This window comes from Pyrus communis, chromosome 7 (genome assembly GCF_963583255.1).
Source record: "Pyrus communis chromosome 7, drPyrComm1.1, whole genome shotgun sequence".
NCBI classification, from domain to species: domain Eukaryota; kingdom Viridiplantae; phylum Streptophyta; class Magnoliopsida; order Rosales; family Rosaceae; genus Pyrus; species Pyrus communis.
Window position 1 is genome coordinate 5,924,214 of NC_084809.1, and position 64,615 is coordinate 5,988,828.

General features: G+C 36.9%; 7 protein-coding genes and 1 pseudogene across 8 annotated transcripts; 6 read left to right on the forward strand and 2 right to left on the reverse strand.

The window, feature by feature from the left end:
• The first annotated feature begins 22,537 nt into the window (after positions 1-22,537).
• Positions 22,538-26,884, forward strand: LOC137740365 (5'-adenylylsulfate reductase 2, chloroplastic-like). Of its 2 annotated transcripts, none has more exons than XM_068480236.1 (3): positions 22,538-22,686; positions 25,750-26,246; positions 26,428-26,884. In XM_068480236.1, exons 2-3 carry the CDS (start codon positions 25,791-25,793, stop codon positions 26,620-26,622), a joined length of 651 nt encoding a protein of 216 aa, XP_068336337.1. In that variant the 5' UTR covers positions 22,538-22,686; positions 25,750-25,790; the 3' UTR covers positions 26,623-26,884. The 2 variants fall into 2 exon arrangements, with proteins under 2 accessions (XP_068336337.1, XP_068336338.1); XM_068480237.1 differs by having other exon boundaries at positions 22,543-22,690.
• Positions 26,885-27,131: 247 nt separating this feature from the next.
• On the reverse strand, positions 27,132-28,787 carry LOC137740364 (aquaporin SIP1-1-like). The gene has a single exon (XM_068480234.1). It carries the CDS (start codon positions 28,764-28,766, stop codon positions 28,044-28,046), a length of 723 nt encoding a protein of 240 aa, XP_068336335.1. The 5' UTR covers positions 28,767-28,787; the 3' UTR covers positions 27,132-28,043.
• Positions 28,788-32,096: 3,309 nt separating this feature from the next.
• LOC137740887 (L-ascorbate oxidase homolog) lies at positions 32,097-35,172 on the forward strand. Its single transcript, XM_068480692.1, has 8 exons — positions 32,097-32,237; positions 32,347-32,456; positions 33,005-33,275; positions 33,442-33,544; positions 33,634-33,979; positions 34,099-34,464; positions 34,558-34,636; positions 34,731-35,172. The coding sequence occupies exons 1-8, from the start codon at positions 32,097-32,099 to the stop codon at positions 34,941-34,943; spliced, it is 1,629 nt and encodes a 542-aa protein (XP_068336793.1). The 3' UTR covers positions 34,944-35,172.
• A 1,579-nt stretch (positions 35,173-36,751) lies between these two features.
• Positions 36,752-37,744, forward strand: LOC137740422 (glycine-rich cell wall structural protein 1-like). The gene has a single exon (XM_068480296.1). It carries the CDS (start codon positions 36,752-36,754, stop codon positions 37,742-37,744), a length of 993 nt encoding a protein of 330 aa, XP_068336397.1.
• Positions 37,745-40,004: 2,260 nt separating this feature from the next.
• Positions 40,005-44,122, reverse strand: LOC137739519 (dihydrolipoyllysine-residue succinyltransferase component of 2-oxoglutarate dehydrogenase complex 1, mitochondrial-like). Its single transcript, XM_068479113.1, has 14 exons — positions 44,084-44,122; positions 43,839-43,916; positions 43,598-43,658; positions 43,456-43,480; positions 42,836-42,906; positions 42,657-42,731; positions 42,401-42,456; positions 42,248-42,292; positions 41,840-42,118; positions 41,653-41,747; positions 41,208-41,298; positions 40,950-41,060; positions 40,621-40,815; positions 40,005-40,525 (listed from the first exon to the last, which is right to left on the reverse strand). Exons 1-14 carry the CDS (start codon positions 44,117-44,119, stop codon positions 40,334-40,336), a joined length of 1,410 nt encoding a protein of 469 aa, XP_068335214.1. The 5' UTR covers positions 44,120-44,122; the 3' UTR covers positions 40,005-40,333.
• Positions 44,123-48,018: 3,896 nt separating this feature from the next.
• LOC137739989 (uncharacterized) lies at positions 48,019-50,489 on the forward strand. The gene is made up of 3 exons (XM_068479765.1): positions 48,019-48,087; positions 49,061-49,364; positions 49,897-50,489. The coding sequence occupies exons 2-3, from the start codon at positions 49,082-49,084 to the stop codon at positions 50,277-50,279; spliced, it is 666 nt and encodes a 221-aa protein (XP_068335866.1). The 5' UTR covers positions 48,019-48,087; positions 49,061-49,081; the 3' UTR covers positions 50,280-50,489.
• Positions 50,490-54,656: 4,167 nt separating this feature from the next.
• LOC137738767 (dirigent protein 22-like) lies at positions 54,657-55,435 on the forward strand. The gene has a single exon (XM_068478240.1). The coding sequence runs from the start codon at positions 54,690-54,692 to the stop codon at positions 55,215-55,217; it is 528 nt and encodes a 175-aa protein (XP_068334341.1). The 5' UTR covers positions 54,657-54,689; the 3' UTR covers positions 55,218-55,435.
• Positions 55,436-63,128: 7,693 nt separating this feature from the next.
• Positions 63,129-63,759, forward strand: LOC137740423 (dirigent protein 1-like; annotated as a pseudogene).
• Positions 63,760-64,615: the final 856 nt, after the last annotated feature.

Consider the following 64,615-nt stretch of genomic DNA (forward strand, 5'->3'; position numbering starts at 1 on the left):
AGAAGTGTGGTTGGTGCCTTACAGTATCTAACATTCACTAGGCTGGATATAGTCTTTGCCATGCATCAGGTATGTCAGTTCATGCAAACTCTCATGGAATCTCACTTTAGTGCAGTCAAAAGGATACTCAGATATCTAAAACGTACTATCCGTTTGGGTATTCAGTATGTTTGAGGAGGATTGAAAGTTAATTCAGACATTGTCAGAGCATTTTTTGATACTGATTGGGCCGGAGACCCAAATGATGGAAGATCTACTACTGGTTTTGTGATATTTTTGGGTTCAAATCTGATCTCGTGGTCCTCTAAGAAGCAATAAACAGTCTCCAAGTCGTCCACTGAGGCCAAGTATTAAGCACTTGTTGCTACTACAGCTGAACTGGATTGGATTAAGCAATTATTGACCTTTATGCATCTTGATATTCCTCATTCCCCAGTTCTGTACTGTGATAATATGTTAGCAATTGCATTAACATTAAATCCGGTTCTACATCAACGCATAAAGCACAATGAAGTTGACATTCATTTTGTTCGCGAACGAGTTACAAAGAAGCAGTTGCATGTTTAGTTTGTGTCTTCCAGTGAGCAATATGCAGACATACTGACCAAGGGGTTATCAGCTCCTCTTTTTCAGACTCATTGTCGCAATCTCAGTCTCGATTCCACCTCTCCTAATCTTGAGGGGGGATGTTAAGGATAGTAATCCAATGGTAGAATATGGAGACACTTGTCAAAAGATTAGGAAGGTTGTTAGAGTTAGTTACATTGTGACTTAAACAATAAGTTTCATAAAAGATAGTATATAATCTTGAGATTGTAAGAATGTAAGGTTACAGAAAATATATAATGAAAGATTACTTCTCTCTCTAAATCTTCTTTATCTCTCTCTATCTTCTTTATTCTTCTTCTTATCTTTTACAAACATTATACATCTCATTCTTCTCTGAGATTACAGCTTGGTTAACAATGCTCTCTCTCTGCATTTTTTTGTTTTTAGGTTGAAGTTTCTGTGCTTTTTAGATGGGCCTTCGGGCCTTGTGCTCCATAAAAGAAGGTCGTGTGATCCGATTTGATTAAGTACACGAGAAAATCATTGAGGATGTTTTGTAGCGATATTTCAAGTGAATTACATATTGGGAAATTTTAGTTAAACATATGTAACCTCTTTCTGCATCCTATTTAAATTTTAAATATGAATTGTCTTTTTTACTTTATTGTATAATTAGCATTAAGTACAAAATGAAACTAACAATAAAACTAAAATTTATTAACCCACAGTTAGTAATTAAACATTTACCATCATGCAATCTTTTCTAACATTCTATTTGGCTAAAATCGTAAGACAAGAGCAAGCTATTTTCTACGAATGGATGGTGACCTGAAGTTTTGGATCCTCCAACTAAGGTACGAATTGATTTATATAAACAAATGAACCCTTTTCCACCTTTGAAGCCTTGTGGAGCAAATAAGTAGTTTTAACATGCCATATATGATGTAGTTCGTTCTATATATAAACAATTGAACTCATTTCAACTACGAGCTGGTTGTGGTTCCCAAAAAATGTGAAGTGGGTGGCTTCATTATGGATGAATCAATCTCGTAGCCTTATCGCAGCAGCACCAGATTCAAACCGCTAACTTCGGATGCATTTCCACGACTTCTACAAATATTTGTTGGTCCTATGGCAGTAGGAGTTAAAACCTACGTGAAACTAACTAGTCCAATAGCTATAATGACTCACAAGTCAAGTTGGACTACTCAATCTTCCCGCTCCATAACCAAATTGCTCATAAAAGCATCAGAAAATGACCAAAAAGGGTGTCATCAAGCTTTTCCAACATGGTAATCACGCACTCCTTTACTTAGCCTCGGAAGACCAAGATTTTCCAACATGGTGATTGCATAAACAAGGATGGCTTTATGCCATTCTCCTGTAAACCTAAACGATAAATTAACTCTCGCCAATTCTTATTAATTTCGATTTCTGTTAAATCATGAAGAATCAAAAGGGGAGACGACGGACTTGTTGGAGGAGAGAATGTGAGAAGAGAGAACATATATTTTGATTTTGAGTTTTATTTTTAAATGGGTGTAAAACTAAATTACATATTGAATTAGATTTGTGAGGGTAGTCTAGATAGTAAATTAGGGTTTAAAGAAATATTAATAGTTTGATTACAAATAAGATGGGTGTAGAGAATAAATTGGGTGTAAAGAGAAGTTATATGGGTTCATATAAAATTACCCTTATGCATTTGTCATGTGTAAAATCTTTCTCTAATTATATGAGATACTTGATTTGCAGTCGAGGATATTAAATGTTAAACTATTTGATTTGTAAGAGAGTAATTAGAAATATAGACATATCAATGCATAAAACTAAAGTTTTTTTATTTTGACAAGACGATATTTTAAATTTGTCGAGCAATCGAACTTGAGTGAAAAGAGGCAAACATACTACCCTAAAAACTAGGGTATTGCCTTAGTGTTATGTAGATTACATACTATTGTTTTTTTTTTTTTCAAATTAAAATGCAAGTTAAAAAATGGTAGGAGGTAACCAAATTAAGACCCTCTCTAGATTTCTTTGTCCGAACCTCACGGATCAAGAGATTTGGATCACTCAACTTCGATCATACAGCTTTTATTAGCACATCTAACTGTCCCAATTCATAAAAATTAAAAAACTTGAACGGTCTCAATCTCCTTATCTTTTGAACGGTGAAAATGTCTCAATCCGCAGACTCTCGACACAAAGATCTAGAGTTGATCTCTTTGAGGAGGTAACCAATTAAAAAGGAGTCCCACCACTGCACTTTTGTTTTATCCAGGTCCCACCACTCTTACCCCTCTCCTCTTTATTCTTCATCGATGTAGCCCTCCATCTCCCAACTTCCTCATCTTCTTCCACCATGACCCAAGTCATCTGCTATCAAAATGTGATGGTCTCAAATCCCACTAATCTCTTCTAATTGTAAAAAAAGTCAAACTTGTAATTGCATATATTTGAATCAATGAGAATCCCCAGGCTTTAAGCTCATATGCTGCCACAACAATCGGTTTAGCAAATTAAATGTTGGTTTTATTAATTTTCATGTGGGGTTTTATAACTTACAGCTTTAAGATCTTGGGTTTCTGTTGGACGGTCCAATTTCAAGGCTTTCTCTTGAGAAATTGAGGACATTTGATTTACATAAATCTCGACATTTAAATTTATCTAATAGTAGTAATTAGTAAGTAAGTTGCTAAAAATTATCACCACTTGAGAATAGTGGAAAAAAATACACCTATAAAGTCAATAGGAAAATGTTGTAACCTGTTACCTGCCATTGCCCTGTTGAAAATACTGATGGGTAGTGAATGCCCATAGAGTCTTGGTGGAGTTTTTTCAAAGCCCTCACAGATTGGTTTTTAACATTGGCATTGTTTATGACTACACACACATAGTCAATTCCCATAACATATTGAAATTGACTTTGGGGATGCAGGAGATCACATTTTCCAAAAGAGTGCTGTAATTTTTCAATGTGTAATTAATGTATCAGTATTTGCTCTATAAATAGAGCCCTCTGTATGTTTTCAAGGTACATAGAGAAAAACATTTAGACTAAAAGAAAGAAAGATAAATAACATCATTTATTCCTCCGTCTTTTATTTGTCATCCACTTAAGTTATAATTATGGTGTGGTACTTTATATCTGCCTCGTATCTATCACTAAAAATGTTATCTCTCTAACTTTTACATATTTATAACATGCCCTTTATTTATCATATTTATTTGGATTTTTATTACAAATGGTTCCTGAAATTGATCAACTCTATCAAGATGATCTTTAAAATTAGGTGTCGCAAATCAATGTAATCATTCTGTCACAATTTCGTCAAAAATTATGTTATATGATGATGTGGCATGTATATGGATCCCACAAATTTAATTAATTATTATATGTGAATTAAAAATATTTAAATAAAAAAAAACAATTTTTATTTTTATTAAAAAAAAAATCACCACCCAATCAGTAAAAATATGGAGAGCTTCAAAGCAGCTTCAACAAACCCCGTTGTCCTTCTATTTCAGCTCTCTCTCTCATTCTCTCCCTTGTTTACCGAATCGCGACCCGCCTCGCCTCCAACTTCGACCGCCAAACGCTTTGATGGGTGTTCACTCCGAACCAATCCTGATGCCTTTTTGGGCAGATTGAGTGCCTTGATGAGGTTTAATTTCTCATCCTTTATGCGATCATCCCCATTCTCAACCTTAATTTTTCTTCTTTCTGGCCAAGCAATTGCAACGGAACGGATTGGATTGAATTCGACGAGCCAGTACTGTGTCGCTAATGAAGAAGTAGAGGTTTCCATGCAGGCGAGGAGGAAGGGAGTAGCCTACGGCGACGACGACGGGGGGAGGGGGCACTTGGGTCTCAGGCGTTCTAGCAGTCTGTTGTAAATTTATTATTTGTTATTTTTTTTTAACACAAAATAATAATACTTAACTGTTATGATCTTGTATCTCGATCACAATTAGTGATGTAATAGCAGACTAAATATGAGTATTAGAGAGTGATTAGTTATTGCCAGCTGGCAATTTGTTTTAGTGGAAACTTATATATAAGCTCATGCTTTGGATGTAAAAAGTTAGATCAGAATTTTACAAAAGAAATCAATACAAAAAAAATATTTATTCACTTAATAATATTTAATTAAATTTATGCGACCTATTTATGTGCCACATTAACCTTTAACATAATTTTTAACAGAATTATGGCATAAGGACCACATTGATTTGCAACAGCTATTTTCAAGAACTACATTGATCGATTTTTAATTTCAGAAATCATCTTAATTGAGTGAGTCAATTTCAAAAATTATTTGTGATAAAAACCCTATTTATTTTATGATAAGTTTCATTTAACGGTAGCAGGCCCTAAAACTACGTTGACTCCCCATGGCTTATTTGGCCCACTTGAGGTTTGACAGCATGAGGGTTTAAGATCAAGTCTCCTTCGTATATTGGTTTGACGGAGACCTTTAAAAGGAGAGATCTTTATTTTTATTTTTTTAGGATAAAGTACAAAAAACTATTTTAATTATTGGTGTCACGACATTTTCATATCTCATCTTACGAATTTGTGCCAATGTTATACATTCCGTTAGCCTGCCGTTAATTTGTCAGTTAAATGCTGACGTGGCTTGATACAAACCCCACTTTCTATTAAAAAATTAATAAAATAATAAAAAAAAAGTTAAAAAACAAAACATTTCGTCCCTTCCACCCCCTCGCCCTTCTCTCTCTCCCCATCTTCATCTTCTTCTCTGCTTAATCTTCAACCAAAAAAAAAATTGAAAACCCATCAACCCCCAACCCCCCTGGAAGAAGAAGGAGAAGGAGAAGAAGAAAAAAAAAACCCCAATCCAGTTCGTCCCCCTCCCCCCCCCCCCCCAAAAAAAATCCAACCCCCTGCAACCCAAAAAGAAGAAGGAGGAGGAAGAAGAAGAAGAAGAAGAAGAAGAAAAGAAAAAAAAAACCCAAATCCCGTTCGCCAGGCCGATTTGGCAGGTAGAGAACCTGGGTGCAGACAAAATGGGGGGAATGGGTGTGGATTTAAGGAGTGGGGTATGTAAAGGAGGGAAGAGGGTGGGTGCGAGGGTGGGTGTGGAGGGTGGGTGCGGGTGAAGACAATTGGTTTTTTTTTTTTTTTCAGGGTTGCAACAGATAGGGGCAAGAAGAGGAAAGGAGATGAAGATGGGGGAAGAAGAAAGAGGGCGTGCGAGGGGGGGGGAGTTTTGTTTTTTTTTTGTTTTTTTTTTTTTAGGTTGCAGCAGATATGGGGAAGAAGAGGAAAGAATGAGGGCGCAAAGAGGGGAAGTATTGTTATATTAAATTTTTTTTTTTAGTTTTTAATAATTTTTTAATAGAAAGTGGGTCCCAAATCAAGCCACGTCAGCATTTAACTGAGAAATTAACAGAAAAACTGACGGAGGTATGACATTGGCACAAATTCGTAAGATGAGGTATGACATTGTCATTTTAAAAAGATGAGGTATGAAAGTGTCGTGAGACCAATAGTTAAAGTAGTTTTTTGTACTTTACCCTTTTTTTAAATAGGGATTAGTCGTGGGGCTCATATCACAACGAATTTCAACAATTCGAACCGTCTATTTATTAAGTTAGACCTCGTAGATCATCCTTACAAAATATTAGCCAATTTGGAAATATGTGAGACATTCAATTGAGTTCAAAAAAATTGACGAACATATTGTTCTATAAGAGACAATGAAATTTCATCGTGATAATTAAATAGGCAAATTATTTCGGATTAAATTGAATTTTTTGCAAGGATGATCTATTAATCGACACTTACAAAATAGACGATTCGGATTATTGGATTTCGACGTAGAGTGGGCCGCACAACTAGTTCCCATTTTTACCCAAAAATGGGGATCCCTTTGGTAAGGGGCTTGTTGGGTTTGATAGCTTGTTTATGTGTAAGTTGATATGAGTATGTAATAAGTTTATAATTACGACATCTATATATGTGTCACACTGCAATTTTCAAGTAATAAAAAATGATTCATTATATGTATGTAATCAAGATGCGTTCTACTTCTACAATATAATATCATGATAATAATCACAAAAATGTGTAAACTAAGTAAATAAAAGTATAAATATTCTTAATTAATTATCTAGTTAGGTCATCATTACCAATTTATTGACCAACTTGACGAATCAAACACAAAATCTAGCAAAAGATTAAAAAAAGTAGTAGATGTTTTGTTTGGAATGAACAAGAGTAACAAGACAGCTACAACAAAAGGGTTTTTGCTTGCAAAAGTTAGCTTTCCAAAAGGAAGAAACTACTGTTTGGCTTTACAAATGGTACTTTGAAAAGAACAATATTTGGCTACTCGAAAATGAGTAAGGACTTCTACTCAAAATTTCTCAAAATTATTTATTGTCAATTTATAGAATCTCGTGTTTTATAATCAGAACCGTTTATATTATAAATCATCCTATAAAAATCACCTATGCAAAAAATAATTAAAACTAAGGTCGTTTAATCATTAAACTCTTTAAAAACAAATGAACGGTATTCGTAAAAGCATTACACACCGTATATGCATTTGTTACAATAGATTGACTAAACGACCTTAATTTTAATTTTTTTTTTTTTCACAAAGATGATCTTTACAATGTGATTCATAATATGAACGGTTCTGATCACAAGCACAACACTTCGTAATTAAAACATTAAAAATTTTAAATATGAGTTTCTACTCATTTTTTAAGTAATTAAGTATTGTTCCTCCGAAAATTGTCACACAAATTATTAAGGACCCTGCTGAAAGTGAAAATTTTAAATTAAAAAGGTTAAAAAACTAGCAAAGATGGCCATGATTTTCGCCCAAATTCAAACGTATCTGCCAAGTGGGACTCGGGGCAAATGGAGCAGAGAAAAGTAAGACTCAATCAAATCATCGAAAATTAAAAGATGGACATGGGTCCTTGCAAACAGCCCCATAAATGATAAATCTAACAGATCTGGCTTGTATCTTCTTCACAAGGGGCCCTTCTACCAGCAGCTGATGCTGTTGATGATGTTTCTCTGACATCAATACAGGGCCAAACTTTACTGCTACTAGAGAGAATTTTTTCATTTTTCATGTCCAACTACCTAATATTAATAATAATACAGAAAAAAAATTTACTGCCGATATTTAGTTCATATTATTGATACTATATTTTGATACTTTTAAATGGTTATGAGTAAAATTCTATATGAAAAGCAAAAGAAGACGTGATATCATCTTATTAAGTAACATGACCTAAGTTCCTTGATTTGGGAGAAGGTCCCGGATACGAGTAGTTGCATTGCAGTATCTTTCTGTCCAAGACACGTCCATAGGAGACCCTTCATTAAGGTCTATCAAAATGTGCCCATGTGAGATCTAAATGCTAGAGTCTTGTCTGTGTGTCTTGGGCGGGCAGGTCATGTGACACAATTGTCATACTCAGTACTTCTCCTAGTATTGGCTCTTCAGATCTTTGCTTTTTTTTCTTCTTCTTTTCATTATAAAGGTTTATGGAAACATGTAAAGTGAAAGTACCACTAGTTCACAGTGCCTTTTGTTTCAATATTAGTGATTAGAGGGTTAAAAATGAAAATGATGGTTAGGGTTAAAAATGAAAATGAACGTTTGAAGGCATATCAAGAAGAATGATTGTATGACATAGGTACACCCATCATTGAAATAAAGATAAAATATCTTTAAGTTTTTGTCCACATGTTTTTGTTTTATTGAGAGGGGACGCCACATGCTTGTGTACTCATGTCATGTAAATTGTTCTACATATCAAGAGGCTATAGTAAAAGTTTTATAATGATGAATTGAAAAGTAGGTCAAAATTTTGGATCATATCACATAATAAGATGATATCTAGGAGTGGACACCAAACAAGCCAATTCGAATTATATTGGTCGGTTTGGTCTATTTTGACCAAGGAAAAAGTAAGACAATTTAAAAATTGAACTGAACCAATTTACTTTTGGTTTGGTTTGGTTTTTATAGTTTTGAAACCAACCAAAACCTGTTAACTTAGGGTTCTTTCCAGCCCCGACATGCCCGAGGAACACAAGCCTAAAAGAAGGCCAAGGCTTGATAAAGGTAGGAGAATGATCATGAGCGATATGGGAGCACATGGCATCCATATTGCCTATTGGCAACTAGGCCGAGCGTTTCCCCATAAAGTACTTTCTGATTGCCGAGATGCAAGTTGATGCACTGACAACTTTATGCACAAGGTCTCAGAAACAAAAGGACTAGCCTATTCAAACATCAACTCCTATCCACATGGCGGCTATCCAAAAGAGCATAAACCTATGGTAGGACATAAAGGCTGATAGTTATGGCGCTTGGGTGTAGGTTTCCACCAACTCTAGAGCCAAGCAAGGTGCTTGATATTCGTTGTCCCATGAAAGCATGCAAGTGGGCCTGTGCAAATGCAAAGGTAGTGAAAGACTCGAGCCCACGGACCTGGGGCTCATTAAGAGCCTATATAAAGAGCACAAGTACTCCTTAGATGGGGTTGAATGAATTGAGAGAGAAAATATATTGTGTTGAACCGAACATTATTTGTAACTCTATATTCAATATATTCAAGAGACTTATGTATGTAGCCCAGTTTTGAGGAGTGAACCACTTAAATTCTGTTGTCAATTTCATTTTAATTATTAATTTATTTGTTTTACAATGTCAACTTATTATAGGTTATTTAAAGGTTTTACCATACACATATTATTAGTTGTAATGACCATTAATAATTAAAATTTCATATGTTTTTTATTCGGATGTTTAGAAAATTAAAACTCTTCAAATATTGAGCTTTTTTTTATTAATGTATTCAATAGGCTTTAAACCGACAAAACCAAATCAATTTTCAGTGGCTTAGTTTGATTCAGTTTTAATAATGATATTAGTCAAAACCGAACCGTTTTCTTTTTTCTATGCAATTGAAGTATAAGATATTGTATCAATAATATGGTGAGTATGTCGGTAGTTATCGATATATGGTAAATTGAGAAAGACCACATGACAAGAAACAACGAAAGTACATTAGTCCTTCCATAAACATGAAATTAGCCTCCAACACATTTTATTACACGTACACATGTGATGTGATCATAGTAAAAGCACGAAAACTCAACAGACAATAATTTCTCAAAATATTATAAACAAGTAAATAAAAAGGTTAGGTTTTCCAACCAATTTGTCTGGTAACAAATTGAGAAAACTCATATGTACACTCTTTCTTTCATTCATTACTTAAAATAAAGATCATACACATACAATTACATATACAAACAAGTAAATCATAACACACTCTTTCTTTCTTTTTCTTTTTTTTTGATAAATGTTATATAAACAAGGAGCCATATATGATCGGCTACATGAAAGTTTCTTTCCATAAACCACACATATGACGACTCGATTGGACGTTTTGTGAGAGATTTGCTTGTTCCTTCGATGATATATCTCCACGAGTATACAACACTGCACACATTGATTCCTTAGACCAGCCGTTGGAGAAACCTTCTAGGTAGAGCTAGAAGTTAGTACTTGGTAATCGACAGGGATGGTGGAAATGTTTAATGCAAAGCCAAGTGAAAGAAAAGGAACGTAGGACCTACTCACATTGCAGTTATGGTTCCCACTTCACCAGCTAGGTTCTGGATCTGAGATTCCTGAAGCCTTTGGACCTTATCGAATTAAAACAATTCTTTCATTGACAGACCTGCATGCATATGTCTGTTTTCTCTCTCCCCAAGTCTCTTTCACTTTTAACGTTTTTAGATTTTTCTGTAATTTCATTTGAAATTTTAGATCAGTTATATTCCTCTAGTGAAAACGAAATTGGTTTAGAACTCAAGGTATATACAAGTGTGAACTGTTCTATCTTATGTTTTAGTCAATGGTAACAGCCAAAGTTTGGTACACTTTATACATGCTGGTCCTGCACAATGGGTTTGAACATGCTACAGAAAGCAACAGAAAATCAAAGAATTAGAAAAAGAACAAACTGATTACGAACTCATAATGTTATTCCAAATCGACTACATAACGTGAAAAGAATATTCCTTATCAAACTTAATTCTATTGAGTTACAACATGATATAAACACCTTGTGCATTTTTAGTTACAAAGATAGGAATTGAATCCATTTGGTTCTTTAGTTTCTAGCGTTTACTGAAAAATAAGTATGAGAATCATTTAACTTCTTAACTTTAATTTCATGTGTTTACTAACACATGTGAATCAGAAAAAAAAATGTCTGTTTTCTCTTGAAATCCGTAATCAAATACATAAAAATTGATTACTCACAGTTGATTTGATTCTCTTTTCTTACTTCCCCTATTTTTAAGTTCTCCCGTTCCTTCCTTGTCTCATTTCTTTTAAGTGAGCATGCCCATAATTCAGAAATAAACAGGAAAGCAATCTAATCAAAACAGAAAATATGAAAGGACCATAATCCTTATCTCACTAGAAAACATTAAGACAAAATATCAAAAGCTCTAACAAACATGCTTAAAAATAAGCCAAGTGGCTAACTAGTCAATTTTCCCAAATTAAATATTTCTACAATTTTGAAACATTGGTTACATATATGCGTGTGTGTGTTGGATAATATACAAAACTAAGCACAGTGATCATGCGTGTATGATGAGTTGATTACACGATCTTAAAAAATTATACAATTTTGAAGCATTGCTCCTGCTTTAGTGTAATGCGGTACTCACAACACAATTGGAACATTTAGACCATGACATTGTATTTTTTAATAATTAGAAGGTTCCTGCCAGATTTATTTTATTTAACATATGCATAAGCTACTAATTTGAAAATCTCATTTGTGTTAAACTATGAACGTGCTTTCTTCTTTTATTTGTTTTTGAGTTTTGAAAAGATTGGATGGATCTTTCAAAATTTCGTAAGATAATTTAATATTCAATGATATGGTGGGAGAGAAGGGCATGGCCCGACCTGAGCATCTGCCCTTAATTTTCTACCTACTCTCTTGAATGACAATCACCTACATCATCATGCTTTTTTCATCACCCTTACAATTTCCAAATAATTCTCTCTCTCTCTCTCTCTCTCTCTCTCACACACATATGGTATCAATCAGGAGCAAACCCTAGCGAGCGGGGATGAGCTGATTATATATGCTTGTATATTATAATCATTTCAATTTTCTTTGCCTAATTGATTGCATATACAGAGAAAGTATATGGATCTAATAGGAAGCATGCAAATTAAAGAATATATATAGCAACAATTAAAAGAAAAATTAGCGCTAAAATCATTCAAAGGTTTCTAATAAAACCCAGAGAGAAACAGATGGGACTAGGAATCAAAGAAGGAAGGGGGATAATTTAGATCAACAACATACCATGAATATATGATGTTGAGTTGAAAGGATAGATGGAGAGAGATGCAAGAGGAGATATTGACGCGGCTCAATCAAAATCGCATGGTTAAGTCTCCGATATTAGCCACGCGTTCAAATTGAGGCGCGTCAATACCTTCGTTATGAATTCACAACTTTCTCCATCAAAACCTGAAATTGAACCAGACTTTTGCCTCTTTCTTCCTCGGTAACTGCTGAAAAACCCAACTGCAGCTCTCTCTCTCTCTCTCTCTCTCTCTCAAAAGATGCTTTTATAGACAAAAATCAGTTTGATGCATTTATCTCCTTTCTTCTATTTTGACTTATTAGCTAGCTTTTGGCATCTCGCCCACATCACCTGCTGCCTAAAGGGAAGCAAAAGCCGAAGGCTCATAAAACCCACCTGTTCCAACTCGAAACGATTTTTTGTGTTTATGTACGTATGCCAATTTGGCCATATTTTTTACTCATACATATCCCGAATTTTTATTCTGCTTATCCCTTAACCAGTCAGGGACTCCACGTAGGGCTATTCATTGTTTGTTCTCAAATAGGAGAGATTCTTGCATATAACCGAAATATATTTCGTCAAGTAAATATGGCACTCATTCTGGTGACGAGTGCTGGAAATTTTGAGTAGAAATTTCTTTGTCCCACATTGGCCATTTCCAAAATGTTTTCTTATTTTATAAGGTTTTGTCCCTTATAAAAAGTGATTGAAGTGATAGGTCTTGGAGACTAAAATTGGGCTCACCCTTAGGGTTAGGCTTTGGGGTGTACTAATTAATAATTAATATATATATAATTAATATTTATCAAAAGATGGGCATTGGCCCTTGGATTCTTTAATTAATTAATTTTGAATTTAATTAAATTATTTTTTAACAGACTCATATTTTCAGATGAAGTCTGAAGCCAATGAAAAAATGCAGAGAGCACAGCACCCCTCTGAGAAGATGTCTCCCAATAGATGCATCCCTTCCTCATACCTGTTGCAAACAGACATAATCATATTATATATACATCCATCTGCATGGCATTTAGAATACACAGAAAATCACTATTCTTCTTCTACAATAATAAACATCATTTCTGAGAGAACCACACAAAAATTCGCCAGAAGTCAATTTTTCCAGTGCTAGAATTCCTGACTTAGATCGTTGAATCCTAGTGAAGCAGACGTCTGTAGAACTACAAGCATTGAGTAGGGACAAAATTTCTGTTTCAAGGACATTGCTACACAAGTCTTGATCTTCAAATCTTCTGTTTAATATTATTTCATTGTTCATACTATGTTCAATATTTATTATTTATTAGCATATACAAGTTTATCACAGATTGTTGACATATATCCAACAATGAGTGCTATATTCACAAGAGATATACTCTCAAATACAGCTAAGTATTTGATGTCAAGTAGGAAAAATACTTTCTTGCAAGTGTGTTTGGAAGTGTTTTTAAAATAACTGAAAACATTTTTTGATGAAAGTGATTTATGCAAATGAATCTTGAAAAAACATTTGAAGTGCTTCCAACTGGTAGAAGCACATAACTGGTGCTTCTTCCAAAATGCACTTCAAGTCCTTATAGAATCCAAGAACCCATTCACCAAAAGCGTTTTTAGTCAATTTAAAAGGACTTGCACACGAGCCGACATCACACATTTGATGTCAAGGAGGAGAAAAACTTTCTTGCAACTAAGACATTGTCTAATAGCATCACATATTTGATAGATGTTGTTCCATGCTTAAAAAGTGTATTACCCATCCAATAAAATGCTTGTCACGTAGTGTTCATGGTTACAAGAAAAAGTGAAACCATTGTAAAGTAGAGGGTAGTTTGAAGTTGCCCTTCTACCATTGATTTTGATTTTTCTTTTACTATTTATTTTTTGTTCTAGTTTTGGTCAAGAGGGAAGAGGGCTGGCCAAGTCTACTGATGCACTCACCGTGGAATCCCAATTAAGCTGAAAAGAACTCTATGGGATGATCTAGAATCATATATACAAATTGACAGGAAGAGATCCCTCTGGATCTCTTCCACCAAATCCTAGGGATTCTGAGATCTGGACCCTTGAAATTGGATTCAACGGCTACAATTATTATAGCTTTTAGAGAGGCCCCCTGTTTGTAGCCGTTGGATCAAATTTCAAGGGTCCAAATATCTGGATCCCTAGGATTTGGTGGGAGAGATCCAGAGAGGATCTCTTCCCCAAATTGACCAATCAAAATGGAATTAAGAGATTATAATTTTTGAAAAGAGATCATCTCTAGATCCCTTTCCACCAAATCCACCTAGTTTGGGGTCCAGGCCGTTGGATTTTGATCCAACGGCTACAGTTATTATAACTTTTAAAAGACCCTTTGTTTGTAGCCGTTGAATCAAATTTCAACGGCTCAAATCCCAAACTAGGTGGATTTGGTGTAAAGGAATCTAGAGATGATCCCTTTCCATAATTATTTGTTACCGACTACTCAATATTGGACGAACTTTTCCAAGGACTTGGTTCCCACTTACCCAATTCAAGTCTTAAAGCTAAATCCAAGTATGTGATGATTTCTGGAGGTAGGTGAGTAGGTACAACCCCAATATATAATGGAAAATGTTGTCCGAGGGTACAAAATTCCCTGCACTTAGCATCATTGTATCCAACTGGTTAGCTAGACAGCAACATGATCCAACTACCTAGATATATATATATATATATATATATATATATGTATGTATGTATGTATGTATGTATGTATGTATATATATATATATGGTTTGGCAATGCTGTTATAGAGAGCATACAGACATTGTTAGGGTAGTTTAAGCAGACTACGCAAATTAGGTTAATTAACTTTGTTCTGTATATATGTACCCAATTCAGCTTCTTGAGTTATTTGTTACAGCATATCTTGGGACGGATTAAACCAGTAAACTGTGATATTGTGTTCTTATCATGCAATCTAAGGATCTTATATGAGAATCAAATTAGAAAACAAGAAACCATTAGAAAGCATGAGAAAATTCTCAAAATTTAAGATTGAATAATATGGAAGATATGACCCTAACACCATTTAAAGTCTACCTCAACCCTAGACTTGCTAGGAATCCTAATAGAAAACAGAATACGATAATATCAAAATATCAAAATTAGCATTAAAACTTATAATGGTGTTTTAACCTAGTAAACGTTGAAATTCGGATTAAAAAGGTCATATATGTCACCGCATAGAGAATTGCACTTGCCATGTCATTCTCTTTGGAACGGCATCACATGATCTAAATTGGAGCTCGAATCTGTAAGACTTGTACCTTGCCGCCGAAGTGCATTTGTCCAAGCAAATGATCGATTTATTTGAAAAAAGTTGAGGTTTCACCATAAAACCAAATATGAGGAGTATTCTAATTACTTATAAACACATGCAAAATAATGAGGGGTATGTCAAGACTAGAGCAACCGAAGATACTAAGTCATGTTACGCAATTATATGCATTGCTAGAGCCTTTGCTCTAGAAAGCCAATGCCGCCCAGCGAGCCGGGCAAGGGCCCAGTTAGAGTTGTAGGTGTAGTTTCCACTTTCACTCTCGTGCACACCCTCAGACCTAAGGGGCTAACTCTGCATATAATATTCCTAAGGCACATGCCCTAAGGTTTTTCAGGTTCCTCAATACCTTTATTCCCTCTATTAGAAGTCCAAATTACTAAGCTTGGCAAACTAAAATCCCAAAGAATTTATTGATTGAGTGTACAAATTAACTGCGGATCCGTTTTCAAGGGGGATTATTCATAAGAAGAAATTGGAATGTTTACTGATATTTGTACAGTTAATTAGTGATTAATTGATTTTCTACGCAAATGTTGGGTGCAACCCAAGAAAATTCCGATTGAATACACCTCCCTAAGTTAGATACCCTGCACTACAATGTGTTCCGACGGCAATCTCCCAAAAATAACTGAGCAAATCAAGAACTTAACCAAATGTTTTAGGAGTTTACATCTGCTGATCTGCTGCATTTATGTACAGTGGGCGTTGCGGCGCGTTGGAGTGGACTAAAACTGGACTAACTTTTTTGGATTGCACGGCATGGATTGGACTGCTTTGGGGTTTGGTATGTGTCTTGACCCAAGGCCCATCTTCAAGGCCTCAACACTCTAAATTAGCGTCTCAATATATAGCATGCATTGACTATACAAATGCACCATGGCCCATGGGGCATCAACTTTCACAATACACAACCCAACTAGTTTTCGATTTGGTGGTAATTCTTTTTCAAATGCTAGAAGAAATGTCCTCAAGACATTATTGCCCCAACATCGATTCCCAAATCCACGTGACTAAGCTCGGCAAGCTAAAGACCACACGCACGCACTTGTTAACTAACCAATATGGGTTTGCATTCATATTTTCTGGGCATGCCAGCTTGCAGTTTTGTCTCCCTTTTTTTATATGATATTTTCTTAGAGAAATTAGGTTCTCATTTCTCTATTTTTTCAACTCCATTGATTGAAATATTATTTATTTTTAATTTTTAATCAAGGTCCCTTGGTTTTAATAAACATCATTAATTATTTCAATAATAAAATATTTTACATATCAAGATAATTAAAATTTATTTCTAAATTATTCATTTAGTGTTAGAAACATTACATTTGATATATTTATATTTATGGCTAAATTTTGTATTATATATTTTTATTTTTAGTTTGTACCCATTTTAATTTGCAACTGTGATATCCCACATCACACAGGGGAGTGATCCTTATATGTATATTCTCATCCCTACCTAGCACGAGGCCTTTTGGGAGCTCACTGGCTTCGGGTTCCATGGGAACTCCGAAGTTAAGCGAGTAGCGCTAGAGAGCACTCCCAGGATGGGTGACCCATCGGGAAGTTCTCGTGTGAGTTCCCAGAAACAAAACCGTGAGGGCGTGGTCGGGGCCCAAAGCGGACAATATCGTGCTACAGTGGTGGAGTGAGCCCGAGAAGTGGTCCGCCCCGGGCTGGGATGTGACAGCAACCCTTTCTTTAAATTGTGCCAATTTTCTATTCAGTTTTAGTTTGTACCCATATATTAATTTATTTTGTGTCCATATTTTTCAAACTTTTATTTGTACTCATATTTTTTTGACCTTTTATTTGTACCCATTTGTCTTTAAAAATGTACCACTTTGCTATATGTAAAATGTACCCTTTTTTTTTTTGGGTAAATACCATCTCTTTTGCGTAAAATGTACCCATTGTTTATATATATATATATATATATATGAAATGTACCCAATTTATACAGCATATCACCTATTTTTTGTATAAAATGTATTGACACACCCCGACCCAGAAAGTCCACTTGGACCCTGAATCGAGCTACGCTGGCCGACACCTGGAATGTGACGAAGCCATAAAATGTGATAGTGTATAAAAAATGAATAAATTTGAATCTAAAAGTGTCTAAGTACCAGAGTGCGCTACGAGTGGGAGCGAACCCATATCACACGCGATGTCAGAGCATAGGTAAGGTACAGTAGTGTGGGTAAGAATCATACCCTCAGAATTATCCATCAATACTAAGATTCGCCACAGATTCTTGTCGATACAAACTCAGCAGCTAAAACCTGGAGGGCACCAAACAGAAGGTGTGAGTAAGCAATAAAACCAAACTTCCCAAAGTTATTACCTCTCTAAAAGTAATGCCCCTAATTGTAAAATTCGTATCGTTTTCCATAAGACAGTACAACATATATACATATATCCAAACCATACTCAGAAATGACCAAAAACACGGTTTGGCATCAACTCCACCATACATTAATAAGTAGGCCAAATGAACTAAATCAATACAAAGTGATATATCAGTCAGAGTCATCTAAAATGACATGTACAACTTATCCATATCTCATCAATCATGACTAGCATATAAGTCGGAGTCACCTATAGTGACCTGTACGACTTATCCATATCTCATCAATCCTGGCTAGCATATAAGTCGGAGTCACCTATAGTGACCTGTACGACTTATCCATATCTCATCAATCATGGCTAGCATATAAGTCGGAGTCACCTATAGTGACCTGTACGACTTATCCATATCTCATCAATCCTGGCTAGCCAATAGCTCAATAAGTATACCTGCACACGAGTCGGAACCACCTAAAGTGGTCTGTACGACAGGACTGGGTGTAAATAAATACGCTCAAGTGCTACGATCACGTGAAGACTGGGCGAATAATCGCGGGTCACCTACGAGTCGGAACCACCTAAAGTGGTCTGTACGACAGGACTGTGCACCTACCTTGAATCCAAGGTGAGCGTAAGGTGCGGGAGGTGAACATCACGTGAAGGACTGTGCCCTGGCCACGGGCGGGAGCACTAACACCGGGGTGCAGGTTTATGAGCTATACTATATCTTAACACAATCGTACTCACTACCATCACTAACATCAACATGTACTCACCTGAAGCTTACCTGGGTGTCCTGCGTCCACCTTTGCACTTGAAAGCATTCCCAATAATTATATGCAAGTAGTATACATATGGATATACCATGATGCAATCTAACACTCAACCATGTTGTAGCATTTTCAATTATAAACTATACAGTATGAAATGTACAATCAATAACGCTCTACTCCCGAACTACTTATTTTCAGGGATAATTATCCATGATAACCCAATTAACACTAATTAACTAACTAATTCACAAAACTAAAACTTGTATTTATCAATTTCCTTCGCATTACTCAATTTCCCAAATAAGGCTTTTGTCTCAAATATTTTATGGCTGCATCTAACGTCTCGTTAGACTGCCTACGTACCCTAAACAGGGATCAAGCCATTCGTAGTTCATATAGGTACTTCAAGCATTCACAATAATTATACGAAGGTAATACGCCTAATCAATTTAAAAGTGTCGATAGAACTCTCAACAATATGTACGATAAAAAGGAAAAGATCCACTCACCTGGAGTCCACGCTATGATTCTCTAGCGCACGCATCGAGGCGTCCTGAATGATTGGTCCCTGTGACCAATCATCAAATCACATCTCAGAACTCTTATCCGAAGAATACGTAATTCACATAAAACACAACCCCAACGACATTCTAAAATAGTTTGAGACCCATTGACCACAAGTCAACCGTCGATCAAAGATCGACGGTAGGGTTTACAACCCTGTATAACTTGACCCGGAAGATCCGCATATCAGATTTCCAATCCGCAACTCCCAACGATACACAATATATTTCTAGAATAACATATTAAAATTTCATTACGATCCAACGATCAGATCTCCGCCAATTGCCTAAAACAAGTGGCCGTGAACATTTATTTTACTAACTTACAAATCCAATTCAGGAAGATCCATAAGTCGGATTCCCGATCCATAAATTCCTATGATCTTTAAATATTACATATTATAATGTATCCATTTTTGGTGACGATCCAACGGTCGGATCATCGATTCACATTTTTATCAAGTAACGTATCGTAACGAATTTAGGTTCCAACTATCAACCTACGTCATTCAAATGACAAAACTGAATTCAAGACATTTAACATAGCCTAAAAATAGCATTGGCGACCCACTGGCCACGCGCCGCCGCGGGTGGCGGTCGGCCGCCCCGACTCGCCGGAAAATTCAACTATTTCCAAAAATTCTCAAACTTCACAGAAATGAAGATCTCAGTGAGTGGAGCAACTTTCATACCTGCCACGAAGTCCAAAAGTGGACGGAAGATGGTCAATTTTTCCCACAAAGCCGGCGGGTGCCTAAAACTTCCCGACGTCGATTCGTCGTCTACGGTGGTCCAACGGGGTCAAGGTTGGTTGGGTTTTTCTCCTAGGATGATGGGCTACAAACCCCAAGTGGTGGCATCGGTCATCGCTTTGCCGATTTGCCGGAAAATCGAAAAGGGTGGCCGGAGCACCATTGATTTTCGTCAACTTTCGTGGCCTCAAACCGCCTCATACCATGGTTGATCAAGGTGGTTCTTGGGTGGGTTTTGTAGAGGGGAATGAGAGCTTCAAGATGGTGGTAGTGGCATCCAAAAACTCCACCGGAGTTGGCCGGAATCGGCCTTGGAAGATGGATGGTCGTGCATGTCGGGTCACGATTTTGGGGGAGCTTTCCCATTTTTTTTTTTCTTTTCTTTTCTTCTTTCTTTTTGATTGGTTGCCAACTTTACTTCTTCTTTCCTCCCTCCATTTTCTGATTGGGCTTCCCCCACAAAGTGGGGATTTAATTTAAATAAACATTAACCTTGAATAACCAATTTCGAAAGTCCGTAACTATACCGTTATAATCCGGACTCGCAAACGGCTTTCGCCTATACGTTCGTACCAATGAGTACTATGAGGATATGCTAAAAGAATAAGTCTCACATCTCTCAAGTCGATGGTCTACAGAAGTCAAAGTCCTTGCCTCTAGGGCAATTTCGTAAATTCACGCTTTTAAAATAAAATAAAAACGTAAAATTTGGAACGGGTTGTCACATGTATCGTATAAAAATTACCAATTTTTTGTATGTAAAATGTCATTAATATAAGTAATGCCAAATCATGGGTTTTATTTAAGTATATTTTTTTAATATTTTCAACAAATTATGGATTTTATTTAAAATCTCATTAATATAAATAACTACAAATATCAAATTTTAATTTAAAAATTTATAATAACCTACATAGAAATGCATTATTGCATTAATTTTAGGGACTTCAATAAAAAATCGAAAACCAACAAGGTTTCAATCAAAGAACGTTTAAATAGGGACCGCATCCAAAGTCATCCTATTTTCTTTTTTACCTAATCCTTTTCGATTTTTTTTTTTTTGGCAACTTGTCTTGCAAATTCTTACCTTTTGGGTTTTATTTTAGAGAGGTTTGATCCTATGTCCCCCTATTTTTCTTGTATTCTATTTTTCAAGAGGGGTAAGATTTATGCCCTCCCTCCTTTTTCTTGTATTTTCTTTTTCAAGAGGGGTAAGGTTTATGTACCTCTCTTTAATTTCCTGTATTTTGTTTTTCTTGCTTTTTGAAGGATAATGTTTATGCTCCCTGTAACTCAGTGTAACTTTTTTTTATATATCAATAAAATTTCCTCTAAAAAACTAAACAGAAAACCAGCAAATTATGGGTATGTTTTGTGATGTGGGATTTACTAAATAAAAAGAAACAAAATTATGCATATGATGCCGTCTCAATCTTTGGAAGATTCTCCTCCACCCTTGTAGAGGTAATTGCATCAGTGATTATTCCATCAATAGAAATTGAACTGAAAAGTGAAAAAAAAAAAAACAAAAACATAAAAACAAAAAAAAAAAAAAAAAAAAAAAAAAAAAAAGGAAGAAAAAGTCTAGTGCCTGTAGCTTTTGCCGTTGGGTGCCGATGCCATAATTGATGTGAGGCAGCAGCCTTCACAAAACACATGCCCAATTGAGTTTGTTCACATGCTTTTCAAGGCTCAAGTGGTGATTATTTTTTTACCACTTTGAAGAGTTCTTAGATGTGCTCATAGATGGGAGCCATATAACTCATTTTTTAGACATGAATGAAGATTAAGAATTTAACGGTTCTAATTATAAAATTTATACAGTAAAAAGACATTATTTTCAAGAAATAGATCATGAGATACGCAAATATTATCCATCGAGTTTTAAGTCTCAACAAAAAAAAAAATATTTCAAAAAACAAAAGGCAAATCCAACCAAAAAATAGGCTGAGAGAACTATGAGGGACATCCTCGAGCCACAAAGAGCCATACATCCTAACCCTAATTCAGATTCTGTCATGTAGCCTGGTCCTTTTTCTTGGAATTTTCTTTTTTAAACTAGTATATGCCAATATGACAGTGTCACAATCCTCTTGGAATGGGGACTATCCTTGTGGGCAGATACAATCTCTTGCAAAAGAATGCAGGGTCCCATATACAAACCCTTTCCTTCCTTTTTTGAATAGAAAAGTTTGACAATTATAATGGGAATCAAATCATCATATTCCTCACATGCACGGCAATAACTTTGTATATAGCTCAAGTTTTTAAAGCTATTCTCGCGATGTCTCAAGAGTATTGTTCTCAAATTCTCACATTTCAATATCGTCAGAATAACGCAATATAATGACTTTTAATTAAAGTAGTTAAAATTATTAACTTACACGCTCGAGAATATATGTTTGATTATTTGACAAGTGCGTCATCTAAATGCAATTAAATTACCTAGTAAGTGATGTTGATCATCTGATACATTATATGATCTTTTTGTTATTATATATGTTAGTAATTATGCATATGTGCTATGCTTACATAATACATACATACATACATATACACACACACACACATATATATATATATATATTTATTAAGCAGTTGACGACATAATTTTCATTCTTCAAAAGAGGTTGACAGAAATTATACTATTACATTATAGTATAGGTAAAGGGGTTCTGAAACATTATAAGGATCATCAGCGTGTCCATAAATATTCCTTATGCTCATGTGCAAAGTAGTGGGAGCTCAAGGTCAAGCTCCATTCAGGGCCAGGTTCAATGAATCTGAAAACATTACCTACTTATTTTGTGCTGATTACTATTTAAACCTTGTTCATGATCAGATAAGACATCACAAAAGAAGAGAGGGTTTATATCATAGTCATGGTATATATGATCATGGCCTTTGCTGAAGCTTCTCGCTCTCAAACTGCTGCTGCTTATAACTTCCTTTCCTTCTTCTTCTTCAACCTCTTTCCTTGAGCTCCATGGTAGGTCTCCTCTGTGACATCCCGTCCCGGAAATACCGAAATGTACGTATGAAATTACAATTTTACCCCTAGTGTGCTTTCGTCACGTTTTGGTTGTTGTGTTGTGGCATGTGTTTGGAACCTCACACACTTCCACACACACACAGACACTATCCTTCTCTCTCTCCCTCTGTCTTCTCTCTCTCCCGAGTCCTCTATCCTTCTTCTTCTTCCTAAAAACGTACGGACCAACACACATACCCCTCAAACCGTGACAGATCGAGGAAACTAAGGACACCATTCAACTCGTGAGGTCGAGGCGAGCACAACCATACCATTTTCAGGTAGGAACCTCAACGTTTTCACGTCGAATTCACAAGCCCCGATTTATGTACTGTTCATGCAAAATTTATACGTTGAGTTTTTGGGATTTCTAAGCTCGTAGGTAGCTTGGTGGTGTCCCAAGGAGCCTCGGAGTGCTTCGTTGGACGAAATTGGACGTCGGGATCGTCCTACTCGAAGTTGGCCGGTTTTGGTTGTTTGCACAGGTAAGATTTCGTAACTTTTAGCCTTTAAAAGTGGTCCAACGTGATTCTACTAGTTTAGGGCTTTCTTTTGGTCCAAGAATCATAGAAAACGGTTGAGAAACGAAGGAGAATAGTTAGTTTAAAGTTTTTCCCAGTTTCCGGCGACCGGAGTCCGGCGAGGGTAGGCCGGAGAAGAAAGGGGAATATTCCGTCAAGTTTGACGGAATATTCCTAACGGCAGTGACGGTATCCGGTTAGATTTGACGGAATATTCCGTCAGTTTAACGGAATATTCCTGACGGCGTCTGTTGACACCGTCAGTGTGCCTGGCACGTGGCCGCGCGTGGGGGGCGCGTAGGTCCGTGCCTGTGCTGGCGCGTGGGGGCGCGTGCGGGGTCCAAAAATTTTTCTAAAAATATGGTTGTGACCCTGAGGTTGTGTAGAGCACGTGGGTATATTCATTTGTCTATTTTGAGCAATGTATGAGAAGTTATTACGAGAAACGGGTTATGTGCTTTAAAGTTAACGTTTTTATAGTTGTTTCGCATTTAGGTGACACGTACCCAGAGGGCGAGCGTGCACACGCGAGGCAGGGGGGCTACGACCCTTCTACATACCAGTGAGTGGGCTTTTGTTTTCCGTATATACCTATATACATTTATATTCCCAGAAATTGATTTAAAAAGGGTTATTTGCCTTATGCCATGCATGTTATTATTATCGTTTATGCATCATCACATTTATTAGTAGTGGCATGCATATACATATTTATATGTGGGTGCTGTGGAGGCATAGGTAAGTGCCAGGTAAGCGTTAATTAACGATTGCATTAATTAGTGGTTAGAGATGCTTAGAGAGCTCATAACCTGCACCCCCGGTGTTAGTGCTCCCGCCCAGAGTAGGGCACAGTCCTTCACGTGTTGTTCACCTCCCGCACCATACGCTCAGCTTGGATCCAAGCTAGGTGCATAGGCCTGTCGTACAGACCACAATAGGTGGTTCCGACTCGTAGGTGACCCGCGATTATTCGCACAGCCTTCACGTGATCGTAGCACTAGAGCGTATATATATGTTACACCCAGGCTTGTCGTACAGACCACTTTAGGTGGTTCCGACTCGTGGGCAGGTTTAGATAACGAGAGTGAGATTTGAGCTCTAGATGTAGCCGTACAGGTCACGTAGGTGACTCCGGCTGCCTGATTACATGATATTGATTATGATTATACCTGGGCATTTGCATATCACTTTGAGATTTTGGCATGGCATATCTTGAGCATGATTGGTATACCCTTGAGCATGTTTTGCATGTTTACACATACGTATATATGTTTATTTTCTGGGAAGTATACAGGTTTTACGGCGAGGGGTTAGAAAGTATTTTGTAAATGGTTTTAGAAAGGATTGTTTTTGCCCACTCACGCTTTTGTTTTGCGCCCCTCCAGGTTCTAGTTGCTTAGCCGTTGCGGTGGTTTCCCTTGTGAGCTTTTCGGCGTTCTGACAGACACTCCACATCGTAGGGTCGCCTTCGGGCGTACTATTGTTGTCGTTTCATTTGGACTGCTTTAGACCTGCTCTGAATTGTATCGCACTAACTAGCACTCATTTTAGTACTTGTATGCTAGTTTTTAATTTATTCGTACTTTTATATTACTACTTATTAGCTTCCGCACGTGCACATGGCTACGTCACCTTTGTGTGACGGCCAGCACGCTCCGATCTCGGTCGGGGTGTGTCATCCTCTCTCTCTCTCTCTCTCTCTCTCTCTCTCTACACACACACACACACACATACGTGTGATTTACATATTGGTTTTTGTCCGTTAGGCGTTAGTGCACAATCTATATATCTGGAATTTTGTTATTTTCTCTTCTGTTTTATTTGGTCTCGTATTCGGATTGCTCCAATGGAGGAGTAGAATTTTGAACAACCAATCGAGGGAGTGTTACTTTGATTAGAAAAATAGTGTTTTCTTAGTTTTGTTATATAAATATTATTGGAGGACATTGATCATTAAGGATTCTGAAAATATCCTTCGTATTTTCTTGAAACAAAATTAAATTATAATTGAAGAAAGTTAAGCTTCATTATAAAAACGGAAAGTAGTTCAATTACTTATAAACACGTGCAAGGTTCATTCTTTCTTTGACGTGGGATTGATGCTCTTAACATGACCCTTCACATGTTGTGAATTTTCAAATCTAACACGTAGACAACACAAATTGGGTGATATGGAGCACGTGTGGCCGTTGGGCTTCACATGCCGCACAACCTGCTCTATTAGTATTACCATGTAGAAGTTAAGGTTCCACCCAATTATTTATAAGCTCATACAAGATTTTTTTTCTTTTCCTGATGTGGAATTGATACTCTGAACAATAGTCTAATTCCGGTTAAAGGATTTAATAACACACACACACACACACACACACACACACATATATATATATATATATATATTTGTTCCTTTTTGCCATTCATTTTGTAGTTTGTGTAAGATACATTGTTCCAAAGGCTCGTAGAAATTTGACATTGTGATATGCATATCTGGCTTGTTCAGTGGAGCTGAGGATGTCACAGTGTGATTGAATTTGCACAGAAATGGTTGCCCTGTTCGATATCTTAAACCCGATTTCTGGTAGTAGAGTTCTTGTTGACGAGGACTTGAATGGCAGCTTACTGATGAAATGGAACCAGCAAATAGCAATCATGGGCTGCCAAGAAATACTGCACCAATATTATTGGAAATGCCTTCAAGTTCAAGCCATGGAGGTGGCTGCAGTTACTTTGCATTTTCCTCAAGAATTTCTGTCGACTGCAGAATTCAAGCCATGCAATATTATTATGCCACTACTCCTGTTCGGTCTTGATGAAAGAGAAGGGACGTGGTGGCCGGAGGAGGTAAATAAGGCCACAGAGGGTGGGCTGAAGATAGGAGACGTCGAAGTCAAACAAAAGTCAAAGCTCCCCCAATTCAATGAGAGTTTTCTCAAGCTAGAGAGCCTATCTGCACCTTGGCTTGTTTTTCCCTTCACTCTTTGGTACCACATTTGCCAGGTAAGATAGTCAAGCTCTGAAACAATGTACTCACTCAACTGCACCCAAATTTAAATTAATTTGTCCGTAGTTTAGATTAGATTAAATAGAATACTGCTGGAATAAAAACACCATTAATAATTTGGATTTTTTTTCCATGGATTAATTAATTATTTGGCGTTCTATTTTGTTAATAAAATAGGCTCTGGAAGAATCACGTGTTGAATTGGAAGAAGGGCAGATGGTAAGCACTCATGATCGTGCAAGTTCAAGCCAGATGCTTACACCCTCCTCCTCCAAAAAGGTTCACGCTGATGACGATGATCTGTTCTTTTTGTTGATGATGATTGACGGTCATGATCAATGCCACATGGATCTTCTGGTATGGAAACACTAGGATCTCTCTAACTCTAGGGAGTTTCTAGATTGTTCTACTGAAGAGTTCCCCTTTAAGCAACTTCAAGTCTTTTCTGTTCATGTGTAATAGTGCACTTGAACAGTCTGCACCTTTTATTTTTCCTAAACTTCGATAAAATAATGGTGGCAGTCCTGCTTTGTATTTTTCCATTTTATTTGCTTTTGTGAGCAACAATAATCTGTTTGATTTTATGATTTAATTTGCAGAGTTTGTATTTCCTATAATTTCCAATATTTAATTAAGCGAGCTAGATGGTTTTCCTTCTGAGTTCTGAACTTCCTAACTTTTTGTATGTTAAACTATATAAAATTTAGGGTGTTAAAAGTTCAACTGATGAACATCTGGGAGTTCAACTTTGTGTAATGTTTAGCCTGCGTTTGGTTCGTGGGAAAACGGGCTTTGAGAATGAGAAATCACTTTGGTTAGTCCATGCTCGGCAGCCCGGAAATAAGTTTCATGTCATATAGGTGTTTCCCTCATTTCGGAAATTTGGGTACAAACAACAGGGAAGGCGGGATACGAAACCCTCCATCCTAGTTCTGCATGTCAATGAGATTGAAGGGAAGCATGCTGCAGCATTGTATTTGTACCACAAATCCTTTTAAATTTATTAATGCCATGAATCAAATTCTGTATGTCTGTAGAGGATTTATCAATCAGAAACGTTTCTGATGTGTAGTTTGGTTCAATAGGCCAAAAAATGACGCAAAGGGATGCAAAGCGAAGAGATCCCAAATCGCTTCTTCTGAAGGAAACCCAGAAGAAATTCAAGTTGATCATGCATAATTATGAGCTTCCATTCTTAAAGAAACTTTTTGATTTGGAGGTTAAATGTGTATAACTCTGTGTTTTCTTTCTTTTAAGTGCGAGTTGATGGCTTCTTGAGTTCTGCATTTTTGTGCCTTTCTAGACAAGTTGCAGATATAGAGAAATTTTATGAAAGAAAAAAGAGGAGAAAGGAAAAGGGGTTGTTTCTTTCCTGATGCCTTCAAATAAAAAGGAAGTGTTTTTGTTTACAACTCTTCAAAACACAAAGGTGAAATACACGAGATCTTTTGACCATTTTAGCCAATTGCCTATTTATTAATGTCGTGAATCAAATTTTTTGTCTTTGTGGTTTCTATTAGTCTTTGAGTTCTAGTTTCTGGTGATATAGTTGGGAATTAGGGAAAGATTTGCTTGTGCTCATTCCGTTTGAAATGCAGATGCCCAAAAAAGCAATGCTGAAATCACGACCAATTTGAGGGCCTTCATAATCATTAAAGCCCATAACCTGACTCTTAAAATTCACAATTTTAAATCATTCATTCATAGGAGAAAGGGAAGAGAATCACAAACAGCAAGCCAGCTATCTTGCTGTTGAATCGAATATATGCATTAACCTAATGTTCTTTTCTTCTTCAAGCTTTCTTTTCCTTCGGTACTGGTGGGGGAAACCAAACCCTAAAAGCCATAGCAGCTACAATTGCTCCAACAAAGGGGCCAATCCAATAAACCAAGAAAAGCTCCCAACTGTTGTGCCAATTGTTCACATAAGCCCACCCAAAAGCATTGGCGGGGTTCATGGAAGGCCCCGTGTACCCATTTCCAGCTACCACCAATCCGAGCGTCGTGACCGAAAGCATCCATATGTTCACAATTGGATTTCTAGGCCCTCTCAGTATAATCACAAGCAAGGCAAAGCAAAGAACACAAGTCATCACCCCCTCAGCTATAACACCAGTATACAAATCCACTTTCAAAGAAGGCCCTTTAAGCATGTGCTTGTACTTTTTTGGCATCACTTGCAAAATTGCCTTGGCACCGACTACTCCGCCGGCGGCTTGAGCCGGGAACCGAACCGCCATGGAGAGGAGGGAAGTTCCGGGATTGAGGCCGGCGGCGTAGAAACTGGCGGTGGTGGAGGGGTTGAAACTGGCACCACCCAACAACTTGCCAATCAAGCTGAATATTAAAACCACAAGTGTCGAAATTATTGTGGTGATGAAAAGACCTACCAAAGACCTAGCTTGGATGCCAAGAAACGAGGCAATGATGAATGTGAAAACCCCCATGCTGGGTGCACTGAACACCCACATAGAGGTCAAAATTGCATCTCCTGCAGCTGCCTTGATCACCCCCATCTTATCTTTCTTTTGCTCCACTGATTTTTCTCTGTTGAATTTGTTTTGTTTTTTACCTGTATATATTGGTGGTGTGTTCCACCAATGCGGGAGAATAACATGTGAACTATAAATGTCAGCCGTCGATTAAACCTAACAAAGCACTTACGTTTAAATCAGATTGATTGGATTGGTAGAGCCTAGTTAGACAGCACTTGTGGGCATCTTACACCAACCACTTGCCTACCCACCAAAATTATTGGAATACACGAGCAAAGCGTTAACGTTTTTAAATTAAGGGTGAGGTGGTTTAGACAGCATATAAATAATTGACCCATTTGGTTTGAATGTTGACAGAATTGTGGACGTACGCAAAGAAAAAGAATATGAATCTTTGATGAAACTGTGCAACCTTAGGAAAATGTGAAGGGAATCTTTCCTCTTTATGGGAATAAAAAAATTAAGGCACGCGATTAGATGCAAATCGCGGCTTCGCCGAATTAACTAGAGTAATATTAATATATACACTTTTTCTACAGTCAAATACGGAAAGTCTTTTACATAATTCACTTTTATTTTATAAGGATTATCGCTTGAATAAAATAAAAAGAATACTTGCTACAATGACGATAGTGATGCTATGATGCTCTTGGATGCCTGGTAAAATAAGTGAACCCATTGATATAGAAAAGTGACTTTCATATGCATTTTTCTCTTTCTATACATTCTACTTATTTGTCTTTCGATTATCTTTTAATTTGTTCAATATGAAAACAGACATCAACATGTGTTTAAAAAGATAAAAGAATGTGAGAAATCACTCCTCATCGATATAACGGCTACAAACCTCTTGCCGTTAATGAGTATTCTCATTGTACCCTAAATCTATCTCATCATGTACACCATTGGAGCCTATTAGCAAAATATTTTATGCATAGTTCTCCCATTTCTTTCGTTACTAATTAGAAAACCCGTAAAATAACCTAATTCTTAACCTAGTAATCTTTTGGTCATCATAGATCATGAGAAAATCCAGTGATTATAAATTTGATGTAAAACCAAAATGATCGTTGAACATTGTTGTCATTTGCCTAAGTTTGTTCAATTCGTCGTTGTTTGGGCTTCCTAGCAACAATTCCATCCAGCTTGAGCTTGTATATCCATCTCTGGCCACTCAATTATTTGGGCCACCAAGTTTTAAAATTTCTCGACCCTTTTTTTTTTTTTTTTTTTTTTTTTGTTTTGTCCCATTTTTATTTATTTATTTATAAAACAGAACCGTGACATCACAATTTCACATAAATTTTAACACACATTTTGTGGGGTTGATTTTGTAATGTATTTTAACGATCTAAACTTCTATTTTTAGGTCTTCCTCAAAGATTATGTTTACCAAAAATCACCCAAATCTTGCCACTCAATACGACGGTCTGATGATATTCCTCTTCACTTAGAAGTGAGAGGTCTTAGGTTCGAATCTCATGGATGACGAATTCGATACCAAATTAGGCTACCCATTGTGTGATTGAGCCGAACCCCCCTCCCCTTAATATAAAAATATCGATATACTAAAAAAAAATAATAAAAAAAGCCCAAATCTGGAACTATATAACCGTTGGATAAAGTGTTTAGGGTTTTTTGTAGAACCATATTTGACGGCTTTCTTTTCTACAAATAAATGTCTAGATGATTTTAGTTTTGTCTAATTTTTTTTTTTAAGGATGATCTATAAATAATATTCTAAAAGATAGATAGTTCGAATCGTTAAAATACATTACAGAGCGAGCCCTAAAACACTGTGTGTCAAAAGTGGAGTTTAAAAAAATAATATCATGGATCCACTTTATTTATTTATGTCAATAATTGAAAATATTCTTACCCAAAAAAAAAATATGTGGTCAAGCTTGGTGATATATTAAATTATTACTCTTTGGAACCAAAGTCTTCCGTAGTCAGTAAGATTTGTGGCCCATTAAAAAGCATAATTAAATCTAATTTCCTTGTTTAGCTCTTAATTAAATATGTTTAGTCAGAACTATCACCGAAAAGGCTCATGCCAATCTAACATACCACAATGATTTTTTTTAGTCAAGATTTCTTTTTTTTTTTTTGCTTTTTTTATATCTTCAACAAGACATGTTACTTGTGTAGATGATAAGAACTTATCTACACATAAATTTAATTGTTTCGATATTTGAAATCAATCACGTAATGACATGTGTACAAATGTGTAATTATTAAATTAGAAAGAAATCAGTCAAATTAAAAATAATACGTAATTGACTTGAAATATTATCACATTATCATCATGAGTGTAAGTAACATTTTCTCCAAACAAGGAATGTTTTAGGAAAATTGGATGTTATACGACAATTACAAACCATTTGTGCTAAAATAGAAAAATCAACACGATTGACAAAATATCTCAAATGCCTCTATAATATACAACTTTAAGTTGAATTCGTTGTCCAAATGCAATATTTTACTTGTCAATCGTGTTATTTATATACAGACGTCCATGTCAATTAAGTCAACCTTGTTAATTTTTCTATTTCAGCAAAGAGAATTTGTAATCGTCATCAATTTCCCAAATTTTATGTTAGTTTTCACCAATCACGCTTAAACAGAAAGCAATCAACCAAGCAAATGACTTTCTTTCTGCATCTCTACGATAATCCCAATACCCTAATCAAGCTCTTTTTATTTTACCAAATAAATAAAAAAATGATTTGTTAAATGTCCTAAAAATTTGAATTTCTTCACGTAGATAGACTTTTAGTGTGTCACGAGTATTTATTTTTAATACTAGTAATGAGATGCTTGTATTAAAAAAATAGCAAACATGGAAAAATAAAACTTGGTTCTACTTATATAATGATATGTAAATTATTTGGTGTACTACCCGTGTTCGGAAAGAATAAAAAATTTCTCTTTCGCGCCACCCTAGGCACGGGACTGTGGACTGATCGGTGACTAGTGACTGCAAAGTCTGAAACAAAACCTGTTTATTTCCTTTACGTATATAGACGGGAACCAACAAGTACAGCTCATAGACGCTCACTCCCTGTTGGCTTACTAAAAATAACCGGCAAACAGCCGAGGGAGGGAGATCTCATCTCGCAGGCAAAAACACTCTTGTAGAGCCCTCTCAAAAGTGCTCAAAGAAAAAGCAAAAACAGAAAGAAAAAAAGCACAGGAGATTAAGGGGAGCTTTACAGAGAGAGAGAGATTTAAAGCTCTTCATCTTCTGGGAGGGTTTTATTTTGCATCTCAGTCCCATTTCTCCATTGATTTCTCTCAAACATCCAAATAAGAATATTGGGTTGGGGAGAGAGAGAGAGAGAGAGAGAGATGGGAGTGTACAAAAGCGCTTGTTGTGTGATATTGGTTGCCCTGCTTACTGTGATCTGCACAAGTGGTGAAGATCCCTACAGGTTCTACAACTGGAATGTCACCTATGGTGATATCTACCCCCTTGGAATTAAACAGCAGGTAACCTTATCATTGCTCTCTCTCTCTCTCTCTCTCTCTCTCTCTCTCTCTCTCTCTCTGTTGTGGGAATTTTTGGTGCTAATAAAATGAGTTTTGAATGGAAATGCAGGGGATATTGATAAATGGGCAATTTCCAGGGCCGCAGATCGATTCTGTCACCAATGACAACCTCATCATCAGCGTTTTCAATAGCTTGGATGAACCTTTTCTCATCTCTTGGTTAGTCATCATTCTTCTGTTTCTTTTTTTTTTTTTTTTAATACATGTGTATTGTGTATTTACTTTTTCCAATCGAAACACTTAGAAATGAGACGTAAGTTAGACTAGTTGATCGCTCGGGTAGGTAGTGCCATTCTAGTGGCACTAAGTTTGAATCTCTCTTTTAAAGCAGTTTAGAATATCCGCTTTTAGAAAAGAAATGGTATTAAATTTGTCGCCTATTTGGATAGGCACTTTTAGTCACTTTGTTCATGTGGCAAAAAGTGAGTAACATGGAAAATGATTGGTCATTCTATTGTGCATCAATCTCTTAGATCCAACTGTTAAACCCGGATTCTTTAGCGCACATCCAGCTGTTCAATTCAGCAATATCTGACGTTTTTGCGATTTTTTTTCTTGAAAGATTTACTACTTCCCAATCGAGCTTTTCTTGTAACAGTCTCTGGGGTCTTCTGTGGAATTTTTCTTCTTTCCCGTAGTCTAAGTAACTATTTCATTAGCAGAATTCCTAGTTCGACTAACTAACAAGTCCTGCAACTCTTGTTTAGGAATGGAGTACAGCAGAGAAGGAACTCATGGCAGGATGGGGTGTTTGGCACGAATTGCCCCATCCCGCCGGGACAGAACTTCACATACGTTCTTCAAGTCAAGGATCAGATTGGCAGTTACTTCTACTTCCCTTCCCTTGGCCTCCACAAGGCTGCAGGAGGGTTCGGTGGTATCAAAATTGACAGCCGCCCGCGTATTCCAGTACCTTTCCCTCCTCCTGCTGGAGATTTTACTATACTCGCTGGAGACTGGTTCAGTAAAAATCACACTGTAAGTAGCATATAACATTCGCAGTTGCTCACTCGCTACATAATGTGGTGTAAAATTGTGGTCCTTGTAGCGTTACTCGTGATTTATAATCATTAGCGAATACCTAGAAGAAAATTTAGGAATGTGCTGTGTTGTTGTTTGATGGGATTGTTTTCAATCCTTACAGGATTTGAAAGCAATTTTAGATGGTGGAAATAATCTTCCCTTCCCCGACGGACTCCTCATCAATGGCCGTGGATCCAATGGGTTTACATTTACAGTTGATCAAGGTAATTAATGAATACAAGCAGCATTTTGATCTCCATTTCTGTCATTATTTTCGTTCTCACGACATTTTGATGTTATACTTGCTTGGCAGGCAAGACATACAGATTGAGGATATCGAATGTGGGGCTTACAACTCACATTAATTTCAGAATCCAGGGGCACAAGATGTTGTTAGTAGAGGTGGAAGGCACCCACTCTCTTCAAAACACTTACAGTTCTCTTGACATTCATTTGGGTCAGTCCTATTCTGTATTGGTTACAGCTGATCAACCGCCTAAAGATTACTACATTGTTGTCTCTTCGCGTTTCACATCACAAGTGCTCAGTGCAACCTCCATTCTCCACTACAGTAACTCTGCAGGAAGTGTTTCTGGTCCTCCACCCGGTGGCCCAACAACTCAGATTGACTGGTCTCTTGAACAAGCCCGATCTCTCAGGTAACTAACTTCAAAGAATTGTTGAAAGTTTCTATATCTCATGCCTTTTTGAACTTTTGCAACCTAAAAGAATTGTAGAATGTTTCTATATCTCATGCCCTTTTCGTGTATAAAACCAGACGGAATTTGACAGCGAGTGGTCCGAGGCCTAACCCCCAAGGCTCTTATCATTACGGATTGATCAACACCACCCGCACGATCAGGCTCACAAACTCTGCTCCAATTATCAATGGCAAGCAGAGATATGCTGTGAACAGCGTTTCATTCATCCAACCGGACACACCACTTAAACTTGCTGACTACTTCAAGATCTCAGGGGTGTTTTCCGTTGGAAGCATCCAAGACAACCCCACTGGCGGCGGTGCTTATCTTCAGACTTCTGTCATGAATGCTGATTTCCGTGGCTTTGCTGAACTTGTGTTTGAGAATCTAGAGGATACTGTGCAGTCATGGCACATTGATGGCCATAATTTCTTTGTTGTAGGGTAAGTTTCTCTGCCTCAGAAGTTCAAACTTTTTTTCAACAGCGAGAAATTCAATAACACTTATCTTTACTGTGGTGATTTCGATATGGCCAGGATGGATGGTGGACAGTGGACACCTGCAAGCAGATTGAGATACAATTTGAGAGACACTATATCTCGCTCCACCGTTCAGGTACATTGATAAATCCAGTTTTGTAAAATCATATGCGCGACTTACAGTTATTTCTTCATGATCGATCTTAATGTCTGTTCTTTCTATTGAACAGGTGTATCCCAACTCATGGACTGCAATCTACATGCCTTTGGACAACGTGGGAATGTGGAACATAAGGTCCGAGAACTGGGCACGGCAGTACTTAGGCCAGCAGTTCTATTTTCGCGTCTACTCGCCTGCAAATTCATGGAGGGATGAATATCCGATCCCAAGGAATGCTCTTCTATGTGGTCGCGCATTGGGGCGTAGAACCCGGCCTCTTTAAGCAAACCTGCATTTTCGGAAGGTGAAACTGTGAGCATTGTCAGGTTCATAGATGTGAACTACAAGAGAGGATATTGTCTGCAAATCAAAGATGTAGGGCTTAACTCGAGCCATTTTCGTCACCCTTTGTTAGTTTGTGTCTTCTCTGTGTGATCCAAATCAAACTGTTTGGATCTAATTGTTAAAGATAGATTGTTATCCATCATGTATTCTTTGCTTAACATATTTTAATCACAAAGGATTTTTTGTTTGTTTTTCGGTCGCTAATTTCAACCTGAAAGAAATTAATCACGAATGTGATGAACAGTAGAAAGCATAACTTTTTACATTTTACTCGTAGGTCATAGCTAGGTTGATTAATAACATTAACTTGTGCATCCGAGCTTATGTATTCAACTCCTAAATCCTCCAGTATCGGTTTTCTTACATCAAATAAATAAATAAATAATAGAGTCCAATCTGTAAACAAAGACTAATCATACCAGTTCTTGACGGAAATTTAAATTAGATACTTGCGTATCAAGTCACTCGGTAGCTAGTTAACCATTTGACACAAAACCAATTAGCAACCGATGAAATTAATCCTAGTCAACACCAATTGACGGCGAAATGGATATACTCGCAATGCCACGCACGTCCTGGCCCAATTTGTTCCCGAAAACTTGACAATCCTGCATGAACAGTCACCGGCTACAACCACTTCCCACTTGTTTCTGCAAATAGCAAAGAGGAAGGTGGGTGATTTAATTTGGCAAAGAGTAAATATTAATGGTCGAGCGTCGGTGGAGTTGACCGGCTTCAATGTGTATGGCCCTGCAGATACAGAATTGCAGAGCTCACATAAAATTGGCTAGGAAGTGTTCGGCCTACTTATCATGTCTTTCTTTAAACTTTAAAGCATACAAGTTCCTTAAGTGGAATAAAGAAAAATCAAATGTGTGAAAGAATCGACAAAATCCAAACAGAATACTAATTAGGTCCCAACTCTTGATGTGGGGAGTGAGAAACTTTTACAATAATTTTTGAAAGAGGAAGTTTCGAATTCATTACACTTGAATAGAAATCTAACACATTATTTAGTAGGATATTGGACCACATGAAATAGTTGGTAAATCGGATTGGAATTTTTTTTTAATTTCACTAGTTTTTTAAAAGAAATGATATTAAGGTACTAAATTACGAAGATCTTTGCTTCATTGCGTTTTCATTTAAGTCTCTATGTAACGAGATATGAGACTAATCACACACTGTTATTTAACTTTCATCCATGACATGACGGTGCGAGAAGAAACTAAAAGAAGTGGATGTGCATATAAGTCAAATGTTCAATGCAAAACTGAAGTGATATATATCCAAGTTGGCGAGAGATTTTTTTGTGTGATCAGCACACGAGGTGGTACATCATATGTTACTATACAAATGGTGGGATACATGTGTTAAAAAGTTAATAACTTAAAAAATAAAATTTTCCATCATAAAAAATAAAATTTCTCACCAGTTACATAAAAAAACATAATGTATCATCCGTGTTCCCGTTAAAATGAATTTTTTTTCTTCCAAGTTAGCCTTTTGAGTTTTGACTTCCTCCTCCATTTGGCATTTAATGGTCGTCCAAATTTCCCAACTGTGCCAACGCGTGCCATGAACATGCACCCATTAAAGGCTGTTCAGTGTAGCTGTACGTACTGTATTATTGGCTAAAGACCCCATGCCTATAAAACGATCGTCCTTTGAAGGAAGAAGATAACAACCTCCTCAGCAATCTACCTGAGAATTTAATCGAGCATTCTACAGACGAGGAAAGAAGCCATGGTTGTCTCTCGAAAATGGCTGTCTTTGAGTCTTGTTGTTCTATACATTGTCCTCCAACTGAGTGCAGTCACCACTCTAGGTGATGAGAAAGTGGACAAAACTAGATTTCGCGGTGATGATGATGATTGCCAATGGGGTCGGAGATGTGGTGGTCGGTTTGGTCGAGGGAATCACGGTAGGGGACCTAGGGGCGGTGGCTTTGGAGGCGGAGCCGGAGGAGGAGGCTTTGGCGGTGGTGGAGGAATTGGTGGAGGAGCAGGGGCTGGTGGTGGTATAGGTGGTGGAGCTGGAGGAGGAGCTGGAGGCGGTGGTGGAGCTGGAGGAGGAGTTGGAGGCGGTGGTGGAGGCGCCGGTGGTGGTCTTGGAGGTGGGTCAGGTCATGGTGGAGGTTTTGGAGCTGGAGGGGGTGTAGGGGGAGGTGTTGGAGCTGGAGGGGGTGTAGGGGGAGGTGTTGGAGGAGGTGGTGGTCTTGGAGGAGGCGGTGGAGGTGGTTCAGGAGGAGGTGGTGGTGTTGGTGGAGGTTCAGGCCAGGGAGGCGGGTTTGGTGCCGGTGGTGGAGTAGGAGGTGGAGCTGGAGGGGGCGTTGGTGGCGGAGGAGGAGCAGGAGGAGGCGTTGGTGGCGGAGGAGGAGCAGGAGGAGGTGGTGGCGGTGGTGTTGGTGGAGGTTCAGGCCATGGAGGCGGTTTTGGTGCAGGAGGTGGTGTTGGAGGTGGAGCTGGCGGAGGTGTTGGTGGCGGAGGAGGTGCAGGAGGAGGAAGTGGTGGTGGTCTCGGTGGAGGTTCAGGCCATGGAGGTGGTTTTGGTGCTGGTGCTGGTGTAGGAGGTGGAGGCGGAGTTGGTGGTGGCCTAGGAGGTGGAGGAGGTGCTGGTGGCGGTGGTGGCCGTGGTGGAGGATTTGGAATTGGAATTGGGGTTGGCATAGGTGTGGGAGCTGGCGCCGGTAGTGGCCAAGGGTCTGGAAGTGGATCCGGTGGAGGTGGTGGAAATTAAAAGCAGGTTCTGCATGGCTGTGTCCCGAGTGTCGTAAAAGCCATGACACAGGAGCATATTTGTAATTCAGCACGAGAGCTTCAAATTAAGGGGAAGCAGCATTGAAATTGAAATGGGAGCAGCAGTCTTACAAATTACTATAAATATTTAGGCACATTGCCGTGAGTCAATCTCCTGAATTGTTATTGTAATCAATCCACAACTTGCCATTCAGTTGATTTAATATGTCTTCTTATCACACATTAAACATCATTAGCCATCAAATACTTATATCAACATAAGTTGATCCAAGGATTTCTTACAATCTCAAACATTATTTCTACACTTTGGAATTGAATGTCACGTATACTCCTATCTATGATTGGCGTTCGGTAGCAATAATTGCCGTTATTCTTTCCTAGAATCAAAAACACCCTTGTGGTTTGCCCTGTCGTTGCTGTGAGTCAATGAGTGAGTGAAATAGAGCAGTTTACTTCAAAAGGAAGTACGATTTTGTCATTACCACATACTCCATTGTTGAGCCTGACTACAGGAAGAATGTGATGCCTCCCAAACAAAAGTGCCGATATTGTGGAAAGTTGTATTATCAGAAGAAAATGTCAACTCACTTGAAATATGCTAATGAGCAATCGGTATGGTGAATAATAATATGCGTTCTTTGTTACAGATTTGTCGAAGAGGGAACTGTGATGAATAATCATGCTCACGTATTTGACCTTCTCACTCGCTTGTGACAGGTCCGCATACTTATTGAATGTGAACTATGCTTTCTCAGTTACAAGATAACTGTTCTAACATAAGACGAAAGGCTAAATCGCACTTTCCTTCTTCGTTTGTGCATTTGATATTTTCTTGATTGTCGAATATGTCAATCATGTTCACCAGTATAGGTTTGTTATGGAAGGGTGGTTCAGATTTGTTCGCTTGTAGATTTGTCAGAATGGTTTTTTTGCTGTTAACTGTCTATGTTTTGGATTTCCAAAGAAAACTTTCTTCGTTAATTTTTTTCCCTTGATATTTATATTACCTCAATTGCTATAAATTTCGAAGAGTGAGTACCCTGCACGCATTTTAAATGCTTCTGTTGTGTTATTGATTTTCTTCTAACTGTTTCCGTTTATATTTCAGGTTACTGCTTGTGAGCACGCGTTTTGCAAAGCTTGCTTGCTCGATTTTGCTGATTGTTTGGGACAAGTCTCATGCCCGACATGCTCAAAACCAGTTACTATTGATTTCGCTACAAAACCAGATGCTGCTAATCAGACTAAAACTACCATCAAGGGGTTTAGATCCTCAAGCGTTTTGAACAGAATTAAGCTTGACAATTTTCAGACCAGCACAAAAATTGAGGCTTTGGTACGTCACCATTTTCTTATTCTTCAGTCGTTGATATGCTGTTGATCAGGGCATCGAAACAGGCAACTGTGAATCATATTGATTTACTTAGCACACGTACACATGTAGCGTGCTTATCATCTTTCTTAACTTCCTCGTGCTTTTTGAATTTCCTCTATATGGCTCTAGAGGGAAGAAATCAGGTCCATGGTTGAAAAGGATGGCTCTGAAAGGGGAATTGTTTCGCGCCAGTTCACATCGTTCTTTGATATCATTAACTACTCCTTGCAGTTTTTAATCGCACGTGAGCAATGTTCTGTCACGGTTTTTAAACTAAGTTGGGTAAGATCTCTAATATTTTCTTCTCGGTTGCAGAATTATGAGATTTGTGATTGAGAACACTCTCGAGGAGAGGACTTTACACTCTCGAGGAGAGGCTTCAGACGCTCTGGCAAAGTTAACAGAAGCCGACTGGAAATTCCTCTCTGTCACTTAACTCCATTATCGGAAGATGAAGCGGAGAATTTTCGACAAGTCGCTTGCAGTTTACCGGAATAGAAATGGAAACATTTGGTAGAACTGATGTTAGAGTCCTTGTCTTACCCAAATGTAAAGTCCTTGTCTTGCCCATTTCTCTGTTCAAGTTCTCTCCTTTTCGGCTGTAATTGATTTTTTACCATCAAGTATGCTATTGGTTTGTATGCTGTAAGTTTTTCTTCAAAAAAAAAAAAATAAAGGATCAAGCTTCGCCACAGCAGACCATCTTTTCGAACGCTAGAAGACTCAGAAGCACCATTATTATGCGATTCACCAACGCAAGAATCAAACATAAGACATGCCATGTGTGAAGTACGAACTTGAAATTTGTCCTCAACCACTAAGCTATTCCGTGGTGGTTGTTTGTATGCTGAAAGTCGAAAAGATCTCTGGAACAGCACGAGAAACTGGATCATATTTCTTGGGGATAAATAATTAAAGGCTAACAATCGTCAAAATACACCCTTGAGAGTAGAGTAAACTGAGTTTTTTTATTTAAAATCCTCAGTGAACGAAACGCCGAAGTAACTGGGCTGAAAGGAAAATTGTACTTTTCGATCAACCTGTCCTGCAGAGTATTCCAACTCTAATTTCAAAAAAAAAGGCATTGCGCAAAACACACTTGCCAACCATATCGACTTCAGTATGCAGACGTACGGTGGGATATATTGCGTTCTACATATAGTTCAAAATCGGGGTTCAGGGACACCGACTCCTTTACACATCAAGGAGAAGCCTGCGAGGGTCTTCCACGACATCTTTAATGCGGCGCAAGAAGAAAACAGCCTCTCTTCCATCAATGAGACGATGATCATATGTCAATGCAATGTACATCATCGGCCTTGGTACAACGTTCCCCCCAACGACCATGGGACGGTTCACTATTGAGTGCATACCCAAAATTGCTGACTGCAAAAGGAAAAACAAATCAACGAATAAACTTGTCTGAGAGAGTATTGCTACGAAGGTTTTCCCGAAAAAGAGAAACGAGTACAGAGCAATACCTGTGGAGGATTGATGATTGGTGTACTTAGAAGGCTTCCATATACACCTCCGTTTGATATTGTGAATGTGCCTCCAGCCATTTCATCAATTGATATAGAACCATCAGCTGCTTTCTTAGCCAGGGTATTGATTTCCTTCTCTATCTGAGCAAAGTTCATACTACCAGCATCACGGACAACTGGAACAACAAGGCCCTTCAATAAAAAGAATTTGATCGTGGTTAGTTCACACGCGACAATGGAATTCATTGTGGCACACTATGAATGACCAGAAATAACTCATAACTAATGCTCATGTCTGTTAAGAATCAAACATAATACTAGCATACCTTCGGTGTCCCAACAGCTATGCTGATATCAATGTAATCTCTGTATATGATATCATCACCATCAATGACAGCATTGACAATTGGCAACTGCTCAAGTGCGCTAACAGCAGCCTAAAACAGATTAACGTATAACTTAAGAACGGCCCACACGCCCAAAAAGTATACTATAGTACTATAATTTCACAATAATTTAATAGTACTTTGCACTTCCAATTTTCATTGGCAATAAATGACAGTAATTTATGCAACAACACATACTTTAACAAAGCCGGACATAAATCCCAATTTCACACCATGCTTTTCCACAAAGGTGTCCTTATAGTCTGAACGGAGCTTCATCAAGTTAGTCCTGCATTATATTATACCGATCATTAGATGGGAATCAAAGAGAGCCACTACATAACATTGTCATAAAAGAATTGAAGATTTTGGGGGGCAAATTTGTCCATTTTCAAAGTAAAGACAGAACAAGAGAGCCATTGTGGTAGATGACTCTCATCCTTCGCACTCAACTGAACACCTAGACAAGTGATTTCATTGTAGGTAAAACTTCAAGTAAAAATGCTAGACTAAAATCTCATCATTCTAAGCTTGCATAAATGGTTAAACCTGAAGGTCCGTTGCAGAGAAGATTTGAAAGGAAAGATAAAGGATTGCGAGGAGACATGGTGAAACCATATTTTGAAAGGAGGCATGAGCTTACATATCAATCTCATTAAATGTGGTTAAGAGAGCAAATGTATTCTGAGAATCTTTCAAGCGTATTGCCACCCGCTTCCTTAGTCTTGTCATAGAAACCTATACATGAGAAAACAATTTATAACTATTAAATTCCTTTCTCATCTAAGAAAAATCGTTTTTCTTAGATAAACAAAGAATCCTGAACTTACTCGTCTTTCCCTATCCTTGGGAGGAAGCCGAAGTTCTGAAGCTGTGTGTTTAGGTGGCGGTGGTGGTGGAGAAGGTGCCTTAGTTTTGGGTTGTGCATCCTTGACAGGGGTAGGTTCTGCTTTGGGGACTTGCTTTTCTGCACTTTCCTTCGGTTTAGTAGGTTCTGGCTGAGCATCAGCCTGCTCTGATGGCGCAACTTGTTCTATACCTTCACCAGATTTGGAAATGATTGCAATCTTTACACCTGGCTCCACAGTCTCGCCTTCCTTAGCCACAAACTACTAACATGAACATGTTCAAGGTAAAAATAAAAAGATCAGTCTACTAAAACCAGAATGCATGATCGTAGGTCGTGATTAGTGATGATCTCACAAGGAATTTATTTAGTGATGTTGCATGAATATTACCTCTTTAATGACACCAGCTTCAGGACTAACTACATCAATTGTCACCTAGTTGTAAACAAAAAATTATATATATGTCAACACATAGATTTAGTGAAAATGCATGTCAGCACTTAAGAATGGAAAAGTTATCAAAAAGTTTGTTTCAAAAATTACCTTATCCGTTTCAATTTGGGCAATAGGCTCGTCAACTGCAACTCTGTCACCGGGTTCTGCACATGAATCATACACATGACTCTCAAAGAATTCAACTTATGCATACACTACACTACACACGCACAAAGGTTCTCCACATCAGTTATCATCAGCATGAGTCTCAAAAGAAATCACGTTAGGTGAATTAAACGCACAGACAGAGAAGAAATAAATAACTTATGGATTAAAGTATCACAAGGCATCTTCAGTAACATACTCTTTAGGAATGTTGCCAAAGTTCCATCAGTAATAGATTCACCCATGAAAGGAACAACAGCTTCTACCAAGTCTCCTGCATAATTCAACCGTTAAAAAGTTTAATTACTTGCATATTTTATTCAGACAACAGACCCAAAAGCATGTAAATATGTCAAGACCAATATATTCATTAAATACCACTGTCTGAGGAAAATGATCTATTGCTCAATCGGATCAAAGACTCTGTTTGACATAGAGAAGTAGCTTCCCTGAAACCAAGGACAAATAAAACACCATAAGAGAAATAGAACTGCGTGTGTAATATCAAACGCAGTTTATTGCACTTCAGTCATTTGGTTTAGGCTTGGGCCAAACATTCTGATTCTCATCCAAGATTAAGGATGTCAATTGTAAGTCTGTAACACACACCAAACGATCTCATTGCTAGTGGAAAAAGGTAAGCCTTTTGAGGTACATTCTTGCTAACTCACAATGCACCTTAAAATTCAACAAAAAAAAAAAGAAAAAGATTACAGAACCACACACTCTCTCTCTCTCTCTCTTGCTATCTCTATAGATAGAATTGGTGAGCAAAAAGAAAAAGGTTAAATAAAACAGCAGGCTGAAATATATAGGGAAAGAGAATTGTGGTTACATAATTATGGAGAGAGTATTTGAAAACGAGAATCAAATTTTGAAGAACCTATTAGAGGAGGTGGATTAAAACAACATCTATGATCGCATGTTATGTAGACATATTGTGAAATAGAAGAGCAGAGGACTAAGTTTATCACTGAAATAAAAGATCAGAGCTCAACCTGCTTAGCGCTGGAACACAATTGCCTGCAAAGTGGGAATTCAAAAAGGTCAATAACACCACCACAAAGAAAAAAGGAAAAGAAACACACAGGTAAAAGCAGCCCTAACAAACATGATTCAGCTTATAAAATCTAAAATTACCTAAAACAATGTGGTAGCTTGCACTCTGAACGCACTCATATCCTTTCCCAATTAACAAAGCCTGTTGTGGATAAAAGCTATTAAATTATATTCCAAAAAACTACAGACAAATACTAATATCAAAGGAAATAAGGTCACATGGAATTGCCACCGGTTGCAAATCCAAATACCTCATCAAAGACCCTATATTCAGCAACCAAATAATAAGCGAGGGAGAAACAGAAGCTCAATTTCTCAGTACCTCTTTTGGTACAGCTCGGTAACAGCTTGGGGCGGATACTCCATGCCTAACCTTCCACGCTTGTCCCAGCACCTGAGACTGTCCATTCAAAGATACATAAGCAACTACCAAACTACAACATTCTTTAACAATTACTTGAAACATAGAACAAAGAATCCCAAAACTAAAACTACACAAAGCATGCACATTGAGGATCAAAAATATATCAACTGATTGCAAAAAACAGCGAAAGTTTGATCGAATACCGAAGCTACTTTACGGCGAATAGTCCCCCAAATCATTGCTCTTCAGAACCTGACCTGAAAGAATCGAACTTTCCAACCAAATCAGCACCAGTAGTAACTGAAAACCGCAACCATAATTTCGGAAATAAAATAAGAAGCTTGGATTAAGCTCTGAGTTCTTCTGACCATCAAAAGGACAGCAGTAAGATATGAAATTTGGTTTTATCGATGCAGTCCAAATTAGGTACAACAGATTTAAAATAATAATAATTTGAAAATGCAAAGATCAAACTACGTGAGATGAATATCATCGTCTATACCTAAAATCCAAAATTATGGGAAATTTTTTTTATAAAAGTGATCAAATTATTCGTAGAAAAAAAAAAGAAATTCAGAAAATTACGAAGTCAAAATTACACCTGTTTTGGTTTTCGATAGATGCAAAAACTGAGGAGGGAAGCGTTTACCTGGAAGCTGAGAGCGGAGGGGCGATCCAAATGCTGGAAATACAGAAACGAAAAGGAAGAAGAAGAAGGAGGATGATGGAGAGGGAGGGAAGGTGGAAATTCCAAGCGGAGGAGAATGGTATGAGCGTCTAACGGCTGCTCCTGCTTTCACGCCGACCATCTAATGTGCGCTTCCATCCTTCTACTTTTCTTTGTTTTGTTTTTTTTTTATTTTTAAGGAAACTAACAAAATGTTATTAAAAACTTTAATCAAACTGATAAAATAAAGGTGTAAGTAAATAGTATTATAACTGACTTTTTAAAGTAAAAATATCATCGTTAAAAATGAACAATATAAGACGTGTTTCATTAAGATTTTATTTTTTTTTTCCGCCTAATTTCTTTAGCTTGGATTAAAATTAAAAATAATATAAAATCTAATCTTATGAGATCTTTTCCGTTTGTAGGGTACATTATCTTTACTACTATAAAATAGTAATGTTGAAATTTTTAAATTTGTACTCATCCAATGATGAAGGGGGACAATTGGTTTTTTGGTAGTTGGGAGGACTAACAGAAGCATTTAGGCTTCCCTTGACCACAGTCAAGCATACTTTCTAGCTTGGAGCCTCGAACTTAGGACCTCCTGATTTTTTGTATTTTGGGAGCCATAATTTGTGCCCTTATCACTAGGCCACTTGTTGTGGTTACATGATTGAGCGTGTTAGACTTAAGTTAAAAATCATCTGAATTTAATTTGATATCAATATCTATCATTGATTTGGTTGCCCATCCTTGTCAATCCCAAATCAACCAAATTTATAATTGAATTCTCTTAATCACATTCTTATAGGGTTAATTACACTAACACCCTTTTAGGTTTATTGTGTTTTCACAAAACCCCTCATGTTTGAAACATACCACTAACACCCCTTGAGGTTTTGGTTCACTTCACATAACCCTTTTAGGCCAAATTTTCCCTCATTATAATTAAAAAAATAAAAAGAAAATTGAAGACATATCGTTATCTTTCTTCCTCTACTATGAACTCGGATCTTCTCTGGAATTCGGCAAAAAAAGTTCAAGGTTTCTAATGAACACTTGTATTTCGTGAGGAAGATTATTGGGAATTTGGCGGTTTTTCATATTTTTTTTTATGGCAGATGGTGAGCCCAAGCTTGTGGAGAGGTTGATTGATCGAAAAATCGAGACGAAGGAGTAGCTTCTTGTGAGGACAGCTAGGGAGGAAGCGAAACATGTTAAGAATTTCCATTACGTTGTGGTGAATGTGGAGCGAGAGGCCGTAAACCTTATATTGTTTTTATTTTTAAAGTAATTAAAAATAAGGACAAATTTGTCTTTAAGAAAATATTTTAAGGTGATGTCAGTCCTATGTGAAAGAAAATTAGAACCTCAAGGGGTGTTAGTGTTATATTTCAAACGTGAGGGAATTTTGTGAAAGCACGATAAACTTGAAGGAGTGTTAGTGTAATTAACCCCATCCTTATATATGCTATGTGATTCCAACTTTTAATGTTTGAAACGCCATTTGGTTAAATTTTTGTGTGGATGCAAATTTGTAGGATTGAATTTTAACAGGATATTAGTGCTATTTGGTTCAATTCTTTATAAAGTTCTAAAAAACGTTAGACACTAATTAGATAGCTGGCTAGAGCCTAGTGTAGGTGCCTAGCCGTGGCCCTAAATTGGAGTAAAATTATTATATAAATAAAAGCATATTTACACTTAAAAACTATAAGAATTTGGGTTTATTATTTAACATACAACATACAAAATTATTACAATATTCGTTTAAATATCTTAGTAATTTGATGGCATGATATGAAAAATTCAAGTAATCACACGTCTGTAGTGCTTTACGAAATATTTCTTAAAAACCTTACGAATTTATAATAAATTTTAGAAAAAAATTAATGGGGTTACACCGTGAACAAAAATAGCATTGGCCTGGAAAAATGTAAACTGAAGTAAGACATCCGGCACTACACCTCCTAATTTTCTGTCGGCATATATATTTATCACCACCCAATTCATAAGCCTTTTGTTAATAGGATGCTAGTGCTAGGTGGCGGACCCTCATAGGATAACAGTTACATAAGAAGACCAAAATGTTGCTTGTCACGTGGGAGAGAGAAACGAGGATCTATGCATCGTCTTCTCCGTTGGAACAATGAGGCTCCTCCTTCCGCAGATTGAAACAGAAAAGAAAAATTCAGATTTATAATCTCACTTCTCCGACCTTCAACCACGCCGAGACAGAGTATATACTCGTTTATATGTGCTTGTAAAATGACTGAAAGTATTTTGATGAATATGTTTTTAGAATTAATTCTTAATAAAAATACAAGTGAGTTTTTTAAAAATATTTAAAATGCTTCCTGAAAGAAGCACATAATTAGTGTTTCTTGCAAAAAAAGCATTTTAAGTGCTTTTGAAATCCAAAAATATTTTTTCTATAAATCTTTTTAGTCATTTAAAAAATATATTCAAACGAGTTCTATTCTTTCAGTGCCTGCCTAGACCTTTAGATGCTGCCACGCCTAATCTCTCCTCTGATTTATCTCCCGACGTGGGTTTAATCTGAAAGCAACCACCGTCTAAACCGATTTTTAAAATTAGGGCAATATAAGTTGACATAAAGAAAAATGATTGGACACCATAAAATTGAAAATTCCAAGCCCAATCCGGATAAGTTTGAACTTGATCGAAACCCGAGCACGAAAAAACCTCCCAGGCCCAAAATGCAAGGGACACATTAACCCACTTAACCCACACCGAGTTGCATCCTTTTATGATTTTTTTTAGTGTAGTACATTAAATGTAATAATATAATTGATTGAAAATTTTATTTTTCAAGTTTCTATTAATTGTATCATGACATTTGGTTTATCGGGATGTATTTTTGGTACATTAAAAATTTCTCTATGAGTATGATATATTGATAATTGAACTTACAAGTATAATATATTGAACTTATGCGTCCAATAAATTAGTATCACACTTAAATTTTCTGGCGCACTGTAAGAATATGATTCCTATATGAGTTAAATATATTAGTATCATACCCGCTTCTTCCGGCCTACTCGCCTAAGAATTGTGTGGATAAATTAGTTTGAACACCTCGTCACCGAAATTCAAACCTATAATGCCAAGGAGATTCTATATGAATTCTTTGCCGACTTATCTACACTAAGAGGAGGGGGTGTGCTTAGCCTTACAATAGGCTAGTAATAATATGGTTCAAATTCACCTTTAATGAGAATTGAACCTAAAATCTAATATTTACAAATAAAGAGTAATACCACTACTGTAGTATTTACTGACAAGAGTTCTGCTTTTGAAAAAGTATTTTTAGTATTTCTCTGGTAATGTAGTTGCCATGGTCAACTTTAGTTCAATTGAACCTACTCTCAAACCTACTAAACCGATATTTGTTTATAATTCAAGCGGTTCGCTATCTTCCTGATATTTCACTCTCTCTAGTCTCTACTCTCCAGCTACCTTTCAAAAAGAAAAAAACCCATCCACTTTCTCCCTGCACTCTCTCTTTACATCGTGGTAAGTCTTCTTAGTTTTTGATTTCTTCTGTTGCTTTCCTTTACTTGATCTCTGATTTTTGCTTCTATTCTTATTCATCTCTGAATCTGCTTATTTCTGTATTTGTTTATCCTTGATCTATGGTGTTCGTTATTCATTTTGATTTTGTTTGTGAGTTTATTTAGCAAATTCGTCTAATTTTTGAAGGAAAGCAACATTGTTGATAAATTAAAATGTTAATTTCTTATTTTTGCTATAGTTTCTGGTGAATTTTCTGTAAATTTAGAAGTCAGTTTCCGTGTTTGCGCTAAATCTGTAGAATGAAGGGTAATATTAGATAAATTCAGGACATTTTAAGCATAAATTTATGCAAATTTGTAAATCATTCGGAGTTCCATCATCATTCAGTTTGCAATCGGTTTTTATTGAAATGCTTCAGTATTTTATATCGAAAAATGCATATGTATAAATATTTATAAATATCTTACGATATCTGAAAATACACCGAATGAGTTGATTAAATGAGTCGGTAGTATTGTTTTTTAGCTTTTTATCCAAAATGGACTTGAGATTGGCATAACTACTCAGTTTGGTCTTTGATATTTAAAATCGATAGTAGTGATCCCTGAGATTATCCACCATCAGTCATTTTGGTTCTTCAAATCTCCGTTAATTTAGGGTACTTTTGTCAAATCAACCCCTCCCCTTGTACTGGTGGTTTCTTCAATTTAACGGAAATTTTTCTGGAAGGATCAAAATGATTGACGTTAGACAATCTCAGCAACTACTTTTATCGATTTTAAATCTCAAGGACCAAAGTGAGGAGTTATGACAATCTTATAGACCATTTTGGCTATAAAGCCTTGTTTTTATTGAACAAATACATAGCTTAAAAGTTGTCTGCTGTTATCATTAGTATTCCTTATTCGTATAATTATGGTCAGTGAAACAAACAGATTTTACTGAGAACACCTCAATTTGTTCATTGCTTCAGTTCTCGGAGTTTGGAGTAAAGATGTTGCAGCTGCTGTACACAGTGATTTTCAGCGAAATGCTGCTGATTTTGACCTTGTTGTTCAAGAACCCTCTGAGAAAGCTAGTGATCCTCGCCTTGGATAAGATGAAGCGAGGGAAGGGCCCGGTGATGGTGAAGACGGTCGCTGGGACTGTATTCGCTGTTCTGATGGCCGACGTCTTCAATCTGGTTGACATCAAGAACCGAACCATTGAATCTGGCGTGCTCAAGCCTACGGACGAGATTCTCATGTCCATGAAAATGCTCGAAATTTCTCTTATGGGTATTCTTCTTGATCTCTTAAGCTTGTTTTCAAAAATTGGTATCAGGCTTATCTACTGTTATCTAGACTTACGTCTTGTACTTTCTATTCGAGTTACTGGAGTTAGGTGTACTCGTTATGAATTGTGCCTGTTAATCGTTGAGCTCATATGCGATGGAATTAGAAAGAAATGGTTTGATTTACGTAGGGCAAGTTGATAGCTACCTTTTGAAGCAGCTGAATGTTCTTCTGCTTTGCCCTTAGTGTTGGACTTTCATCAGCTTGAGCATGAAACATATTAGCTCAACCTGTTATGAAGTTGAGTTAGGTCTCGAACATCAGATTTTCTTGCCTTCTTGTTTCCCTATATTTTCTAAACATTTTAGATATGCTACCTTACTCCCCCTTCCTTATTGTTGAACTTTGGTCATCTGATGCAGAGGTCATTAGAATATCGTTTTGCTCAAGTTATTTATAATTCTAATGATTTCGTTGATTTGCTTGATAACCATTCATATCCTTCAAAACTGACTTTCAATCGTATCGAATGCAGGATTTTTTCTGTTTCTTGCTCTGATGACAGATAGATTGCACCATTACATACGAGAACTTCGATTCCTCAGGAAGGCCATGGAGGCTGCGAAAAGACAAAACCAAAGTTCTCAAGAGGAGAAAAACGGAAGTTCAGAGCAACTTAAGACCATAGTACAAGAGAATGAGACATTGAAGACAAAGATCAAGACTCTGGAATCTGAATATGAGACGAATGCAAAGAAGGCAAAGGTGGCGGGAAGTGAGGTAGAGGCCCTAAGAAAGCAATCTGAAGGACTCCTTATGGAATATGACCGCTTGCTGGCAGACAACCAAAACCTCCGCAGTCAGTTAACATCGATTGAACAAAGCGCATCCCACACTGATGGAAAAAAGAACACATAAGGGAGTGGTTACTTAGTAATTGTGTGTCATCTTTGTCAATATCTAACTCTATGAAGTGGGTAGTGTAGATTTGAGATTGAAGCGGAAAAGAATATGACTGCGGTTATAAATTCGTACCTATAGTTATATATAAAATGTAATCAAATGATGCAAGAATTTTGTTAATTCTCGTTTTTATTCGATAAAGATTGCTTTTCGGTAGTGTTATCACTTACATGATCTTCGAACGTGGAAAACGCATGGCTGAGTGATTTTCGTTTCCTGTGCTTGAACAATTCTCAGTTTGTCATATACAAATGCACATTGAAAGTAATCCATGACCCTGACGGAGAAAATCACAAAGCTCTTCGGGCCCATTTGGTAGGCTGGATGGGGTTAAGCGTTACAAATAAGATTGGGTTGGCATGGATTGGTTAGATTTTGAATCCTAGTCTATATTGTTTGGTGAAACACTAGCTGATGAGACTGGACCGGTGCCGCAAACGGAAGAAAAGGATGAGCGTTCTCCCACACCCTCTCTCACTTCACCCTCTTTCCTCCTCCTCTCTTTCCCAATTACGGTCTTTCCAATCCAACCAAAACGAACAGAAAAAATCATACAACTGAGTAGACCCAAGTCTATAGGGAGGAGACGAAGATTGAACGCCGTTGCCTCACAATGCGATTGTAACCAGTGTGTGAGGATGAGTTAGAAAACTCACTCTATTGTGAATTCATAATCCATCATATCTTAACCGGTTTAATCTATTTCTATTTTGACACAACAAACAACTGACTGGACTAGAGTCTATTTCCAATGGTCATAACTCATCCCAAGCGGCCCACCAAACAGACCTTCGTTGTCCGAGGCTACTAGTTATCGTCCAATGGCATTAAATTTCGTTCACTTTCTCCGCTACCTTTTTCGGCTGGAGCTACAAGAAGTAAGCTCAAAGAAACCAAACTGGCCATGTTCTTCCATCAGTGATCCCAGATGCAGGTATTGCCAACAAGCTTTAGTTCTTCACTCATCAGTGATCCCAGATGAGCGTTCTCCCACTCCCTCTCTCACTTCACCCTCTCTCCTCCTCCTCTATCTCTCCCAATTACGGTCTTTCCAATCCAACCAAAACAAACAGAAAAAATCAAACAACTGAGTAGACTCAAGTCTATAGGAAGGAGAGGAAGATTGAATGCCGTTGCCTCACAATGCCATTGTAACTCGTGTGTGAGGATAAGTTAGATAATTCACTTTATTGTGAATTCATAACCCATCATATCCTTTTTATTTTGACACAACAAACAACTGACTGGACTAAAGTCTATTTAAACTGATGATAACTCATCCCAACCGCCCCACCAAACAGACCCTTCATTGCCTACTAGTTATCGTCCAATGGCATTAAACTTCGTTCGCTTCCTCCGCTACTTTTTCCGCTGGAGCTACAAGAAGTAAGCTCAAAGAAACCAAACTGGCCATGTTCTTCCATCAGTGATCCCAGATGCAGGTATTGCCAGCAAGCTTTGGTTCTTCACTCGTTTATTTGGAATAGCTTTCTTGACTGGTGATCTGTTAACGGAGACACTGGATCCAAACTAAGCTCGGACTGTTGACTTAAAATAAAGTTGATGAGCTGTTCCAATGGGTTAATTCCTAATATTGTTCCTGGACGTAGTGTTCAAAGTAGTTTTCGAAGTTAACTACCAAATAAGTTTTTAAGTTTTATAATAAACTTTTCTTAAAAGAAGTTAATTAAACTAATTTTTAAGAAGGCATATTTGTTGATATATCTTCAAACTTGTATGAAGCTGTCAATTTTTACAATTTTCACTTCATTCGATTACTTTATTGAATTTTTAAAATTAGTCAATTTTCCCATTGAATTGTATATAACCACTTTTCCCCATGACGTTAATTTTCTATCCATTTTGATCACGCAAATAACACATGACAGCTGTATGAGGGCAAAAAGAATGAAACATTGGATGAAAATTTTTAAAATCTATTGACTGGGAAAAATTGGCTATTTATAATGATTCAGAAGAAATTGGTTAATTATAAAAATTCAGGAGGATAATTGATCAAAATTAAAGATCAGAGAAGAATTGGCAGATTTATACAAGTTCGTGAGGTAGATCGATAAATACCTCTTTTAAAAAGGATCAAAACTTTTAAATATATAAAGTACCAAACAAGCTTTAAAGATTTGTAGAATGGAGAGTTCAAATCCAAATAGGGCTGATAGCTAGTTTAGTTATCTTAAACATACTTCCAAACATAAAAAAATAAAAATAAAAATAAAAAAAAAGTAAAAATAAAAAAATAAAAATATTACTTCCAAAGAGTTGCGGTTAAGAACAGTAATGCCTATTAGATTATGCATTACCAATAGTTGACTATCATCTGATTCGAGCTAGCTTCAAGGGTCCAAGAGTTTTTCAATTCGCTTAAAATATGGGATACATGTCACATCCCATTAGATTATGCATAACCAATAGTTGACTATCATCTGATTCGAGCTAGCTTCAAGGATCTGAGAGGTTTTTCAATGTGCTCAAAATATGGGATACATATCACATCCCATTAGATTATGCATAACCAATAGTTGACTATCATTTGATTTGAGCTAGCTTCAAGGGTCCGAGAGGTTTTTCAATGCACTCAAAAGGTCTCGTGCTAGATAGAGATGAAAATATACATATAAGGCTTACAAGATCTACTCCCCTGAGCGATGTGGGATGTTACAATCCACCCCCCTTAGGGGCCCGACGTCCTCATCGGCACACCACGGCCAGGGTTAGGCTCTAATAACAAATTGACACACCCTGACCCGGAATGTCCACTAAGACCCCGAATCGAGCCGTGCTGGCCGACATCGTAGCATGATATTGTCCGCTTTGGGCCCTGACCACGCCCTCACGGTTTTGTTTATGGGAACTCACACGAGAACTTCTCATTGGGTCACCCATCATAGAAGTGCTCTCGCGTGCTACTCGCTTAACTTCGGAGTTCCCATAGAACCCGAAGCCAATGAGCTCCCAAAAGGCCTCATGCTAGGTAGAGATAAGAATATACATATAAGGCTTACATGATTCACTCCCCTGGACGATGTGGGATGTTACAATACACCACATGTCATTACATAAGTGGAGGATTTTTGTTGAGAATGAATCTCACATTAACGTGAGGAAAGACCCTTATGAACTTAGAAGAGGTTGGGCTTCATATTGCCAATTGATTTATGGTGGAATCTCAACTTCTTCAACATTTGGTAAAGAATAATTTTTTCTCCACTTTTATAATGATATGTGATGTACCACTACGTGTTCGAGAACACTAAAAATCTCTGCAAGCACTAGCAGTCGACTTTTTGGTGCTTATACAATTCCCATTTTGTCATATAAAAATGAAGATAGAAAGTCATACGTAAGGAGCTATCATTTCTCGCTAGTGATATAATTATATAGAAAACCTCATTTTAATCCTTAAAAAAGATGAGTTTTAGACTATAACTTTATGTAAGATTAAAATCAAATTTTAGTCCCTGGTACATTTAATCATCTCATCTATTAGTTATATTTTGATATTTTATTTATCTTTTTATTCCTATTTTAATGTATTAATTACATTTCATTTTCATTTTCATTTCATTCATCATAATATATTTTAATTTCTACATTTAGGCAACTATTTTTTTTATAATATATATTCCGATAACAATTTTGTATGTTCTTCATTTAGGTACATTAATACATTTGAATATTTCGGTATATCCATCGATATAAATACATAAGTACATTAATTCAATATAATGCATTTTAGTACGTACATTTTGATACACACACTTGAGTATTAACTTTAAGGTACATTAATTCAATATACTATATTTCAATACATGCATTTTGGTACATACATTTCGATTTGACATTTAGGTAGATTAATTCAATAAAATACATTTCAGTACTATATTTAGGTTAATTATAATATATTTCGGTACAATCATGTATGTACAAATATTTCGGTACAAAAAAAGTCAATTATATATATTTTGGCACAGTCATTTCCGTACACTTATGTATTTATATACTTTTGTATCACAGATTTCTTTTAATATTTTCTCATTTATGTTCATTCACAATTAAAGAACTAAATATGTGCATATTAATAAAATTAAAATTTAATATGGAGAGATTAAATAAAAATACCCATTTAAATGACAAAAATTGAATATAAATTTTGATAAAAGTATACTTCAAGGGATTAAATTGAATATGTATTCTAGCATTAGGTTTTTTTTTTTTTTTTTAATTTTAATCTCTTGCAAGGACTAATGTTCAAGAACCCGATTATTATAAATAGAATAGAAACCAACTGAGAAAATCGCAACGCAATAAAACTTCTCTACATCCTTTATCTTCCTGCCTACTCCAATGGCATTGAACTTCATAGCAAAGTTGCTATTAGTTCTAACCTTTGCCGCTTTTTCGGCCGGTGCTACAAGAAGTCAGCTCAAAGAAACCAAACTGACCGTGTTCTTCCATGACTTCGTTGCCGGTCCGAATACCACAGTAATCCCAGTTGCAGGTATTGCCGGCAAGCTTTGGACCTTCACTCAGTTCGGAACAGTTTACGTGACTGATGATCCGTTAACCGCAACACCGGATCTAAACTCAGCCGTAGTCGGGCGAGGCCAAGGCGTGTATGTGACATCCGGGCTGGACGGACTCAACACTCATGTGTTGATATCGATTGTGTTCACAAACAAGAAGTACAATGGCAGCACATTAGAGATACAAGGAACCAGTAAGCAGTTCGAGGCGGTTAGGGAGGTTTCGGTGGTCTCCGGTACCGGAAAGTTTCGATTTGCGAGAGGATACGCTACGTTTGAAACGTTGCTTGTGGATGCTGCAACTTTCTATTCGGTTGAGAGATGCAATGTTACAGTGGAACATTACTAGAAGATCTCTGTATTGATGCCATGGCCTCTTACTTTTGTTAATTTATCTGTAATCCCAAACATATGCTTCGAATTCGATATAACTGTTGCTAATATCAAATCTGCATCATGTATTTTTCGTGTCACATGCTGGCAATGTATTCAAATAAGATGGCTATCGTTATATATTATAAATCCAATAATTTAAGACTTTCATGAAATGATTTTAAATGAATATCAGAAAAGTTGAAAATATTGGCATTGTTATGAATGCCCACACACAGAGTTTTCAATGCCCATAAATGAGATGTAGACTTTGAAAACAAAATGATTGTATTTTCAAAGTCATGTGATGTAAATTTCAACATGTAATAATGCGAGTTGCTCTATAAATAGAGCACTCGACTGCAATCAAAATACAGAGAGAAAAAAAAAGAAAGAATAATAACATCATTATCTATTCCTACCTCCTTTATTTGTCATCCTCTTGTGCTATAGTTACAGTGTAATATTTTACATCTGCTTCGCTCCTGTCACTAGTAAATGTTATCTCTCTAACTTTGACCTATTTTATAACACGTTATCAGCACAACTATCTAAATATAACTATTCATCATTTCTCTTTGCCGAAAGAAAAAACAAAAATGTTTCCTCTAAGGATTTTACTGTTTATCTTCTTCCTGTGCCTCAACTGTTGGATATACTCTTGCGAAGAACTATTTACACCATGCCTGCTTTTAGTTCTCAACCTAACAGTTACATATATCTTTGATTTCTTGTTTGGTGTAGATCTTGATTACTAACTCAGTGTTTATTTATATTAATTTTATTGCAATCCAAGATGGTGCGGTATCATTGCCTATCTTAGACTGTAGATCTAATTTTACTGCAATTTTAGGTGAAGCGGTATTATCGCCCATCATACCCTGTATATTTAAAATTTGCCTGTTATTTAATTTCATTACAATTTTAGGTGGTGCGGTATAATCGTCCACCCTACTTTGCAAATTTAAATTTTCCTGCTACTTGAGTGGTGCGGAATAATCTCCCATCCTATGTTCTGAGAATGGTGCGGTACAATCGTTCTCCTCATTCATCATGTAAATCTTAAGCCAAAAGTTTCAAGTGCTTATTATTTTGGCTTGAAGATCAAAATGAAAAATTTGTAAGAAGCAAAAGTTTTAACACTACATCCCCCATATTACATATTATTGCAAGTTCTTATACATCTCAATTTTTTTTTAGAAAAGAAAATGGCGAATTTGGTAAAACTTGATTTTGTTGCCCTGGACATTACTTGGAATAATTACCTTACTTGGGTACTGGATACCAAGATCCATCTGTAAGCAGGGAATCTTGAGGATACCATTAGGGAAGAAAACAGCTCATCCCCTTAAGATCAGGTGAAGGACATGATCTTTATTCTTCACCATCTTGATGAGGGACTAAAGAGCGAGTACTTAACGGTTGAAGATCCGTTAGCTTTCTGTAAGACATTGAGAAATGGATACAATCACCAGACAACGGTGATTCTTCTAAGGGCTCGCTATGAATGGACTTACCTAAGGATCCAGGATTTCAAGTTAGTCGCTGAGTACAATTCTGCGTTGTTCAGAATTACCTCTCAGATGAAGCTATGCGGGGATACCATTACTGAGGAAGATATGCTGGAAAAGACTTTCAACACATTTCATGCCTTTAACGTGCTTCTTTAGCAGCAGTATATAGCGTTAGACTTCACTGAATACAACTAGCTGACCTCTGTGCTCCTAGTTGTTGAACAAAAAAATGAGCTCCTGCTGAAAAATCATCATTCTCGACCTGCTGGATCTGCATCATTCCCAGAAATGAATGCTGCTTCCCTTGAAGTGAACGCCACATCCTTTGGTGGCAATAATCATAAACGAGGGCGTGGCTACATGTAAGAATGGTGGAAGGGAAAAGCAAGAATCATAGCGTCCAGTTTCACAACTAGATTCCGAGGCATAATTCAGACCCAAACTTCAAAAATGTAAATCGCCATAAAGGCATAGCTCATAGGAACAATGCTCCCAGAAACTCTGAATGAGCCTGCCATAGGTGTGGTGGCAATGAGCACTGAGCGCGTACTTGTCGTACCCCAAAACATCTGGTGGATTTGTATCAAACATCTCTCAAGGAGAAGGATATCGAGACCAATTTTCTTGACTAGGCTAAACCAATGGATATACCTGATCTAGTGTGCAACTTATTAGGATAGTTGAACACAACCCACCTAGAGGTCTCGGACTTCATGGTGGAAAGGGGAAATGAAGTATACTGGTCTGATTGAATCATTGATGTTTGATGTCCTTTTATTATGTTGAACTTGTAGTTTAAAAACTAGCATTTTAGATTCAATAAAAGTGACATTTAAATTTCCTGTTATAAATTGCTTTTAACTGTGATTCCTTTACTTAGATAGCATGGATAAAAGCTATGGTCATTTTCAAAACATGAAAAATAGCAGAGATATTTGTCTTGCAGATAGCGCAACCAGGCATACAATACTTCGAGATCGAAAGTATTTCTCAAGATTAATGCTTACAAAAGTAAGGGTAACAACAATATCAGGGCAATCAGATGTGATTGAAGGCTCAGGAAAAGCCCAGATTATGTTATTGAATGGAACAATATTGTCCATACAAAATGCGTTGTACGCTACTCAATCTACTCGAAATTTGTTGAGTTTTAAAGACATACGTTTGAAGGATACTACATTGAAACAAAAAGTGCATAAAATGTGGAGTATCTATGCATTACCTCTAATAATACCCAGAAGCGTATATTGGAGACGTTGCGTGGTTTGACGAGTGGATTGTATTATACATACATAAAGACAATTGAATCACATGCTATCATGAACCAGAAGTTAATTGATTCAAAAGTTTACATGCTTTGGCATGACCGTCTGGGTCACCCAGGATCTACCATGATGCGTAGAATCATTACCAACTCTAATGGACATCCATTATTGAGCAGACATATTGCTATCTTAAATGATAACCCTTGCAAGGTTTGTTCTCAAGGGAAGTTGGTAATTAGACCATCATAATTAAAGGTTGATGCTGAGTCCCCATCATTTCTGCAAAGAATTCAATGAGATATTTGTGGGCCTATTCAACCATCTTGTAGACCATTTCGATATTTTTATGGTTTTGGTTGATGCATCTACCCGATGGTCATATGTTTGTCTCTTGTCTACTCAGAATGTAGCTTTTGCTAGATTTCTTGCTCAGATAATTAAGTTGCGAGCACATTTCTCAGATTACTCCATTAAGTCAATCCAACTTGATAACGTTGGTGAATTTACATTTCAAACCTTTAATGATTACTGCATGACATTGCGCATCGATGTTGAACACCATGTTCTTCATGTCCATACTCAAAATGGTTGAGCAGAAACATTGATCAAGCAGCTTTAGTTAATAGCTCGCATTCTGCTTATGAAAACAAAATTACCAGTTTCTGCATAAAGAAATGTCATCTTACATGCTGCATAATTGGTTTGATTGAGACCTATAACCAACCACCAATACTTATCAATACAACTCGTGTTTGGGCATCAGCTAAACATTTCACATTTACGAGTTTTTGGTTGTACTGTTTATGTACCTATTGCACCACCATAACGCACTAAAATGGGACCCCAGTGCCGACTAGGAATTTATGTGGGTTTTGATTCACCATTTATCATTAGATATTTGGAACCTTTGACAAGTGATATGTTTACAGCTCGTTTTGCTGATTGTCACTTTGATGAAACGGTATTCCCTTTGTTAGGGGGAGAAGACCGTTCCAGAAAAATGGAAAGAGCTGACATGGGTTGTTTTCACCTTATCTCATTTTGATTCATGTAGCACTCAATGTGAAAATGAAGTGAAAAAGATTATTCATTTTCAAAGTATTGCTAATCAAACGCCAGATGCATTTAATGATGCTATGAAAGTGACAAAATCACATATACCAGCTGCAAATGCACCTGTAAGAATTGATGTCCTTGTTGGACAAAATAAAGTGGCAACGAATGATTCATCTGGTGCACGCTTGAAGGGTGGTAGACCTCCAGGTTCAAAAGATCCAGCCCCTGGAAAGAAAAAGTCAAGGGCACAACTGAATCCAAATGAAATCATTCGAGAAAAAAATGAATGACACATCCACAATTCATGATTCTGTACTTTCAGAAAAGGAAAATGTCCTTGATGAGACACATGTACTTGAAGAAACAGAGGTACATGAAAGCAAAGAAATCCACAAATGACCAGATCCTTGTTGGATATGCAGATACTGGTTTTCTCTCTGATGCTCACAAACTGGATATGTGTTCAAGAATGGAGATACATCAATCTCATGGCGCTCAACAAAGCAAACATTAGTTGCTACATCTTCAAATCATTCAGAAATACTTGCTTTACATGAAGCAAGTCGTGAATGTTCTTGGTTAAGATCAATGATCCATCATATTCGGAATTCATGTGGTCTACCTTCAAAGATAGACACTCCAACTGTTATTCATAAAGATAATGCAACCTGTGTTGCCTAAATGAAGGAATGATTCATCAAGGGCGATAAGACTAAACATATATCTCCAAAGTTTTTCAATGCACATAACCTTCAGAAGGCTAAAGTTATTGAAGTCAGAAAAATCCGTTCCAATGAAAATCTGGCAAATTTGTTCACCAAATTTCTACCAAAGTGCATGTTTCAGAAGATAGTGCAAAGTATCGGATTACGTCGACTTACCAAACAACTAAATTTGGAGAATGCGGAATCATGGGGAGATATATATCAGGAGGAGCATCCATGATACATGCATGTTGTACTCTTTTTCCTTCGATTAGGATTTTTCCCATTGGGTTTTTCCTATCAAGGTTTTAATGGGTCAACATAAGCATATTTAACACTATATCAACAATCCAAGTAAAGTTGTACTCTTTTTCCTTCGCTATGGTTTTTTCCCACTGGGTTTTTCCAATCAAGGTTTTAACGAGGCAACTGATGTTGATATGTGGACATCTAAGGGGGAGTGTTGAAAACATTGGCATTGCTATGAATGCCCACATACAGGTTTTTCAATGCCCACAAATGAGATGTAGACTTTGGAAACAAAAAGATTGTATTTTCAAAGTCATGTGATGTAAATTTCAACATGTAATAATGCGAGTTGCTCTATAAATAGAGCACTCGACTGCAATCAAAATATAGAGAGAAAGAAAGGAAAGAATAATAACATCATTATTTATTCTTACCTCCTTTATTTGTCATCCTCTTATGCTATAGTTACAGTGTAATATTTTACACCTGCTTCGCTTCTGTCACTAGTAAAGGTTATCTTGCTAACTTTGACCTATTTGATAACAAGAAACGGATTGTTATGACGAAAACAAATTGGTCTTATGGTTACCATCTTCAAGCTTGCTTTGGTTACTAGTGAGGAAGGAAGAGAAGATTCCGATTTTAATAGGGTTTCTAAACTAGTTAGATTTATAATTTTTATATTAACAAAAATTTAAAAGAATGGAAGGATATAACGTTCATCGACAACCTTGAAGGACTATTTTGCCGGCACTTAGACCAAACTCAATCCTGGGCTAAAGGCCAACTTTTCCCATTTATTCCCCCTCCAAACCTAACCCAGCCCAACCCAAGCTAAAAGTTTGGGCTAAAAGTGAAATGCCAAACAAAAGCTAAATACCCCCCCCCCCCCAAAGAATTAGCCCAGGATTCGGTGTGGGCTCCGCCAGTGTGATTGAAAAGTGGGCTGTGAAACCCACTTGCTGATCCCACACTTGCCAACGCGCGGAACGTGCCAGAGACAATCACAGCGGGACCCCACCCACGTGGGCTTGCCCCCCGCGTGTCGGATAGTCTAACGGCCATATTTGTGATCCAACAGCCAGATTAAATGGGCCGTTGGTTAATCTAACGGCTTAGATTCAAACAATTTTTTTTAGTTTTATATTTATATATTTATTGAATCCAACGGTTGAAATTGAATATAATCAAATATAACGGTAAAAAAAAATGTAATGACCCAAATTTAAATCCAACCGCTAAAATAATTAAAAAAAATATTTAACTTAAGAATAATTTACGATTTAGTAATTTTTCAATATTTATCGAAATCTAAATATTTTTAGGTTAAAATGTCTATAAAATTAATTTACGATAGTGTACATAATTTTTTTTTAAAGTTAATTTAAAAGAAAAAATTAGCCTAAATTTATTCTTTAATAATCTCGGGCTAAAAAAATTTAGGCTAGAAGGGTTGGAGCAGAAAAACTGTTTCTGGGCTAAAAGCTAAATTTTTGGGGCTAAAAATTTTGGCTTTTAGCCCAAGGGTTGGAGATGGTCCTAGGTTGGTTTTGCCGGAAATAATGGAGGGGTGTAGTGGTGTGCTAGGTTTTGGGTCACTGGGTATAGAGATAGAAACACCAATGTTTATATTCTTTTATTTTCTTATTCTTAATTATTTAAGGACAAATTTGAAAGTTTGGTGGAGAAAAAAATTCTAGTAAGATATAGAGATAAGATAATTGAGTTCTAATAAAATTTTCCGCAATTGTTTTGCCCTCAATTGAAAATTTGGGAAAAAAGAGCCGGTTGTATGGAAAATACTTTAGGAAGTTATGATCCCCTATTACTGAATATGACGCCTACTCTGCATAGGTTAGGCATACAGCCATTCCAACTCTAAAATGACATGCTATTTGTTTACATTCATTAATTTGTAGGGGATTCAATGCAGACTTTAATGGCGGTCAAATGGCTGAATGGCTTCAACCTAATTTCATGACTACCAAAATGTCCTTACGAATGTTGCTTTTATCTGTGCGATTTAGCTTTGAGTTTGAGCATGCAACAAATTAACGGACCCTTTATTTTTGGTGTTCATACTCGGACATGATGCTGGGCTTTCCTTTTTGGACCAAATAGGAACTCAAACTACTTCTATAATTGGCCCAAATCCATCTTGGACTTTTTTTTTCATCTGAAATTGACTGAATATTGAAGAAATATATGATAAAATATTTAGCAATGCTCAAATTTGACTGAAAGTGAAAGGGATGTTTAATTTATATGCAGATTTAATAATATTACAAAATTTCAAAACATTAACAAATAGGTTGTGGATTAGTATTGAAAGGAACATGCAACTAATTTAGAAGTTAAATAATGGCTCCTTTGTTATTCACAAGGATGCAATTCATGACAATTACAACAACAGTAATATAATATAACTGATTAACTGTAAATAATAATTTCAGTAAAATATTAAATTCAGCAATCGAAAATTAGGGTTCATGCTCAATCGGAAAAAAAAAAGAAAGAAAAAAAACAATGTTTCATGCAATCAGACTGAAAAAATATCAACAATTTAGACCGTGTTTTAAAATAATTTGAATTACGATGGTGAATCTTGTGAACGAGTTTGTAGCAAAAAAACTTTCAATTCACAACAACATGAGATAATGCGTTGTGACATATTTTACTAAAGGATTGTGGCAAAGAGAGAGAGGGAGAGAGAATGGCTTGATAATCCTTTATGTTATTTCTCATGCCTTGTGCTTTTATTTATTTTTTATTCGAAAGATCATAGATTCAAAGAAGCCAAAAGCAGGCAACCAATTACAAAGGGTGAGCCAAAAGGCCCCAATTGAAAAAAACCACAAGGCCAGTGGGAGTTGATACAAACTAGGAAAAACTTGCAACAAACAATACACTAGCATGAAAATAATACACTTGCATAGGTTGTTACATATATTGTAAATAAATTATTTTGCATAAAAATTAGAAGTTAAATAATTGCTCCCTTGTTCAAATTATAATTTGAAACCCTAACCGTATGAAACTGAAGATCACAAAGCTATTTCTAAAGCTAAATTGCTTGTTCTTCGTTTCTCAATTAGCTCCAATGCATTAACCAATGGCATTAAACTTCATACCAAAGCTCAGTGCTCAATCCATAATACTAGTCATGGTTCTAGCCATGGCTCCATTTCCACTTCCAGTCCGAGCTACTCCCAAGTCCAAAGAAACCCAACTCTCCCTCTACCTTCAAGACATCACTGCCGGTCCAAATGCCACAGACATTCCACTTGTAGGTATTTCCGGCAAGCTTTGGAGCTACACCCAATTTGCCACAATTTACACCGTTGATGACCCCATAACGGAAGGCTTAGACCCAAACTCAGCCTCCGTTGGCAGGGCTCAAGGGTTAACTATGACATCGGGATTGGAAGGACGAAATGCCCTTGTATTGATATCGATTGTGTTCACAAACAAGGAGTACAATGGCAGCACTTTGGAGATAAAGGAATTAGTAAGCAATTTGAGGAGATTAGAGAACTATAGGCGATTTCAGGTACCGGGAAATTTCGATTTGTTAGGGGATATGCTACATTTGAAACAGTAAGCACTACTAGAATATCATGTTCATTTGTTCTACTATGCATGTAAGTACGGTGTACCTGCAGTTCATGTTCTCTTTTGTAGCAAATGCTTTGGTTTGTAATTATAATTTGTAGGTCAACCTTGAGGCTTGAGAAATGTGCCCATTTTGTTTAATCATGCAAAGCCTATATCAACCGTCTCAATATGAAACGCTCTCCTAATCTTACAAAATTAACTTTTCAGTGTGTTGAGCAACCGACCACCGTAGTTTGGGTCTGATATGGTGTCGTCCTCATCATCATTTCTTTAGATGTAAACCCTAAACCTCTCTAACTTTCTTCCTCTCTCCCTCCTCCTCAAAGCTTACAAGTAACGAATTACTTGAACTCCATAGGAATAGGTGGCGGGGTCAATATGGGGCATTGACTGCCACTAACCCTAATAACTTCAAATATCTCCCCTTTGAATTTTTATATAACCCCTATAATAGCTAAAGGCAAACAGCACAGAGAGACCATTTATCAATATTTTTTAATTAAAACATACCAAAACTACAACCTTTTCAAAATGGGGAGACCATTTTTAGTGATCAATATTGTAAAGAATTCACATCATATAAAAATCAATGGTGAATAATAACTTGGTTGTATACAATGAAGATGAATGGACATCAATGGTTTAATGATTACTTGGTTATGTACAATGAAAAATGTATTTGATTCTATTGATAATAATGTTGTGATACGAGGTTCAAAAATATGAGAATATGTAGTTACCAATTATAAATGAAAGTATATATAGTTTTGAGAATTTTCTTGTTCGTGACCCCCTTAATGTAAATTCCTGGCTATGCCACTGCATAGGAGCCATTAACCTCAAATCAAACTCGATGAAAGAAATTAAAGTAAAAACGTCATAGTGGGCCCCTAAACCTACGGAAAAACCTTAAAAATTAGAAGCATAACACTAAACTTTTTAGAGTGAAAGAAAATGTCAAATTGGGCATGT

Coding starts and splice junctions, on each gene's coding strand:
- LOC137740365 (XM_068480236.1), top strand. CDS start 25,791: ATGGTTGCCCTGTTCGATATCTTAAACCCGATTTCTGGTAGTAGAGTT. Junction 26,247..26,427: donor TTTGGTACCACATTTGCCAG/GTAAGATAGTCA, acceptor TTAATAAAATAG/GCTCTGGAAGAATCACGTGT.
- LOC137740364 (XM_068480234.1), bottom strand. CDS start 28,766: ATGGGGGTGATCAAGGCAGCTGCAGGAGATGCAATTTTGACCTCTATG.
- LOC137740887 (XM_068480692.1), top strand. CDS start 32,097: ATGGGAGTGTACAAAAGCGCTTGTTGTGTGATATTGGTTGCCCTGCTT. Junction 33,276..33,441: donor GGTTCAGTAAAAATCACACT/GTAAGTAGCATA, acceptor CAATCCTTACAG/GATTTGAAAGCAATTTTAGA. Junction 33,545..33,633: donor TACATTTACAGTTGATCAAG/GTAATTAATGAA, acceptor CTTGCTTGGCAG/GCAAGACATACAGATTGAGG.
- LOC137740422 (XM_068480296.1), top strand. CDS start 36,752: ATGGTTGTCTCTCGAAAATGGCTGTCTTTGAGTCTTGTTGTTCTATAC.
- LOC137739519 (XM_068479113.1), bottom strand. CDS start 44,119: ATGATTTGGGGGACTATTCGCCGTAAAGTAGCTTCG. Junction 42,457..42,656: donor TTTGGCAACATTCCTAAAGA/GTATGTTACTGA, acceptor ATTCATGTGCAG/AACCCGGTGACAGAGTTGCA. Junction 41,061..41,207: donor TTATGTCCGGCTTTGTTAAA/GTATGTGTTGTT, acceptor AATCTGTTTTAG/GCTGCTGTTAGCGCACTTGA.
- LOC137739989 (XM_068479765.1), top strand. CDS start 49,082: ATGTTGCAGCTGCTGTACACAGTGATTTTCAGCGAAATGCTGCTGATT. Junction 49,365..49,896: donor GCTCGAAATTTCTCTTATGG/GTATTCTTCTTG, acceptor TATCGAATGCAG/GATTTTTTCTGTTTCTTGCT.
- LOC137738767 (XM_068478240.1), top strand. CDS start 54,690: ATGGCATTGAACTTCATAGCAAAGTTGCTATTAGTTCTAACCTTTGCC.